The sequence below is a fragment of the Ranitomeya variabilis genome, chromosome 5, assembly GCF_051348905.1.
Source record: "Ranitomeya variabilis isolate aRanVar5 chromosome 5, aRanVar5.hap1, whole genome shotgun sequence".
Classification (NCBI taxonomy): Eukaryota; Metazoa; Chordata; class Amphibia; order Anura; family Dendrobatidae; genus Ranitomeya; species Ranitomeya variabilis.
Genome location: NC_135236.1, coordinates 86799157 through 86871245, shown reverse-complemented (window position 1 = coordinate 86871245; position 72089 = coordinate 86799157). Strand labels below are relative to the sequence as shown.

Here is a 72089-nt window from a genome sequence, read left to right as displayed (position 1 = left end):
CCTTCACCTGAGGGTGGTTGAAGGGGCCTTGAGAGAGAAGATCCTGATCCTCCGGAAGGATCCATGGGTCTGAGATTGACATGGCTCTCAGCCAGGAAAACCATGGCCTCTTGGGCCAAAATGGAGCTATTAAGATCACATGAGCTCTGTCTTCCCTTATCTTCCTGATTACCGTTGGAAGAAGTATTAGAGGGGGAAAGGCATATGCTTTCTGGAATGTCCATGGGACTTGCAGAGCATCGAAGATATCTGGATTGTCGGATCGGAACAATGAAGCGAACCTTTTGACTTGTCTGTTGCGTCTCGTCGCAAAAAGGTCTATCTCGGGAGTGCCCCATTTTTTGACTATCATTAAAAAGATACGTCGGCTGAGAACCCACTCTCCTTGGCGAAGAGTGTGGCGGCTGAGGAAATCCGCTCTTGGATTGTCGACTCCTCTTACGTGCAGTGCTGACAAGGATAGAAGGTGCTCCTCTGCTATGGATAGAATGTTGCCAGCTATAAACATGAGAGCTTCTGATCTCGTTCCCCCTTGGTGATTTAAGTATGCCACCGCTGTCATGTTGTCTGAAAGGATTCTTGTATGCTTTCCGTGTAGCTGTGGAAGAAATTTACATATGGCATAATAGATAGCCTTCAGTTCTTTTTTATTAGAAGAATCGTTCGATTCTTCAAGAGACCACAGACCTTGAGCTATTTGATCTCCTAAGTGTGCTCCCCAACCACTAGGACTGGCATCGGTAAAGATTGTTTTTGAAGGTTTAATCACCCAGGGAACCCCACTGGTAAAATGATTGTGATCTAACCACCAGGTAAGGGAATTTAACACGTCTGTTGGTAAAGATAATCTGCTATCTAATTGGCCTTGTAACCTCTCTTCTTGTTGCAGAATGTTGTACTGTAATTTTCTACTATGGTATTGAGCCCATGGGAGAGCTGGGATACACCCAGAAAGAAAGAACCCAGAAGGGACATCCCTTCTCTTAGGGAAATTAGGGGGTTATTAATCACCGATTGTACTTTGTTTATGATTGCTATTTGTTTAGAGTCAGGAAGAAAGCACCTCTGACTTGTAGAGTCTAGAATAAGGCCTAGGAATGTTCGTCGAGTTGTGGGGGATAATCTGGATTTTTCCCAGTTTACTAACCACCCTAATTCCTGCAGGGATGAAATTGTATCAAGTACTCGCTGATGGCATTGGGAAAAGGAGTTACCCACTATCAAAAGGTCATCTAAATATGGTATTACAAGTGTGTCTTTTAATCTCAAGTATGACATTACTTCCGACATTAATTTTGTGAAGACTCTCGGGGCTATCGACAGTCCAAAGGGCATTGCTGTATATTGATAATGCCTTACTTGACCTCCCATCATAACTGCCACCCGAAGATATTGCTGATGCTCAATGAAGATTGGTAGATGATAATACGCATCTTTAAGGTCAAGCACTGCCATAAAGCAATGGGGAAACAGAAGCTTAATAGTTGATCGTATAGATTCCATTTTAAAGGTTTGGTTCTCTAGAAAGACGTTTAGTCTTTTCAGGTTAATTATTGTTCTAAACGATCCGTCTGGTTTCGGAATCAAAAATAAAGGGGAATAAAAACCTCTTCCTCTTTGATGAAAAGGGACTTCCACTAGTACCCCTTTGGACAGGAGATTTATTATTTCTTGTTCCAAGGCCTCTTGTTGTGATTGAGACCTTAAGGAAGTCAATAGAAATGAGTCCGGAGGGACTCGGGCAAATTTTAATTTTAGACCCATAGATATGAGGCTAGTTGCCCACGGATTAGAAGTTATTGTCAGCCATTGTGACGAAAAGAAAGACAACCTACCACCAATGGGTAGATCTGTCCTAACGGGGTTTATCCTCAGGCTTAAATGGACGCTTTCCGAAGAACGCTCCTTTCTGTTTAAAGTCTTTATTAGCCCAGCGGTCTTGGTTTTTATAGTCCTTTTTCCTATTAAACATGGGCTTTCGGAACGCTCTCCTGTAGAATGGAAGATAAGTGTTATTGGGGAACCCCTTCTTCCTCTCACCTGCTTTAGTTAATATTTCGTCTAATTTAGTACCGAATAGGTACTCACCCTGGCAGGGAAGACCGCATAACTTAGACTTTGTTTGGGGATCTCCTTTCCACCCCTTTAGCCATAAGGCTCGACGAGCCGCGTTAGTCAGACCTGCCGATTTGGCCGCTAGCCGTATGGAATCAGCTGAGGAATCCGCTAAAAAGGCTGTAGCTCCTCTAATTAACGGCAAGGAAGAGATTAATCTATCTCGGGAAAGGCCGCTTTTTAATCCTTCTTCTAAATCGTTCAACCAGACCAACATGGACCTGGCAGTGCATGTGGCTGATATAGCCGGCCTGAAGGCTCCAGTACAGGATTCCCATGCCCTCTTTAGGAGGGCATCGGCCTTCCGGTCAAGCGGGTCTTGCAAGGAACCGGAATCTTCCACGGGTAATAAAGATTTTCTAGAAGTGGAGGCCACTGCTGCATCCACCTTCGGGGCTTTTAACCATATGGAGAAATCTTCATCGTTAAAGGGATAGCGTCTTTTTGATGAAGACGGTAATCCTCTTTGTCCCTGGCTTTCCCACTCCTTTTTAACTACATTCTTTATTGCTGGAATCACAGGAAAAGAAGGTTTTTTCTTCTCTGACAGGCCTGCAAACATCACGTCCTGTGGAGTTTTAGGGGTTTTTGTTTCCTCAATACCCATGGTGTTACAAACTGATCTTACTAAATTATCGATACTATCTGTGGGAAAGCATGTATCTCTCTCATCATCTGAGGAAATGATCTTTTGGGAACCATCCGAATCTTCAATATCAGAGGACTGTTCAGACCTAGGGGAATTATATTTTCTCCTACTCTCGGGAATTTTTTCCGAGCTTTGGAAGGCCCGCAATTCTTCTCTAATCATACTCCTAATATCTTCCGACCTTACTGAAGATTCCTCACGTAAGGTGGATTCGATGCAAGGTTGGCACAGTTTCTTTAAATAATTATCAGGGAGCGGCTGAGAGCATAACGCACATTGTATGTGTTTTGTTTTCCCCGTTCTTTTTGCCTAGGAAATATAGACAAAGAGGGGAAGTGTAATCAGCATAAAAGGGCACAGACACACACTCACCCAGTGAGGTTGTTTTTTTACAATACCGGCTGATGAGGAGGAGACGGAGGCACAGATGGAACTGACCGGCCCGACTTTTTTTCTCTGGCGCTTTTAGAAGAAGACCTGCGGCTGCTGCTTGTGCGGCTGACAGGTGTAATAGCGGTGACTTCGGATGAAGCCATCGCTGGGTCCTGTGGAGATGCCATGATGGACGCCGGAGGATCAGTGCCGGCGTCCTTTTCTAATGGGGGCCGCCATCTTGCTTCCTGCCGTACCCGGAAGTGACTGCTACATCCGGGTCGCGGCCATTCTGTATGCGCCTGCGCAGCCACCAGCATCAGCGCAGGCGCCGTCTCTCCTGAGTCACCCCGGAAGTTTGCGGTACTGCTTCCGGGGGATAATACATCGGACCCACGCTGCCTGCGCACCATCCGAGATGGCGCCGCAGGATCACCTTACCCCAGCGTTTCGGTCCCTGCAGGTCGGCTGGGTGAATTTTCGTGAGCCAGGCGACTCCCCGGACCTGGCCTCACGGTACCTGCCAGCAGAGGGAGGAAGCTACCATAGGACCCCCGACGCTGCTTCCAGCTTCTGGAGCCCTTGCCGTCCCATAAAGTTAAACTGCGCAAGCGGCATCCAGGCTGGGTATCCTCTTCTCTCCACGCGTCTCCCGTAGGAACAGGAAACCAACTGTGGGAGCGAGGGGGACCGCCCCTTTTATCTCTCCATAGGGTTTCCTGTTCCTAGGGGCGGATCCCCTCTCTCAAGTGGGTGCTGTCGTGGCGAAGAGAAAATTTTATTAGAAATACGTCACCACTTCTGTATTTTTCTTCCACTCATTGTTTTGGCTTATTAATACTGAGGTAAAATACTGACCAAATACTGAAAGTGTGAATGAGGCCTCCATCTGCAGCGCCTCACTCTTCTCTATACACAGCCTCCTACTGCAGCAGCACCTCACTTCTCTCATTTTCCCCCCTCACATCTCATTTTCACCTCACTCCACTACTTTCCCCTCACACGTACACAGCAACTTCCTGTTATGAGCACAGCGGTGTAATCCATGAGGCTCCTCCCTTTCCCTCGACGTCATGCCTCACAGGAGCAACTCCAATCTAGGCACGACGGAACTAGATGTGGCCCGTGCCTGCATCGCACTGATACTCCGTAGGCGGAGGCCCTGATTGTAGCTTGCAGCGGCTTGGATGTTGCAGCCGGTGAGTTTTGCAGGGTGGCTTTCCAGGTGAATGTGTCTCCGCCCGTGTGTGCTAACAACGTGGGCTATGTGGATGGGGCTTTGCGTGTGGACTGAGTGCAGATGAAGCCGATATTACTCTAATGTGTATGGGGGCTTAATCTTTTAGCCCTGTGGGTGCAGCCATTTTGAGTTTTTTTTTTTTATTCGTTTATTAAACATCAAAAAACAGAGAACAATAAGACATACATGTTGCTTGCAACCAAGCCAGTACAAATGTATAGCTCAAGTCATATCAGTACATATCTTCGTACATAGACATAGTCTCAAAAAACTTAAAGTAATACAGTATATCCAAAGGACCTATAATAAAACTGTAAAACTGTCTTGCTGTCAAAACCAATTCCATTTTGATTGTGTTTAACCCCTTTCTGCCATTGGACGTACTATTCCGTCCATGTGGGGTGGGCCCTAATTCCCAAGGATGGAATAGCACGTCCAGCGCGATCGGTGGCGTTCACGGGGGGAGCGCGGCCGATCGCGGCCGGGTGTCAGCTGCCTATCGCAGCTGACATCCGGCACTATGTGCCAGGAGTGGTCACGGACCGCCCCCGGCACATTAATCCCCGGCACACCGCGATCAAACATGATCGCGGTGTGTCGGAGGTACAGGGAAGCATCGCGCAGGGAGGGGGCTCCCTACGGGCTTCCCTGAGACCCCCGGAGCAACACGATGTGATCGCCTTGCTGCGAGGGTCTCTTACCTCCTCCTCGCTGCAGGTGCCTGGATCCAAGATGGCCGTGGCATCCGGGTCCTGCAGGGAGTGAGGTGGCTTACCGAGTGCCTGCTCAGTGCAGGCGCTGGTAAGCCTGCAGTGCTGTAAGTCAGATCGGTGATCTGACAGAGTGCTGTGCAAACTGTCAGATCAGCGATCTGTGATGTCCCCCCCGGGACAAAGTAAAAAAAAAAATTTCCACATGTGTAAAAAAAAAAATAAAAAAATTCCTAAATAAAGGAAAAAAAATATATATATATATTATTCCCATAAATACATTTCTTTATCTAAATTAAAAAAAATCAAACAATAAAAGTACACATATTTAGTATCGCCATGTCCGTAACGACCCCACCTATAAAACTATATCACTAGTTAATCCCTTTAGTGAACACCGTAAAAAAAAAAAAAACGAGGCAAAAAAACAACGCTTTATTCTCATACCGCCAAACAAAAAGTGGAATAACACGCGATCAAAAAGACGGATAAAAATAACCATGGTACCGCTGAAAACGTCATCTTGTCCCGCAAAAAACGAGCCACCATACAGCATCATCAGCGAAAAAATAAAAAAAGTTATAGTCCTCAGAATAAAGCGATGCAAAAATAATTATTTTTTCTATAAAATAGTTTTTATCGTATAAAAGCGCCAAAACATAAAAAAATTATATAAATGAGGTATCGCTGTAATCGTACTGACCCGAAGAATAAAACTGCTTTAGAAATTTTACCAAACGCGGAACGGTATAAACGCCTCCCCCAAAAGAAATTCGTGAATAGCTGGTTTTTGGTCATTCTGCCTCACAAAAATCGGAATAAAAAGCGATCAAAAAATCTCCCGTGCCCGAACATGTTACCAATAAAAACATCAACTCGTCCCGCAAAGACCTCACATGACTCTGTGGACTCAAACATGGAAAAATTATAGCTCTCAAAATGTGGTAACGCAAAAAATATTTTTTGCAATAAAAAGCGTCTTTCAGTGAGTGACGGCAGCCAATCATAAAAATCCGCTAAAAAACCCGCTATAAAAGTAAATCAAACCCCCCTTCATCACCCCCTTAGTTAGGGAAAAATTAAAAATTTTTAAAAAAATGTATTTCCATTTTCCCATTAGGGTTAGGGCTAGGGTTGGGGCTAGGGTTAGGGTTAGGGTTTGGATTACATTTACGGTTGGGAATAGGGTTGGGATTAGGGTTAGGGGTGTGTCAGGGTTAGGGGTGTGGTTAGGGTTACCGTTGGGATTAGGGTTAGGGGTGTGTTTGGATTAGGGTTTCAGTTACAATTGAGGGGTTTCCACTGTTTAGGCACATCAGGGGCTCTCCAAACGCGACATGGCGTCCGATCTCAATTCCAGCCAATTCTGCGTTGCAAAAGTAAAACAGTGCTCCTTCCCTTCCAAGCTCTCCTGTGCGCCCAAACAGGGGTTTACCCCAACATATGGGATATCAGCGTACTCAGGACACATTGGAGAACAACTTTTGGGGTCCAATTTCTCCTGTTACCCTTGGGAAAATACAAAACTGGGGGCTAAAAAATTTTTGGGGGAATTTTTTTTTTTTATTATTTTCACGGCTCTACGTTATAAACTGTAGTGAAACACTTGGGGGTTCAACGTTCTCACAACACAACTAGATAAGTTCCTTGGGGGGTCTAGTTTCCAATATTGGGTCACTTGTGGGGGGTTTCTACTGTTTGGGTACATCAGGGGCTCTGCAAACGCAATGTGACGCCTGCAGACCATTCCATCTAAGTCTGCATTCCAAATGGCGCTCCTTCCCTTCCGAGCAATGCCATGCGCTCAAACGGTGGTTCCCCCCCACATATCGGGTATCAGCGTACTCAGGACAAATTGGACAACAATATTTAGGGTCCAATTTCTCCTGTTACCCTTGGAAAAATACAAAACTGGGGGCTAAAAAATAATTTTTGTGGAAAAAAATATATTTTTTATTTTCACGGCTCTGCGTTATAAACTGTAGTGAAACACTTGGGGGTTCAAAGCTCTCACAACACATCTAGATGAGTTCCTTAGGGGGTCTACTTTCCAAAATGGTGTCACTTGTGGGGGGTTTCTACTGTTTGGGTACATCAGGGGCTCTGCAAACGCAATGTGACGCCTGCAGACCATTCCATCTAAGTCTGCATTCCAAATGGCGCTCCTTCCCTTCCGAGCAATGCCATGCGCTCAAACGGTGGTTCCCCCCCACATATCGGGTATCAGCGTACTCAGGACAAATTGGACAACAACTTTTGGGGTGCAATTTCTCCTGTTACCCTTGGGAAAATACAAAACTGGGGGCTAAAACATAATTTTTGTGGGAAAATACCGGATTACTCACCGGTAATGCTCTTTTATAGAGCCCACGACAGCACCCACTGAGAGAGGGGATCCGCCCCTAGGAACAGGAAACCTACAGAGAGATAAAAGGGGCGGCCCCCTCCTTGCTCCTCAGTTGTTTTACAGAGAAAAGGAGGAACCGCCGCCAGGTTTTTAGTTAACAGGTTCAGGCATATATACATATTTACAACCTCATATCATATTACCCTATTATTTACATCTCCCTACCAAGGCACCACGTGCAACTAAAGAAAAGAAAAGGTAGGGATGTGAATGGGTGCTGTCGTGGGCTCTATAAAAGAGCATTACCGGTGAGTAATCCGGTATTTTCTATTCGCCACGACAGCACCCACTGAGAGATTTTCAGAGATTATAGACTGGGTGGGTTAACTGAGTCAAGAACCGAAACCCCAAAGGTTAGATCAGAAGCAGCAGATAGGTCTAATCTATAGTGCCTATAGAAGGTATTTGGCGAAGACCAAGTTGCAGCCTTACATATGAGGTCTATTGGCACGTTCGCCCTTTCCGCCCAGGAGGTCGACACGGCTCTTGTGGAGTGTGCTCCCACATGCATTGGAGGATCTCTTCCTCCAGCTTTATACGCCAGGATTATGGCATCTCTGATCCAGCGTGATAGCGTGCTTTTTGTGACTCTGGAACCTTTGGTTTTCCCCTGAAAAGACACAAAGCGAGCCCTACTCTTCCTCCAGTCCCTAGTTCTTTCTAAATAGGCTAGAACAGTCCTTTTTACATCTAGGGTATGAAGTCTTACTTCTTCTGGAGTAGAGTGGTCTTTATAAAAGGTAGGTAATAAGATCTCCTGGGATCTATGAAAAGTAGTGGCTACTTTAGGGAGATAACAGGGGTCCGTTTTCAAAATTATTCTATCAGACGTGACAGATAGAAAGGGAGGATCAATTGATAAGGCATGTAGATTACTCACCCTTCTAGCGGATACTAACGCTACCAACAATATCGTTTTTAACGAGAGGTGTTTTAAAGAGGCTGCATGAAGAGGCTCAAACGGGCTCTGTGTCAAGGTATCTAGGACTAGAGTTAGATCCCACTGAGGCACCCGTGGTATATCTATTGGTTTTGACCGCTCACATGCCGATATAAAACGAGATATCCATCTATATCCTGCCACATCATAACTAAAGAGGGCTCCTAGAGCTGAAACCTGGACTCTCAGAGTATTTACAGAAAGCCCCAATTCAAGCCCTTTTTGCAAGAACTCCAATATTGAAAATATAGGCACCTCAGAAGAAAGTTGTGCTGTATGAAATTGAAGGAATTTCCTCCAGACCCTGACATAGATTTGGGTAGTAGAAGGCTCTCTACTCTTCATGAGGGTATCTATAAGCCCACTAGAAAAACCTCTTAGAGTTAGTAAGTGCCTCTCAAATTCCATACAGTCAGATTCATGCCTTTTACACGAGGATGGAAAAACGGTCCCTGAGACAACAGGTCTTTGGTCTGAGGCAGGACCCAAGGGTCTGTAGTTGACATCGCCCTGAGCCAGGAGAACCATGGTCTTTTGGGCCAAAATGGGGCTACCAGCAGAACTCTTGCCCCCTCCTCCCTTATTTTTCTTATTACTATAGGTAATAGATTCCATGGAGGGAATGCATAAGCCAGGTCGAATGTCCATGGCACCTGAAGGGCATCGAATATGTCCGGGTTGTCCAGTCTGCATAGGGAGGCAAATGTTTTGACCTGACGGTTGGACCTTGTTGCGAATAGGTCTATTTGAGGCATGCCCCATCGGTCTGTTATCAATCTGAAAATCCTTCTGTTGAGCATCCACTCCCCCTGATGAAGGGTATGACGGCTGAGAAAATCGACATGAACGTTGTCTATGCCCCTGATGTGCACCGCTGATAAGGACAACAGATGATTTTCGGCTAACATCATAATGTCTGATGTGACTTCCATAAGATTGTCCGACCGTGTACCTCCCTGATGATTCAGATAGGCCACCGCAGAGGTGTTGTCGGAGAGGACCCTTGTGTGAGAACCTCGTAGCTGGGGAAGAAAGTGGAGTAGGGAATAATATATAGCTTTTAATTCTTTAACATTAGAGGATTTAGCCGATTCTGATCTGGACCAAAGACCCTGAACCACCTGATCTTCAAAATGTGCCCCCCAGCCTTCCGGACTAGCATCCGTGGTTACTATAGTAGAAGGAGTGACGACCCATAGTACCCCTTCTGATAAATTTTCCCAATCTAACCACCATGTAAGGGAGTGTACGACCTCTGATGTTAGGACTACTGTCTGATCTAAATGCCCTCTACTTCTAATGTCCTCCTGTAATACAAATTTCTGGAGCTGCCTGGTATGGAATTGTGCCCATTTAACCGCAGGGATACATGATGACAGTGAACCTAGTAACGACATGGCATTTCTCAGTGGCATACTACGTTTTTTGATTGCTAAGCCCACTTTATCAATAATAGAAGACTTCTTTTCATCAGGCAACCGACATATTTGGTTCACTGAATCCAGAAGGAGTCCTAGGAACCTTTGACAAGTGACGGGTTGGAGTCTGGATTTTTCCCAGTTGACAATCCAGCCCAGCGTTTGTAAAGAAAACGCCACCTCTACCAACCTTTGCTCACACTGTAAGGAATTTTTTCCCACAATTAGTAGGTCATCAAGATATGGAATGACCAGTGTGTCCTTTAATCGTAGAAAGGACATTACCTCCAAAAGTAATTTAGTAAAGACCCTAGGAGCCATAGATAGGCCAAAGGGCATTGCCCTATATTGTAGATGGCGAACTTGCCCGTCTATAAAAACTGCTACTCGAAGAAACTGCTGGTGTGACTGGTGTATAGAGAGATGTGTCATGGTTCTCAATGGCAAGAGACCGTAGTAAAGCATACAAAAGGACTAGCTCTTGGAAGATGGGAACTCGAGCTGACTGTGAGCTAAACCTACCGCACAACTAACAGTGGCCGGGTAGCGTGCCTACGTTTTATCCCTAGACGCCCAGCGCCAGCCGGAGGACTGACTGACCCTAGCAGAGGAAAATACAGACCTGGCTTACCTCTAGAGAAATTTTCCCCAAAAGGCAGACAGTAGCCCCCACATATATTGTCGGTGATTTTAGAGGAAAATGACATACGAAGTATGAAGATAGGTTTAGCAAATTGAGGTCCGCTTACTAGATAGTAGGAAGACAGAAAAGGGAACTTCACAGTCAGCTGAAAACCCTTTCAAAACACCATCCAGAAATTACTTTAAGACTCTAATATCAACTCATGACACCAGAGTGGCAATTTCAGCTCACAAGAGCTTCCAGCCTCAGAAATATTCAAAAACAGAGAACTGGAACAAAAATGCAAAACAATCTTAGGACTACAAGTCCAACTTAGCTGATAGTAGTCTAGGAGCAGGAACATGCAACAGAAAGGCTTCTGGTAACATTGTTGGCCGGCATAGAAATGACTGAGGAGCAAGGCTAAATAGAAACTCCCACATCCTGATGGAAACAGGTGAACAGAGGAGATGAAGCACACAAGTTCAGTACCACCAGTAACCACCGGGGGAGCCCAGAAACCAAATTCACAACAGAGATGGTAATAAGCATCTTTAAGATCCAGTACTACCATGTAACAGTTAGGGAATAAATTTTTAATGGCTGATCGAATAGATTCCATTTTAAATGTTGTGGGTCTTATGAACATGTTCAGTCTTCTCAAATTAAATATAGTTCTAAAGGATCCGTCAGGTTTAGTAATCAGAAACAAGGGGGAGTAGAACCCCTTCCCTGTTTGAGATGACGGAACCTCTTTTAAGACCCGTTTGGCAAGAAGGGACTTAATTTCTACTTCCAGTGCTTCTTGCTGTAGTCTGGAATTTAGGGAGGTGAGCAGGAAGGAATCCGGAGGTTTTCGGATAAAGTCTAGGGCGAGGCCTGAGGATATTAATTTTAAGGCCCATGGATTAACAGTTATTTTCTTCCACTGATTAATAAATCCTAGAAGTCTACCGCCCACTGGTGGAATAGGGTTCCCGGAATTTTTCGGCTGGCCTGAAGGGACGTTTGTTGAACAAATTGCCCTTCTGCCTGAACTCTTTGTTCCTCCATTGGTCCTTAAAGCCTCCCTTTCTGCCAAATGTTGGCTTCCTGAATGCCCTTCTGTAAGAGGGAACAAAGGGGTTAGGGAAACCCTTCTTTCGCTCACCCGCCTTAGTGAGTATTTCATCCAAAACGGTTCCAAAGAGGTACTCACCCTGACAGGGTATGGCACACAATTTGGATCTGGACTGGGCATCCCCCTTCCAGTTTTTCAACCATAATGCTCGGCGGGCAGTATTGGAGAGGCTAGCTGTCCTGGCCGCCAGGCGCAGAGAATCTATGGAGGCATCGGATATAAAAGCCGCAGCACCCTTAATCAAGGGGATGGATGCACGTAATTTCTCTCTAGATACACCACTTTTGATATTTTGGTCCAGCTGGTCTAACCAAACCAGCATAGATCTACTGGTACATGTGGCTGAAATTGCCGGCCTGAATGCAGTGACACAGGCTTCCCACGACTTTTTCAAAAGTGCGTCCGATTTCCTATCCATGGGATTGGATAAGGAACCTGCATCCTCCACAGGTAAAGAAGAACGGCGAGACGTGGATGCGACAGCCGCATCAACTTTCGGTATCTTAGCCCAGGCATTCAAATCCTCGTCATCAAAGGGGTAACGTCTCTTACAGGATACTGGTATAAACCCCTTCTGCCCCTTACTCCATGCTTTCTTAATGAGGTCCTTTATAGCCTGGTTTACTGGGAATACGTCGCCCTTTCGCTGAGAGAGACCTGAGAACATAACTTCCTGGGCCGTTTGGGGTTCTTTTACCTCAGACACCCCCATCGTACTCCTTACTGATTTAACTAGATTATTCACGCCATCAGTTGGAAAACAGACATAGTCCTCTTCGTCTGATGAACCGGATAGATGAGAGACGTCTGAGTCAATCTCCCCACTTTCCGCTGATGTGTCAGCTTTTGGTGAGGATACTTTCCTACTCCTTTTTTCAAAACTGCCGGAGGGACCACCACTCAACGACTGGAGTTCCTCCCGAATCATTAGCCGTATTTCATTCATTTTAACGGACTCCTCCTGTCGCAGGGTGTTATCTATGCATGCCTGACACAACCTTTTAGAATAAGAGTCAGGCAGGGGCTCGATACATATAGCACATTGTTTGTGCTTGGTCTTCCCTGTCCTTTTTGCCTAAAGAGGGACACAAGCAGAGACCAATATAAGCTTCAGTGAAGCTGCATACCCACTCATCCTGAAGTATATTATATACCGGCTGTTGGGTTGATCGTCCGGCCTGGGGTGTGGAACGGGATGACTTCCTTCCCAATATGTCAGTGGAATCACTCTTTTTAGAGTGTCCATTACTCCTTTTTGCAGCATTACCTGTTATGATCCTAGTGGCAAGGTTCGCAGGTCGGACTAGCTAAGTAACTGAACAGACTGTTGTGGATTCTGTTGGTGGGCTCCCTCTGGTGGTTACTGCTGGTACTGGGTGACTTTGGTGGGTTGCGGCCTTTGGTTTCCACCTGTCCATCAGAGGCTGGGTGTTTCCTATTTTACCTGGCCTTTCTGTCATTTCCCTTGCCGGCTATCAATGTGTTCAGATGTGCTCTGTTTGGTTCCTGCCTACCTGCTCCCAGATCTTTCAGGATAAGCCAAGTGCTGATTTTCAGTTGTTTGGTTTTTGGTCCAGCTTGCTTAGAATGTCTCTATGCTAGCTGGTTGCTCTAGTGGACTGAGGTTCTCCCCATGTGCCATGAGTTGGCACATGGGTTCTTGTAATCTCAGGATGTTTTTTTTTTGATTAGGGTTTTTTGCTGACCGCTCAGTCCCCCTTTTGTATCATTCTGCTTTCTAGTTTTCAGCGGGCCTCTATTTGCTAAAGCTATATACATCATCTCTATGTGTGTGCCTTCCTCTCATTTCACCGTCAATACATGTGGGGGGCAACTATACCTTTGGGGTTAATTCCTCTGGAGGCAAGTGAGGTCTTGTTTTCTCTGCAGTACTAGTTAGCTCTTAGGCTGGTGCGTGGCGTCTAGAACCAACGTAGGCACGCTCCCTGGCTATCTCTAGTTGCGTTTGTCAGGCGTAGGGCAGCGGTCAGCCCAGGTTCCATCACCCTAGAGCTCGTCCGATATTTTGTTATACTTTGCTTGTCCTGTGCTATCCCTAGACATTGGGGATTCATGACAGTATAGCCGGCCCACAAAGTGTTAATTGTTTGGGCTGAAGCAGGAGGAAAAGAAGTGTTCAAGGAAATTTTATTTTTTTTTTTCCTTCACAGTTTTGCTGCCTAGCCCTTAATTGCTGTCTAGCTGCTTCTTACCTCCTCTTAACCCTTGAATGGCTCTGATCTTAGCTGTTTATCATGGATGTCCAGAGTTTGGCTTCCAGCCTGAGTAATCTCGCGGCAAAGGTTCAAAACATACAGGATTTTGTTGTTCACACTCCCATGTCTGAACCTAGAATTCCTATTCCAGAGTTTTTTTCTGGAGATAGATCTACCTTCCTGAATTTCAGGAACAATTGTAAATTGTTTCTCTCTTTGAAATCTCGCTCCACTGGAGACCCTGCTCAACAGGTCAAGATTGTTATATCGTTCCTACGGGGCGACCCTCAGAATTGGGCATTTGCATTGGCACCAGGGGATCCTGCATTGCTCAGTGTGGATGCGTTTTTTCTGGCATTGGGATTGCTCTATGAGGAACCTAACCTAGAGATTCAGGCTGAAAAGGCTTTATTAGCCCTCTCTCAGGGGCATGATGAAGCGGAAATATATTGTCAGAAATTTCGGAAATGGTCGGTGCTTACTCAGTGGAATGAGTGCGCCCTGGCTGCAAACTTCAGAAATGGTCTTTCTGAGGCCATTAAGGATATTATGGTGGGGTTCCCTGCGCCTACAGGTCTGAATGAGTCTATGGCTATGGCCATTCAGATTGATCGGCGTTTACGGGAGCGCAAACCCGTGCACCAGTTGGCGGTGTCTTCTGAACAGGCACCTGAGACTATGCAATGTGATAGAATTCAGTCCAGAAGTGAACGGCAAAATTATAGGCGGAAAAATGGTTTGTGTTTTTATTGTGGTGATTCAGCTCATGTTATATCAGCATGCTCTAAACGCACAAAAAGGGTTGATAAATCTTTTGCCATTGATACTCTGCAGTCTAAGTTCATTTTGTCTGTGACTCTGATTTTTTCACTGTCTTCCATTTCCGTCGATGCCTATGTGGATTCAGGCGCTGCCCTGAGTCTTATGGATTGGTCATTTGCTAAACGCTGCGGTTTTAGTCTAGAGCCTCTGGAAGTTCCTATTCCTCTGAAGGGAATTGATTCTACACCATTGGCTATGAATAAACCGCAGTATTGGACACAAGTGACCATGCGCATGACTCCCGTTCATCAGGAGGTGATTCGCTTCCTTGTACTGTATAATTTACATGATGTACTAGTGCTTGGTCTGCCATGGTTACAAACTCATAATCCTGTCCTGGACTGGAAAACAATGTCTGTGCTAAGCTGGGGATGTCAGGGGGTTCATGATGATGCACCTCCGATGTCAATCGCTTCATCGACTCCTTCGGAGATCCCTGCGTTTTTGTCAGATTATAAGGATGTTTTTGAGGAGCCTAAGCTCAATTCGCTCCCTCCTCATAGAGAGTGTGACTGTGCTATAGAATTGATTCCTGGCAGTAAGTTCCCTAAGGGTCGTTTATTTAATCTGTCACTGCCAGAGCATACTGCTATGCGGAATTATATTAAGGAGTCCTTGGAAAAGGGACATATTCGTCCATCTTCGTCCCCTCTGGGAGCAGGTTTTTTTTTTCGTGGCAAAAAAAGATGGTTCCCTGAGGCCTTGTATAGATTATCGCCTTCTGAATAAGATTACAGTCAAATACCAGTATCCATTGCCATTATTTACTGATTTGTTTGCTCGCATTAAGGGGGCTAGGTGGTTCACTAAAATAGATCTTCGTGGTGCGTATAATCTGGTGCGGATAAAACAGGGTGATGAGTGGAAAACCGCATTTAATACGCCTGAGGGCCATTTTGAGTATTTGGTAATGCCTTTTGGACTCTCCAATGCTCCGTCAGTCTTTCAGTCCTTTATGCACAATATTTTCCGTGAATATCTGGATAAGTTTATGATTGTGTATTTGGATGATATTTTGGTGTTTTCTGATGACTGGGAGTCTCATGTTCTACAGGTCAGGAAGGTGTTTCAGGTTTTGCGGGCCAATTCTCTGTTTGTGAAGGGCTCAAAGTGTCTCTTCGGAGTCCAGAAGATTTCTTTTTTGGGGTACATTTTTTCTCCTTCTACTATTGAGATGGATCCCGTTAAGGTTCAGGCTATTTGTGACTGGACACAACCTACATCTGTTAAGAGCCTTCAGAAGTTCTTGGGGTTTGCTAATTTTTATCGTTGGTTCATTGCTAATTTTTCCAGTATTGTTAAACCTTTGACTGATTTGACTAAAAAGGGTGCTGATGTTGCTGATTGGTCTCCTGCGGCCGTGGAGGCCTTTCGGGAACTTAAGCGCCGGTTTTCTTCTGCTCCTGTGTTGTGTCAACCAGATGTGTCACTTCCTTTTCAGGTGGAGGTTGATGCTTCCGAGATTGGAGCGGGGGCGGTTTTGTCACAGAGAAGTTCTAATGGCTCGGTGACGAAGCCATGTGCTTTCTTCTCTAGAAAATTCTCGCCCGCCGAGCGCAATTATGATGTGGGTAATCGGGAGCTTTTGGCCATGAAGTGGGCATTTGAGGAGTGGCGTCATTGGCTTGAGGGTGCTAAACATCGTGTGGTGGTCTTGACTGATCACAAGAATCTCATTTACCTTGAGTCTGCCAGGCGTTTGAATCCTAGACAGGCTCGTTGGTCATTATTTTTTTCTCGTTTCAATTTCGTGGTTTCATACCTGCCAGGTTCAAAGAATGTGAAGGCAGATGCTCTTTCCAGGAGTTTTGTGCCTGATTCTCCTGGAGACACTGGGCCTGCTGGTATCCTTAGGGATGGGGTAATATTGTCCGCCGTATCCCCAGACTTGCGACGCGCATTGCAGGAGTTTCAGGTGGATAAACCGGATCGATGTCCACCAGAAAGACTGTTTGTTCCGGATGATTGGACCAGTAGAGTCATCTCCGAGGTCCATTCTTCTGTGTTGGCTGGTCATCCTGGAATATTTGGTACAAGAGATTTGGTGGCCAGGTCTTTTTGGTGGCCTTCCTTGTCTAGGGATGTGCGTACCTTTGTGCAGTCTTGTGAAGTGTGTGCTCGAGCTAAGCCTTGCTGTTCACGGGCTAGTGGGTTGTTGTTATCTTTGCCCATCCCGAAGAGGCCTTGGACGCACATTTCCATGGATTTTATTTCTGATCTCCCGGTTTCACAGAAAATGTCCGTTATCTGGGTTGTGTGTGACCGCTTTTCTAAGATGGTTCATTTGGTGCCCTTGCCTAAGTTACCCTCCTCCTCTGAGTTGGTTCCTTTGTTTTTTCAGAACGTGGTTCGTTTGCATGGGATTCCGGAGAATATCGTTTCTGACAGGGGATCCCAGTTTGTGTCTAGATTTTGGCGGACGTTTTGTGCCAAGATGGGCATTGATTTGTCTTTCTCGTCTGCATTCCATCCTCAGACGAATGGCCAGACGGAGCGAACTAATCAGACCTTGGAAACTTATTTGAGGTGTTTTGTTTCTGCTGATCAGGATGACTGGGTTGCTTTTTTGCCACTGGCCGAATTTGCTCTTAATAATCGGGCTAGTTCTGCCACGTTGGTCTCTCCTTTTTTTTGTAATTCGGGGTTTCATCCTCGTTTTTCCTCTGGTCAGGGGGAATCTTCGGATTGTCCTGGAGTAGACGTGGTGGTGGACAGGCTACATCAGATTTGGAATCAGGTGGTGGACAATTTGAAGTTCTCTCAGGAGAAGACTCAGCAGTTTGCTAATCGCCGTCGCCGCGTGGGTCCCCGACTTTTTGTTGGGGACTTGGTGTGGTTGTCTTCTCGTTTTGTCCCTATGAAGGTCTCTTCTCCTAAGTTCAAGCCTCGGTTCATCGGTCCTTATAGGATCTCGGAGATTCTTAACCCTGTATCTTTTCGTTTGGATCTCCCAGCATCGTTTGCTATTCATAATGTGTTCCATCGGTCGTTGTTGCGGAGGTATGAGGTGCCCGTTGTTCCTTCGGTCGAGCCTCCTGCTCCGGTGCTGGTGGAGGGAGAATTGGAGTATGTTGTTGAAAAGATCTTGGATTCTCGTGTTTCCAGACGCAAACTCCAGTATTTGGTTAAGTGGAAGGGTTATGGTCAGGAGGATAATTCCTGGGTGGTCGCCTCCGATGTTCACGCGACTGATTTGGTCCGCACCTTCCATAGAGCTCACCCTGATCGCCCTGGGGGTTCTCGTGAGGGTTCGGTGACCCCTCCTCAAGGGGGGGGTACTGTTGTGGATTCTGTTGGTGGGCTCCCTCTGGTGGTTACTGCTGGTACTGGGTGACTTTGGTGGGTTGCGGCCTTTGGTTTCCACCTGTCCATCAGAGGCTGGGTGTTTCCTATTTTACCTGGCCTTTCTGTCATTTCCCTTGCCGGCTATCAATGTGTTCAGATGTGCTCTGTTTGGTTCCTGCCTACCTGCTCCCAGATCTTTCAGGATAAGCTAAGTGCTGATTTTCAGTTGTTTGGTTTTTGGTCCAGCTTGCTTAGAATGTCTCTATGCTAGCTGGTTGCTCTAGTGGACTGAGGTTCTCCCCATGTGCCATGAGTTGGCACATGGGTTCTTGTAATCTCAGGATGGTTTTTTTGATTAGGGTTTTTTGCTGACCGCTCAGTCCCCCTTTTGTATCATTCTGCTTTCTAGTTTTCAGCGGGCCTCTATTTGCTAAAGCTATATACATCATCTCTATGTGTGTGCCTTCCTCTCATTTCACCGTCAATACATGTGGGGGGCAACTATACCTTTGGGGTTAATTCCTCTGGAGGCAAGTGAGGTCTTGTTTTCTCTGCAGTACTAGTTAGCTCTTAGGCTGGTGCGTGGCGTCTAGAACCAACGTAGGCACGCTCCCTGGCTATCTCTAGTTGCGTTTGTCAGGCGTAGGGCAGCGGTCAGCCCAGGTTCCATCACCCTAGAGCTCGTCCAATATTTTGTTATACTTTGCTTGTCCTGTGCTATCCCTAGCCATTGGGGATTCATGACAACAGACTACTAGCTCTGGGGAAGTGGTAACTAGATTGACTGCAACCTGATCCTATCCGCAAACAACTATAGGCAGCCGTGGAACGTTACCTAAAAAATCCTAGACGTCTCGTCACGGCCTGAGAAACTGACTATTTCTGAAGGGAAAGTAAGTCCTCACTTGCCTCAGTGGAAGACCCCAAAGATATAGAATAGCCCCCCACAAATATTAACGGTGAGTTAAGGGGAAAGCACAAACGCAGAGATGAAATCAGATTTAGCAAATGAGGCCCGCTAATACTAGATAGCAGAAAATAGGAAGGAAACTGTGCGGTCAATAAAAAACCCTATTCAAAATATCCACGCAGAGATTGCTCGAGCCCCCGCACCAACTAACGGTGCGGGGGAAGCAACTCCGTACCCCAGAGCTTACCAGCAAAAAGAAATCACATGTTAGCAAGCTGGACTAGACTCATCATACACAGAAATCATATTGCAGGCAGATGAGCAAAAAATATTCAAACAGAACTTAGCTTATCCTGAAGAGGCAGAAAACGAGATAATCAGGAGTAATCAGAATAGCACTGAATACATTGACAGCCGGCAACAAGTGGGAGTGAAGCAGAGCTAAATAGGAGCCTCCCTGGTGAATAACGAGGCAGCTGATCCAGCAGACCCGCAGGATAATAAACCAAACCACCAGGGGGAGCCAAAAAACCAAAGTCACACAATACCATCTGTGACCACAAGAGGGAGCCTGAAAACGGAGTTCACAACAATTACCACTGGGTACTAGTGGCTCTCCTACAGGGTGCTCACAGACTTCCTCTTGGGACGACATAATGCACGCTGTCTGCACTCCATAAACGTATTTTATAGTGCAGGATGTTAATTACACAGCCCCTGCAGCTGTACCCTTTTTTCTTTTTTTTTACCTGCTGTCGCCTCCAGGGAGCAAGTGGGAACCGCCAGGAGGAATCCAATATGGCGGTTCACCCGGAAATACAATGCCGACCTCAGGGGTTCGGCCATACTACATCCGGGATCCCGGTCGCACTGCGCATGCGCCGGCGTCTGCCGCAGATTCCCGGCTCTGCAACCCCGCACCATCATACCTGAGGGACCGGGGGGAACCACCGCTGTCCAGCGCCACACCTCTCCAGACCGGGACCGACCAGGTACATCACCGTACTCTCTCGGTCGTCCCTAACAACGATGTCCCAGCAGGGAGACTGTTGATATCTTCAGGCCCCACAATTTGGCCACCGCAGACGAGGAGGGAGCCATCAGGAACCCCCGACTCTGCTTTTACTCGCTCTGGAGCCCCTGCCGCTCAGCAGAGACGCACAGGCGGCATCCAGGCGAGTTTTTCCTCTTCTTAGAAAACTACAGAGATCTTCTCTGTGGGTTCCCTTCTAGGAACAGGAAACCAACTGAGGAGCGAGGGGGGGCCGCCCCTTTTATCTCTCTGTAGGTTTCCTGTTCCTAGGGGCGGATCCCCTCTCTCAGTGGGTGCTGTCGTGGCGAATAGAAAAAATTGTTTTATTTTTACGGCTCTGCATTATAAACTTCTGTGAAGCACTTGGTGGGTCAAAGTGCTCACCACGCCTCTAGATAAGTTCCTTAGGGGGTCTACTTTCCAAAATGGTGTCACTTGTGGGGGGTTTCAATGTTTAGGCACATCAGTGGCTCTCCAAACGCAACATGGCGTCCCATCTCAATTCCTGTCAATTTTGCATTGAAAAGTCAAACGGCGCTCCTTCCCTTCCGAGCTCTCCCATGCGCCCAAACAGTTGTTTACCCCCACATATGGGGTATCAGCGTACTCAGGACAAATTGTACAACAACTTTTGGGGTCCAATTTCTTCTCTTACCCTTGGGAAAATAAAAAATTGGGGGCGAAAATATATTTTTTCACAAAAATTATGATTTTTTATTTTTACGGTTCTGCATTATAAACTTAGGTGAAGAACTTGGTGGGTCAAAGTGCTCACCACACCTCTAGATAAGTTCCTTAGGGGGTCTACTGTCCAAGATGGTGTCACTTGTGGGGGTTTCAATGTTTAGGCACATCAGTGGCTCTCCAAACGCAACATGGCGTCCCATCTCAATTCCTGTCAATTTTGCATTGAAAAGTCAAACGGCGCTCCTTCGCTTCCGAGCTCTGTCATGTGCCCAAACAGTGGTTTACCCCCACATATGGGGTATCGGCGTACTCAGGACAAATTGTACAACATCTTTTGCGGTCCATTTTCTCCTGTTACCCTTGGTAAAATAAAACAAATTGGGGCTGAAGTAAATTTTTTGTGAAAAAAAGTTAAAATGTTCATTTTTATTTAAACATTCCAAAAATTCCTGTGAAGCACCAGAAGGGTTAATAAACTTCTTGAATGTGGTTTTGAGCACCTTGAGGGGTGCAGTTTTTATAATGGTGTCACACTTGGGTATTTTCTATCATATAGACCCCTCAAAATGACTTCAAATGAGATGTGGTCCCTAAAAAAAAATGGTGTTGTAAAAATGAGAAATTGCTGGTCAACTTTTAACCCTTATAACTCCCTAACAAAAAAAATTTTGGTTCCAAAATGGTGCTGATGTAAAGTAGACATGTGGGAAATGTTACCTATTAAGTATTTTGTGTGACATATCTCTGTGATTTAAGGGCATAAAAATTCAAAGTTGGAAAATTGCAAAATTTTAAAAAATTTTCGCCAATTTTCCATTTTTTTCACAAATAAACGCAGGTAATATCAAAGAAATTTTACCACTATCATGAAGTACAATATGTCACGAGAAAACAATGTCAGAATCACCAGGATCCGTTGAAGCGTTCCAGAGTTATAACCTCATAAAAGGGACAGTGGTCAGAATTGTAAAAATTGGCCTGGTCATTAACGTGCAAACCACCCTTGGGAGTGAAGGGGTTAAATGTTAAAATGAGGCGCGAACAAATGTAGAATTCTACCATTTATTGTAATGAGGCTAGGCTATCTGTCACATTATGACATGGTGAGGTATGATGAGTTCCATATATCCCAGATCTTATCAAATTTTCCCATACAGCCCCTATTCTGGTATAATGTACGTTCATAAGTTACAACTGAATTCACCAGATCAATCCAGGCCCTAAGGGATGGATGATTGTTTCCCATCCAGCGCAAAGCTATTATTTTCCTTGGCAGAAAAAGCATTTCTCTCAAAAAAATTTGAACATGGTGCCCCCAAGTCTCTTCTTCCAGTACCCCGAATAAACATATTAATGGGTTCAAAGGAACGGAGATATGTACAAGGGAGGTTAGTAACGATGTCACCTTGCTCCAAAAGGATTGAATAACTGGACATCCCAAGACCACATGTAAAAAATCTGCTTCCCCTGTATGGCATCTCAGACATTCTGAAGAGTTAAGGTACCTTCACACGAAGCGACGCTGCAGCGATAGCGACAACGATGCCGATCGCTGCAGCGTCGCTGTTTGGTCGCTGGAGAGCTGTCACACAGACCGCTCTCCAGCGACCAACGATGCCGAGGTCCCCGGGTAACCAGGGTAAACATCGGGTTGCTAAGCGCAGGGCCGCGCTTAGTAACCCGATGTTTACCCTGGTTACCAGCGTAAAAGTAAAAATAACAAACAGTACATGCTCACCTGGGCGTCCCCCGGCGTCCGCTTCCTGTACTGTGTGAGCGCCGGCCCTAACAGCAGAGCGGTGACGTCACCGCTGTGCTTTTACTTTCACTTTAGGGCCGGCGCTCAGTCAGAGCAGGAAGCGGACGGCAGGGGACGCGCAGGTGAGTATGTAGTGTTTGTTTTTTTTACTTTTACGCTGGTAACCAGGGTAAACATCGGGTTACTAAGCGCGGCCCTGCGCTTAGTAACCCGATATTTACCCTGGTTACCAGCGTAAAACATCGCTGGTATCGTTGCTTTTGGTGTCAAACCTGACAATACACGCCGGTCTGACGACCAAATAAAGTTCTGAACTTTATTCAACGACCAGCGATATCACAGCAGGATCCAGATCGCTGCTGCGTGTCAAACACAACGATATCGCTAGCCAGGACGCTGCAACGTCACGGATCGTTGTCGTTCTCGTTGTAAAGTCGTTTCGTGTGAAGGTACCTTTAGTCCTACAAAATTTTAAATAGTCGTGACGGGGTTAAATATGATTGATGTATTATATATAGTTGGATCATTTTATTGTTGGCCGAAGGGGAGACCCTAGATGGGGATTCAAGAATTGTCTCCCAGTCCTCATCTTGAAGATCAGGAAATAGGAGTTTCCATTTTTCCTTAACCGGCAATGCCGCCGAATCCGCACTCACGGACAGCATATGAGTGTACAATGTGGATATAAGACCCCGGGGGCCCCTGTGATTTAAGGATCCCTATTAATGGGAAGGATGATATTGTTAGCATGGTATTTACTCTGCGCATGTACGATTTGTTATCTGCAGCTCAGATCAGCAATACAAAGTATTGGGGCCTCGGGATATCATACTTAGTCTGTAACTGTTCGAAAGACATTAACCCCTTCGCGACATGCGCCGTACTAGTACTGCGCTGCCGGCACTGCATTAGTGCCAGCCGCATTACTAGTACGGCGCCCCGATCACCGCGGTCACGCGCTGAGCGCCGCGGTGATCGGATGCGGGTGTCAGCTGTAACCCCTCTGATGCCGCTGTCAATAGTGACAGCGGCATAGAGGGGGATCGCGCAGGGACGGGGGCTCCCTGCGCTCTCCCACCGGAGCAACGCGATGAGATCGCACTGCTCCGGTGACCTGGAAGGAGTCCCCGGATCCAAGATGGCCGCGGGACTCCTTCCGGGTCATGAGATGACCCTGCTTGCCGGCGTCTGCTGAGAATCCTCATAGCAGGCGCCGGCAAGCCTGTGGAACGTGCCTGTCACATCGGTGATCAGACAGAGTGCTGTGCACACTGTCTGATCACCGATCTGTGATGTCCCCTCCTGGGACAAAGTAAAAAAGTAAAAAAAAAAATTTTCCACATGTGTAAAAAAATAAATAAAAAAAAATTCCTAAATAAAGAAAAAAAAAAAAAAATTCCCATAAATACATTTCTTTATCTAAATAAAAAAAAAAAAAATCACACAATAAAAGTACACATATTTGGTATCGCCGCGTCCGTAACGACCCCACCTATAAAACTATATCACTAGTTAACCCCTTCAGTGAACACCGTAAAAAAAAAAAAAAAAAAAAAGAGGCAAAAAACAACGCTTTATTCTCATACCGCCAAACAAAAAGTGGAATAACACGCGATCAAAAAGACGGATATAAATAAGCATGGTACCGCTGAAAACGTCATCTTGTCCCGCAAAAAAAAAGCCGCCATACAGCATCATCAGCAGAAAAATATAAAAGTTATAGCTCTCAGAATAAAGCGATGCAAAAACAATTATTTTTTTATATAAAATAGTTTTTATTGTGTAAAAGCGCCAAAACATAAAAAAATTACATAAATGAGGTATCGCTGTAATCGTACTGACCCGAAGAATAAAACTGCTTTATCCTTTTTACCAAACGCGGAACGGTATAAATGCCCCCCCCCCTAAAAGAATTTCAGGAATTGCTGATTTTTGTTCATTCCGCCTCCCAAAAATCAGAATAAAAAGCGATCAAAAAATGTCATGTACCCGAAAATGGTACCAATAAAAACGTCAACTCGTCCCGCAAAAAGCAAGATCTCACATGACTCTGTGGACCAAAATCTGGAAAAATTATAGCTCTCAAAATGTGGTGATGCAAAAACTATTTTTTGCAATAAAAAGCGTCTTTTAGTGTGTGACGGCTGTCAATCATAAAAATCCGCTAATAAACCCGCTATAAAAGTAAATCAAATCCCCCTTCATCACCCCCTTAGTTAGGGCAAAATAATACAATTTAAAAAAATATATTTATTTCCATTTTCCCGTTAGGCTACTTTCACACTAGCGTCAGTACGGGGCCGTCGCGCTGCGTCGGCCCGACATACCGACGTATACTGTGCAAGCGCCGCACAACGGGGGCATCGGATGCTGTTTTTCCACGCATCCGCTGCCCCATTGTGAGGTGCGGGGAGATGGGGGCGGAGTTCCAGCCGCGCATGCGCGGTCGGAAATGGTGGACCGTCGGCACAAAAAAAGTTACATGTAACGTTTGTTGCTGCCGGCGGTCCGCCACAACACGACGCAACCGTCGCACGACGCTTGCGACGTGTGTCAATATGTCGCTAATGTTAGTCTATGGGGAAAAAACGCACCCTGCAGATGACTTTGCAGGATGCGTTTTTTCGCCAAAACGACGCATTGCGACGTATGCAAAAAAACGCTAGTGTGAAAGTAGCGCTAGGGTTAGGACTAGGGTTAGGGTTGGGGTTAGGGCTGGGGTTAGGGTTGGGGTTTCAGTTAGAATTGGGGAGTTTTCACTGTTTAGGCACATCAGGGGCTCTCCAAACGCGACATGGCGTCCGATCTCAACGCGTTTGTTTGCGTTAAAAACGCATGCGTTTTTATAGAAAAAAACCAGAACACACACTGAAAAGTCACCCACCACCATCAAGGTGATAAAGGGATCCAAACCCTAACCCTAACCCTACCCCTAAACTCACCCCTAACCGTTTAATGAACATTTTCTGACAGTCATAGTGCCACGTATTTCAGTGCCACGTATTTCAGTGCCACGTCTTTCAGTGCCACGTCTTTCAGTGCCACGTCTTTCAGTGCCACGATATTTCAGTGCCACGTATTTCAGTGCCACGATATTTCAGTGCCACGATATTTCAGTGCCACGATATTTCAGTGCCACGTCTTTCAGTGCCACGATATTTCAGTGCCACGATATTTCAGTGAAATACGTGGCACTGAAATATCGTGGCATTTACGTGAAATACGTGGCACTTATATGCGTGGCACTTATATGCGTGGCACTTATATGCGTGGCACTTATATGCGTGGCCACTGAAATATCGTGGCACTTATATACGTATATACGTATATAAACGTATTTCAGTGCCACATATTTCAGTGCCACGTATTTCAGGTTAGGGTTAGGGGTAGGGTTTTTTGGTTTTTTCTCGTTTTCTTGTGTTTTTCTATAAAAACGCATGCGTCTAAAAAACGCATGCGTTTTACCGCGTTTACATGCGTTTTTTCACACATGCGTTTTTAAAAAAAACACATTTAGATAAAAACGCAAGTGTGAAACCAGCCTTACCCTTGGGAAAATAAAAACGTGGGGGCTAAAATATAATTTTCGTGGAAAAAAATATTTTTTATTTTCGCGGCTTTGCATTATAAACTGTAGTGAAACACTTGGGGGTTCAAAGTTCTCACAACACATCTAGATAAGTTCCGTGGGGGGTCTAGTTTCCAATATGGGGTCACTTGTGGGGGGTTTCTACTGTTTAGGTACATCACGGGCTCTGCAAATGCAACAAGACACCTGCAGACCAATCCATCTAAGTCTGCATTTCAAACGGCGCTCCTTCCCTTCCGAGCTCTGCCGTGCGCCCAAACAGTGGTTCCCCCCAATGTATGGGTTATCAGCGTACTCAGGACAAATTGGACAATAACTTTTGTGGTCCAATTTCTCCTGTTACCCTTGGGGAAAAAAAATTGCGGGCTAAAACATCATTTAGTGGAAAGAAAAAATGATTTTTTAATTTTCATAGCGCTACATTCTAAACTTTAGTGAAACAATTGGGGGTTAAAAGTGCTCACCACACATCTAGATAAGTTCCTTAGGGGGTCTTCTTTCCAAAATGGTGTCACTTGTGGGGGTTTCCACTGTTTAGGCACGTCAGGGGCTCTCCAAACACGACATGGGTTCCGATCTCAATTCCAGCCAATTTTGCATTGAAAAGTCAAATGGCGCTCCTTCCCTTCCGAGCTCTGCCATGCGCCCAAACAGTGGTTTATCCCCATATATGAAGTATCAGCATACTCAGGACAAATTGCACAACAACTTTTGGGGTCCAATTTATCCTGCTACCCTTGGGAAAATAAAAAAATTTGGGGCAAAAAGATCATTTTTGTGAAAATTAATATTAATTTTTTTTTACGGCTCTACATTATAAACTTCTGTGAAGCACTTGGAGGTTCAAAGTGCTCACCACACATCTAGATTAGTTCCTTAGAGGGTCTACTTTCCAAAATTGTGTCACTTGTGGGGGTTTCCACTGTTTAGGCACGTCAGGGGCTCTCCAAACACGACATGGGTTCCGATCTCAATTCCAGACAATTTTGCATTGAAAAGTCAAATGGCGCTCCTTCCCTTCCGAGCTCTGCCATGTGCCCAATCAATGGTTTACCCCAACATGTGGGGTATCGGCGTACTCAGGACAAATTGTACAACGACTTTTTTGGTCCAATTTCTCCTGTTACTCTTGGTAAAATAAAACAAATTGGATCTGAAGTAAAAATTTTGTGAAAAAAAAGTTAAATGTTCAATTTTTTTTAAACATTCCAAAAATTCCTGTGAAGCACCTGAAGGGTTAATAAACTTTTTTAATGTGGTTTTGAGTACCTTGAGGGGTGCAGTTTTTAGAATGGTGTCACTTTTGGGCATTTTCTGTCATATAGACCCCTCAAAGTCACTTCAAGTGTGAGGTGGTCCGTAAAAAAAAATGGTTTTGCAAATTTTGTTGCAAAAATGAGAAATTGCTTTTCAACTTTTAACCCTTATAACTCCCTAACAAAAAAAAATTATGTTTCCAAAATTGTGCTGATGTAAAGCAGACATGTGGGAAATGTTGTTTATTAACTATATTATGTGATATAACTCTCTAATTTAAGGGCATAAAAACGAAAAATTTGAAAATTGCGAAATTTTCATAATTTTCGACAAATTTCTGTTTTTTTTCACAAATAAATGCAAGTCATATCGAAGAAGTTTTACCACTATCATAAAGTACAATATGTCACGAGAAAACAGTCTCAGAATCACCAAGATCCGTTGAAGCGTTTCAGAGTTATGACCTCATAAAGTGATAGTGGTCAGAATTGTAAAAATTGGCCGTGTCAGTTAGGTGAAAACAGGCTTCGGGGTGAAGGGGTTAAGACGCCCTGCTCATATAAATTATTAATGGAAACAACACCGCATGAGGTCCAGAATTGAGTAGATGGGTGGTTCAGTAGCTCCGGGAAGTACATATTATTCCCAAACATTTTAATGTTTCCATTGACGTAGCCATATGAGTGCTTATTTTATTGAGAGAGGAGTTATAGTTTTTAATTAGTTTTTAATGGCGTAATTTTTGGGTACAAAATGTGTTGTAAACTTATTTATTTTTGCAGGAAATAAAAAAAAACAAAAAAAAAAAAAACACAGCCATTCCACAATGTTTTTGGTTTTATTTCTTGGGATTTATTTTTAGTGGCATTCACCATGCAATGTAAGTGATTAATTGGCTCGAGGAGCCCATTTCCATTGTCTAAGAACTTAGATGCATCAAGTGTTTCGGACTCCAGTCTGTTTACCTGCCCGTCGAGCGGTCATCACGTGAGCACTTGTACGCGATTTGCATACTTGCGGTAATGTGCCACAAATCTCCTCCTGGATCTCTCCATCACCCCAAAAACCCTTTAACCCAGAGGTATCAAACGCTGCCGGGTAAATGGGCAGCACATGAAAATAAAAATGTGAAAATGATGGGCTGTATTCTTTGCGGGACAAGATGATGCTTTCAGTGAAACCATTTTTTTAATATGACTTTTCATCCTTTAACATTTTGGGCTTTTTTTAAATTATTTTAATGGTATTTATCATAAGGGTTATGGTACAGGTTTTGGTTTGCATATAAAATAGTTAGTATCAAGATATTTTTGGTATTTTTTCATTACTTTAAAAATTAAAAAATAGATTCTAAATACCGCAACTTTTTTCCCCCTCTTTTTTCCCCTCACCCAGTAATATTGTTTCACAATTAGCCCCATATAATAATTCTGCTCCTTATCCTTTAATGTCCCCCATCCTGGTCCACCCTCCTGTAATAATATCCCTTGTCCTGGTCGTAACCTTGTAATAATATAGTACATGTACTTCTTGTAATAATCCCCATTCTGACATTCTTCACATACAAAAAAAGAAAAAAAATTCTTCTCACCTGCCCTCGTACTCTCCGCGAACAGAGTCATTTTCCTCTTCCACAGCCAGAATGGCGCCTGACGTCAACTACCAGTCTCTGATTGGCTAGAGGCCGGTATAGGTATTGCAGTGCACATTAGGCTGAAAAAATCAAGCGCTGGTATCTGTGACCCCTCGACACAATCATCTCAGAATTTAGGGGCCCTTGGGCTCCAAAGTGTAGAGTGTTTGAGACTTCTGCATGAATTAGTAAGAGTCCTGGACAACCATAGAAATATATATATATAAAAAAATATAATAGTTTAGCATGTTACTCAGCACCCATTGGGGCCCCAAAAATGTCTAGTGATTTGTGCAAATAATATAATAAATAAAGAAGTAGATATTGTAAAAGAGACCCAGTAGGCAATCAGACACCAAAACATGAGGGATTTACTGCTAATATGTTTATAAAAAGTTCCAGATAACGTCTATAAATATAATTAATCATAGAATAAAATCACAATTTCCTAATTGGCACTAACAGTCCTCTCCTTTCTCTTTAGAGGTAAGAACATCCAGGTCCTCTTTCTCTTCATAGTATTCTGTTGCATTAACATGGACTAAGACTGGACGAGACAGAATCTTTAGCGCTTCGAGGTAGCTTGGTGGCGGAGTCCGTGTGTTCTCCAGAGGTCTGGACAAAACACGCAGCGCGTGCATGTAGCTGGGCGGAGGGGTGATGGTGTGATTCAACTGGAAACCATGAGGCGCCAGCAAAGCGTTCACTTCTATTGCCAAAAACAAAAAAAAGGGAAAACAAAACTTGAGGAGAATGCAAGAGTATCTGTTGAAAGAACAATACTTTACGGTTTGTCTGGACCTTTGGAACAGGTATATCTAATCCAAGCAAAAACAAATTTTACTTTTTAAGAAATTCAGCAAAGCAAAAAAAGGCCATTCAATCATTGTGAGACTGACAGTGAGCTAATGAAAGACGTTCAGGTTTCTTTCCAGGAGAATAATAATAATAATAATAATAATAATTTTATTTATATAGCGCCAACATATTCCGCAGCGCTTTACAACTTATAGAGGAGACTTGTACAGACAATAGACATTACAGCATAACAGAAATCACAATTCAAAACAGATACCAGGAGGAATGAGGGCCCTGCTCGCAAGCTTACAAACTATGAGGAAAAGGGGAGACACGAGAGGTGGATGGTAACAATTGCTTTAGTTAGTTGGACCAGCCATAGTGTAAGGCTCGGGTGTTCATGTAAAGCTGCATGAACCAGATAACAGCCTAAGTATGTAGCAGTACAGACACAGAGGCTATTACTGCATAAAGTGTATGAGAACACGATGCAAGGAACCTGATTATGTTTGTTTTTTGTTTTTGTTTTTTTTATTAGGCCACACAGGGATAGTTAGGTTAATGCGTTGAGGCGGTAGGCCAGTCTGAACAAATGCGTTTTTAGGGCGCGCTTAAAACTATGGGGATTGGGGATTAATCGTATTAACCTAGGTAGAGAATCCCCTAATGCCACCAAGAAGGCCGTAAACAAAGCATCTGCATTCAGTCTCCATATCACCATCACTAAACAAGATTCAAGAAGTAGAGAGAGAAACTTGCCCCGACCTCAAGAGATCAACTCCGGTCTCAGGTCTACACAACTCCTATTCAAACTTGTACTCATCACAGAACAGAGTTTCCTGTGTTGGCACCTCATCAGTGCTGTGAGTGAAGGGGGCTGATTGACAAGCTCTACTCAAAAACCAAGTTGGCCCTCTTCTCTGTCTGATAGAAAAAAGGCCTGGCTTAGCTACTGAAATGAGCTTGTCAGCCAGCCCCCTTTACTCACAGCCCTCATGAGGTGCCCATGCCTACACTCACAGCCCTGATGAGGCACCGATACCTTCACTTACAGCCCTGATGAGGTGCCAATGCCTTCACTCACAGCCCTGATGAGGCGCCGATACCTTCACTCACAGCCCTCATGAGGTGCCAATGCCTTCACTCACAGCCCTCATGAGGTGCCCATGCCTTCACTCACCGCCCTCATGAGGTGCCCATGCCTACACTCACAGCCCTGATGAGGCACCGATACCTTCACTCACAGCCCTGATGAGGTGCCAATGCCTTCACTCACAGCCCTGATGAGGCGCCGATACCTTCACTCACAGCCCTCATGAGGTGCCAATGCCTTCACTCACAGCCCTCATGAGGTGCCCATGCCTTCACTCACAGCCCTCATGAGGTGCCCATGCCTTCACTCACAGCCCTCACGAGGTGCCGATACCTTCACTCACAGCCCTGATGAGGTGCCAATGCCTTCACTCACAGCCCTGAGGAGGTGCCAATGCCTTCACTCACAGCCCTGAGGAGGTGCCCATGCCTTCACTCACAGCCCTGATGAGGTGCTGATACAGGAAACTTTTTTCCTGAACTGAGCACAAATTAGAATGGGAGTTGCCTGGATCCAGTACCGATCGCTTCAGATGTGGCCACCATTCTTAATACAAGTATATTAGAAAGTTGTACATTTTTATATATAAAGAAAGAGATAATGTTATTGCAACATGGGATCAGGTGCACAAATCAGTCTCACGGGTTTCATCAATACTAGCACAGAAACCCCTCCCTGATGTGAACGGAGACTTGTCTGCTTCACAAATGCCTCTGTACAGGGGGAAAGTACAGTCTATATTTCACAAGTAAAACTTACCGCTCGGATCCTGCACAACTCCCGGAGAAGATGGAGGACTATTGGTTTCCTGGACTTGGACATTTGGGGGTTCCCGGTGGTAAATGCTCCTCCGTGCATGAATTTCATGATGGGGGTTGGATCTTTTACGGAAAATATAAAGCACGTTCTTGTGCAGACATTGATTACAACATTTCCAAGACTTGACCACTCGAAACCAGCAAAAAATCAGGATCATTATAGCAGCAAAACATATGGTGAGCCAGACGAGCCACGACTCCTCCATTCTGGGGGCACACAGACAGCAGGGTAAGACGGCACATCCACAAGTTACACTCCCTGACGAGCATGGTAGTAGCAATTACATTTTACCCCTTTATTCACACTAGTGGAAACTTATTGTTCTGTCAAATACAATGGAGAAAATGGGGACATAACTTTTAAATAGATGAATAATATGTTATTCATTATCAATTATTTTTTGGCTAATGTTCATATATACTTAAGAAAACCTCTTTACTCCTTTAACGACCTACTGTATACATTTCCATCACAGGTGACTGCGGGTTGTACAGAACGTGCCCAGGAGTTGAGCCCGCTTCTATACAGGTTCTCAAATCTGAGAAAGGCAGTAGATACAGTCAGCCTGTGATATATGTGGCCTCTCTATACTCCACACAACGCTGAAATGCCTTACATATGACCTAGTCAGGTTCTCAGAGTTATATAAAAATGTAATGTTACATAGTAGTAGCAGCTAACCTCTATACATAATATATTTTGTCCTATGAAAATTATTAAACCCAAGAAATATCTAAATTAACATTCAGGTCCACTGCTACCTAATTCAACAACTACCTACATCTCGGCACCGAGTTCTCAATCTGCGCATGTGCCACCTATGGCAGCCATTTTCCAGGACGCCATCACATTGAAAAGCATGGAAAGCATGGGGCTTCGGGGCTTTTGCAAAAAGTCGATAGAGCCACCGCACACTCCCTCCTACCAGCCTGGGGCCCGTAGCTTCACCCCACTACTACCACCGCCGAACACCACTTCATACCAGCCTGGGGCCCGTACCGTCACCCCACTACTACCACCGCCGAACACCACTTCATACCAGCCTGGGGCCCGTACCGTCACCCCACTACTACCACCGCCGAACACCACTTCATACCAGCCTGGGGCCCGTAGCATCACCCCACTACTACTTTGAGATCTTTTGGTTTCAGTCCGACTTTTATTTCATGGGTGAGGTTATTGTATTCTTCTCCAACTGCTAGGGTGAGAGTTAATGGAGAGTTGTCTGGAAGTTTTGGTTTATATAGGGGGACTAGGCAGGGGTGTCTGCTGTCTCCGCTGCTATTTGCGCTGGCAGTGGAACCCCTAGCACAGACAATTAGGAGTTCGGCTTCGGTTAGGGGGTTCCGGTATGGCATGATAGAGGAGAAAATAGCCCTATATGCAGATGACATGTTACTCTTTTTAGAAAATTCTGGAGAGGCCCTGGACGGTGCGATGAATATTCTCAGGACATTTGGTGATATATCAGGTCTTGAAATCAATTGGGCAAAATCAAATATCTTGTTAGTGGATAAAGGGGGTGATGACATCCTGATATCAGGGGAAGGTAGCAAGCTGTCAGTGGTTCAACATTTCAAATATTTGGGTGTTCAAGTGTCTATTCATCTTTGGGGCTACGTTGATTTAAATTTGTCCCCATTGTTGGACAGATTTAGGAAGAAAGTAGGGGCGTGGTGCAAATTATACCTCTCTGTGGTGGGAAGGATAAATTTAATTAAAATGATTATTATGCCCCAATTATTATATATATTGCTTAACTTCCCCATTTGGTTGCCTCAAAAGTGGTTTCATACCATTAACTCTATATTTTGAGACCTCGTTTGGGGAAAGAGACAGCCAAGAATTAGGCTAGAATTGCTTCAGAGGCCTAAAGATGGGGGGGACTAGCTCTTCCGAATCCCTGGATCTACTTTTTAGCAATGCAGGGTCAGCAGAGGAGAGGTTGGAGTGAGGAGAATGGATTGGGCTCGGTCCAGTGGATTTTGGTTTGGTTGGTGGGCAGGGACCCATTGGTTCAGGGCTTGGAGGCAGGGGGATTTGGGAAGTTTAGAACGGCCTATCCTACTTTGACACTGGTTCAAAACGTATGGGAGGCAATTAAAAAGACAAGAGAAGTGCGACTTTTAACAAATCTCTCCCAAATATGGCATAATGAAATACTACCTGAATTTATTAAAATGGGGAAATTCACAAATTGGAAAGCATTGGGTATTCAATATGTGGCTCAGATTCAGGACGCACAAGGATTGTTATCCTTTGAGGCATTGCAGGAGAGTTATGGGTTGCAGGAGACCTGTAGGTTTCAATATGGACAGCTGAGACATGCCTATCTTGCGCAGAGCAAAACGGTTGATATGGGAATTTATAGAGATATTCTGGTAGACTATGTATGTGCGCCGGGAGGAGCGAAATTGGTAGTCTCGGATATTTATAGGGATTTGTTATATACCTTTCTTAATAGATTCCCTATTAAGGCAAAAGAGAAATGGGAGGAAGAGCTGGGAAGGATAGAGGAGGATAAATGGGAGGATATCATGGAGTATATTCCCCAATTATCATTAAGTGAGCCGGGTAGACTCTCGCAGATATACGTGCTCCATAGAGTATATAGAACTCCAGATAGACTTCCGAGTGTCCTAAGTGCCAGTCCGAGGGGGCAGGGATTCTACACATGTCATGGCAATGTACGAGATTGAATTCATACTGTTTGGAAGTGGGAGAAGCAATTGGCTGTACAATCGCAAGCGATCCTGTGATATTTAATTTGGGATACGTGGAAGAGATCCGAGTTCCAAATCATCATAAAGTGGCCATAGCTAGATTATTGTATGTTGCGCGTAAGTTAATTGCCAGGCACTGGTTGAGTGAGGTACCGCCGACTCTGCAGGAATTTTATAGACAGTCTGATATGGTTATTAATTTGGAAAAGGGTATTTATGAGAAAAGGAAAAGTGTGAAAACCTTTGAAACACTTTGGAAACCATGGATGGAGAGGAACTGATTCCAGTGGGATGTTGTTTTATTATGTAAGCAATGTATGCTATTGTCCTATTGTTGTTTATAAAGGCTTTAAGGGAGGGAGGGGGAGGGGGGGGAATTGGGGGTTTGTTTCAAAATGTTTGTAAACATGTCTATTCTCCTTTTTTGACACAATTGTGTGTGGTTGTCAATTTGAATACTGTCAATAAAAATTATCTGATTTAAAGAAAAAACCAAACAAACAAAAACCACCACTTCATACCAGCCTGGGACCCGTAGCATCACCCCACTACTACCACCGCCGAACACCACTCCATACCAGCCTGGGGCTTGCAGCGTCTCCTGCCTCCACCAGCTTCCTGCAGCAGTGACCCTGTCATCTGGGACCTCGCTCCCCCGCCAGCTCCCCACAGTTAGGCCACGTTCACACTTTGCGGCCTCCCTCTGTGGGTTCTCCCGCAGCGGAATTGATAAATCTGCAGGGCAAAACCGCTGCGGTTATCCCTGCAGATTTATCGCGGTTTGTTCCGCGGTTTCCGCTGCGGGATTACTCCTATACTATTGATGCTGCATATGCAGCAATATGCAGCATCAATAGTAATGGTAAAAATAATAAAAATTGGTTATACTCACCCTCTGACGTCCGGATCTCCTCGGCGCTGCACCCGGCGCTCCGGTTCCTTCGTGACGTCACGGTCATGTGACCGCGACGTCACCACAGGTCCTGTTCGGCACAGCAACTGAGACCGGACAGCCGCGTGCAGCGCTGAGAGGTGAGTATATCATCATTTTTTATTTTTATTCTTTTTTTTTTTACACTATTTATGCTTCCCAGGGCCTGGAGGAGAGTCTCCTCTCCTCCACCCCGGGTACCACCCGCACATTAGCCGCTTACTTCCCGCAACGTGGGCACAGCCCCATGCGGGAAGTAAGCGGTTCAATGCTTTCCTATGGGTGCAGAATCGCAGCGATTCTGCACAAAGAAGTGACATGCTGCGGGTTTTAAACCGCTGCGTTTCTGCGCGGTTTTTCCCGCAGCATGTGCACTGCGGTTTGCGGTTTCCATAGGGTTTACATGTTAATGTAAACGCTATGGAAACTGCTGCAGACCCGCAGCATCAAAATCGCCGCGGATCCGCGGGAAAAACCGCAAAGTGTGAACGTGGCCTTAAGCTACTGTTAGGCCACGTTCACACTTTGCGGTTTTTCCCGCGGATCCGCGGCGATTTTGATGCTGCGGGTCCGCAGCAGTTTCCATAGCGTTTACATTAACATGTAAACCCTATGGAAACCGCAGTGCACATGCTGCGGGAAAAAACGCGCAGAAATGCAGCGGTTTAAAACCCGCAGCATGTCACTTCTTTGTGCAGAATCGCTGCGATTCTGCACCCATAGGAAAGCACTTAACCGCTTACTTCCCGCATGGGGCTGTGCCCACGTTGCGGGAAGTAAGCGGCTAATGTGCGGGTGGTACCCGGGGTGGAGGAGAGGAGACTCTCCTCCAGGCCCTGGGAAGCATAAATAGTGTAAAAAAAAAAAAGAATAAAAATAAAAAATGATGTTATACTCACCTCTCAGCGCTGCACGCGGCCGCCCGGTCTCAGTTGCTGTGCGAGCAGGACCTGTGATGACGCCGCAGTCACATGACCGTGACGTCACGAAGGTCCTTCTCGGCACAGCATCTTTGGAACCGGAGCGGCGCGTGCAGCGCCGAGGAGATCCGGACATCAGAGGGTGAGTATAACCTTGTTTTATTATTTTTACCATTACTATTGATGCTGCATATTGCTGCATATGCAGCATCAATAGTATAGGAGTAATCCCGCAGCGGAAACCGCGGAACAAACCGCGATAAATCTGCAGGGATAACCGCAGCGGTTTTGCCCTGCAGATTTATCAATTCCGCTGCGGGAGAACCCACAGAGGGAGTCCGCAAAGTGTGAACGTGGCCTAAAAGTGGATTATAAGACGCACCACCATTTTTTTTTTCTTATTTTCCTCCCCAAATCTCTGAGTCCTTGAAGGATTAATCGAACATTTTGAAAGGAGTTAATTAAAATTATGGACGGTTGTCAGAGGGTCCTGCAGACAGGATGACCACAGCTTCCACGAACCTATCTCACGGGCCCAGATGTCCAGAGCAGACAAGCCCTGAAAAAGAGGACCACCTATTTTTGGCGCTTATATTACAATGAAGTAAGATAATTCATGACGGAAGGTCTCCGTTACATATTCCCCTTTTAGAATACCGTAGCTTATCAGGTTTGGCAAATAGTAGTCCCCATAGAATAACAATTCTGCAGCATCTTGTCCTTAAACTATGCACTGTGCGTTACCTTTGTAATTCCCGTCACTAGAAGTTACTGTTCCTCGTCAGTAGGATGTGTCCCTGCACTATCTGACATGGGGAAACTTCCACTTTATCAATGTATTCCTACATTTCCAGGAGGAATAACAGAGGAATAGCACAACACAGAGTTCTAACAAAAGATGCTCCAATACGATTATCACGATTAATACGAGGTTCTTTGCAAACTTACATTTGTTCTTTTGCTTAATTATCGCCCTACATTTCATGGCTGCAAACTATTCATTTCTGCAGAGTCTCTACCCTTCATCACACATTTATACTCCTCATATATGGAATAAAGGCCTCACCGAGCGCGGTTACACTGCAGATACGTGGTCAGGCCGGATGTACAAGTCTGAACGGCGTAGTTGTCACACTCCCACAGAGCGCTCCCATTCTCCAGACACTGTAAAGTCACCGGCTCCAGAGACGACTTGACCTTGTTAAGTGGTGAGAATATAGGCGACTGTGGTGTACAGCCCATCTGGTACGCAGAAGAGACCAAAGGGAGAGACGAGGGAATTAAATCATATATTGTCTTCCTTATATGACCTTCTCGATTATATTCCTACATGGACTGTATCCCTGCAGCTGGGGAGCGTCAGATTAGAAGGCATTTCCACCCTATGATTACGTTCACACTTAGCTGCTTTGTTGCAGCAAATCTCAACAGCAATTCAGCAAGAATCCACAGCAAATTTTGCAGTTTTTTTCCTGCTGATTACTCGTGGAAAACAGAGGTGCTTGTAAAATAACCACCACATTACCCTACTCGGACTTTTATACTGACTATCTTTAGGATAGGTCACCAATACCTGATTGGTGGGGGTGCAACATCTGGTACCCTCAGGTGTTTCCGGTACGGCGGGAGGATGTGCTCAGTTGCGGAGCTGCACAGCAAAGCTCTGTCAACTGTATGGTGGTCGTGTACTGAAGAGCAGCCCCCTACTCAAATCAATAGGGGTGGATGTGTAGTACCCGGCTGCAGCCACTATGCTGTGCACTTCCACATCCGGCTGCACTGACAGGAGCTAATCGGCAGCGGTGGCTGCAGCTCATTATGGCTCACAAGTGGTCACCCCCACCGTGTGCCTCTGAGAATATTAACTGGGGGGGGGGTACAATAGTTGGACTATTTTAAAGGTGCTCCGAATTCCTGTTTGAAAACCAATCAAGCAAAGGCACCGGCAAAGCATGACCATTTTATAGATGCTCTTTACATTTGGGTAACAGAATCCAGTTAATTACTGCAGACAGACATTTTGGTTTCTGACCATTAGAGAACGGGAACTAAAGGCTACTGATAGGAGATGCTTCTTTTACCTAATATTTGGAAAATTGTTACATATTTATATGCATTATTTATGCCCCCACCCCAAATGTCAAGTTGTTAAAAGTGCCACGGCCACCAGTGCAGAGCCAGACTCCAGAATGACAGATGAACCTAGTCACGGAGCGATACATCTGCGTTATATCACGGCTTAACGAGAAGGTTTAAAGGGAATTTAAAATTAAACTAACCAGGACTATTCCCATTTTAAGCTTGTGCCTTACCCAGCTCGCGGGCTTACCTGCTGACAGAGCAGAGGAGCATCGCTTTTCTTGATGCTGTTGAAACACAGAGGACTCCATGTGTCAGCCGTAAACACCTCTACGTGCCCATCACAAGACCTGCGGCCCCTGGAGAGTCTCCATGAGCTCACATCTGCGGAGCAGAAACATAAGAACGTTAGTCACCCAATCTGGTGGCTTATTATACAGTATAAGCCCCCCTATATACTGTATCTATAGGTTTGTCACAGGAATCTGTTAAATAGCTCGTTTATCTCTTTATAGGGTTAGTCACAAAAATGAATAAATAAATAAAGTTATCCCCTATTCTATATAACTTGCCAATCGCTAGGAAGTCAGTGATCCCAAGATTGGGGCTATGCACAATAATCCCGAGCCCTGTGCTGAATGGAGTGGAGGTGTGCATGCTCGGCCTCTGCTCCATTCATTGTCTATAGGACTGCGGAGTAAAGCTATTTCCAGTAGTGTCCTAGACAATGAATGGAGAGGAGGCTGCACATTCCCACGTCCGTTCTGTCCCCATTCTCATGGTTCCAGAGCTGCTCTTTCAGCACTACTGGGGTCCCAGGTGTCAATCCCCCCAGCGATAAGCAAGTATCCAACTGATCAGCATCCAATGTCTGATAATCCTGATGCAAGTGGGCGACTTTTCAGGCTGCAGGATCACTGGATATTCCCAGTACAACACAAGGTAAATCTGTCATAAGAGAAGACACATAATGACGCCATGTGTGTCCTCACTGTACAATGTTGTCATGTAGCCAACGATTCCCTGTCTAATATTTACATCAGCCTGAACCAGGCGACCCAGAAAAGGCGACCCATTTTCATACCATACATAATTGTTTCTAGGAAATGAAAAAGCCATGTTGTTATAAGTGGCTTTTGACCACAAAAGGACGATTCACATCCCCCCCGATGCTGGGATGACGCTAGATATGATTCACATTCCTGTAAGGGGGCAGATGATGGCCATTATTGTGTGTCAGGAAGGCTGAGGACCTCCATGCACTGCACATGTATCGCTGTCCATAGCAGGTCAGCTTTTTACACTAATGCAAAAATACGTACTGAAGAAGAACCCATGGGGAAAATAAAAAAGTATCTTCTCTCAGAAGAAAATTGCGTACAATAAGTGTATTACAAAAATATTGGGTGCAAAGCCTTCTCCATAAAGGACTTTTCTATCATGGCGTGTATGAAGTAGGGGTATTATGTGACTGCAGACTTGTGAATCCTCACATCGCGCACACTACGGGCTGTGAGCCTTCTCTGGTGCCAGCACCAGGAGCATGAAAACAAGTGTGCGATCACATGCCATCTAGACATTCATGACCTCGCTCAATGTAAGCGCACTGAGGCCGAACATGTCTAGTTGGAATGTGGCCAGAAGTCTGCAAATCGCACACGTACAGTATCACGACCGCCATGGGGGAATCCTCGCATTGCGCACTGTACGAGCTGTGAGGATTCTGAAATCCGCAATCACACAGACTAACTGCAAACTTGCAGGCTAAGGCCGGACAACGCCATTAACATGACATTTCTATGAATACTGGAAGAATTGGTTTCTATTTAATACCCTGCAATTCCTTACTGGAAGGAACAGGTCTTTATAGCGCACGTTAGGTTTAAGCAGTTTTTTTTCTAATTCCTTATTGGCAGGTGTCAGTTCCATTAATATCCCTAAGGGCAGGTGCAGACAACAGTTTTCTCTCCATCTGAGAAAATCGGTCACATTATGCTAATCAGAGTGTGATCAAATTTTCTAAGAGATGGAAAAAAAATACATTTTCTCCACTTTCTGTTGTTGGTTCACGAAAATCAGACCGCACTCAGATGTCATCCGAATGCAGTCTGATTTTTATCACGAACCCATAGACATAAATAGGTGAGGGCCATCTGATTCTTAGAGGCAAACTGTGCATGCCGTGATTTTTTCCTCGGACCAAAAAAGATGAGAGTTAAAACTCTTTGCAGTTTGTCAATAGTTTTTTTTTCCAGAATTCCTTCTTGACATCATCCTTACAATATACTGGGAAAAGTCTGCAGCAATATTCATTGTAAAGCCTGCATGTAAGACAAACATTCTGCAGAAAACTCATTTGGAGGATGTCCTGTACATACGGTTTATTGATGCTCTTCTTAAGGTTTGCCACAAATAATACAGTCACAGAGTGATGTACACAAACATACCATGAAGAGCTCAATTATCACCACTATATACTACTCAGATAGTTACCCAACAGCACTCAATCAATAAGTCCGGGCACCTATTATTGGATGAGTGATGAAGACGTTGGGTGCCAAAGACATCAATGCCTGCTGGCACCACCCAAGGACGGCCCTAAGCGGGCCCATATTCTCAATTTGTATGGATAAGGTTGTAAATCCTACATAAGAACGCCTATGGTTACCTGTATGGTTGCTGAAGTTCTGGTTACAGGAGACGGCTGCAATACTCTGGGGACCACAATCCTGCCCGGCCTCTCCTTCCTTCTCACACTCATTCACACTGGACTCGTTTCCTGTGTTCATAGAAAAATACAGCCAACCATAAAAAGGATTAAAAAAAGTTACAGCCTTGATTGAATTATGACTAGCTCTGCCACTGTAAGAAAACAAAACAAAGCCATTACCCCCTGGAGCTGACAACTGGGTCTTACATTTTTCAGGTTTTATATTAAAGAAATGAAAGATAAGCGTTCCATGTGCAGGGCCGCTACTAGGGTCATATTAAAGAGAATATGTTACAAGCTTTTTGCCACCTTGCTGAGATCAGCATAATGTAGAGATAGAGACCCCGCATCCGTCCGCAGCAGTTTTCCATGCATTGTACAGCACCATGTAAACCTATGGAAAACCAAATCCGCAGTGCACATGCTGCGGAAAGTTCCGCGCAGAAATGCAGCGGTTTATTTTTCGCAGCATGTCAATTTTTTGTGCGGATTCCGCGTTTTACACCTATTCCTTTATAGGAATCCGCAGGTGGAAAAAACGCAGGAGAATTCCACACAAAATCTGCACAAAATCCGCAGATAAAGCGCAGAAAAATCCGCAATGGAATCCGCAACGTGTGCACATACCCTTAGTGTTCTGCAGTCTGGTGCTATTAAAGAGAACCCGTCATGAAGATTTCACGACAAACTAATACAGACTAAATCCATACCCAATTTGTAGAAATCTATTCTGCAGTTTATGAGAAATTCAGCATTGAAATCCTATGCAAATGAGACCATAGTGCTTTGGGTTGGGACATTGTACTTGCAGCTCTCCTGCCTTCCCTTCTTATTTAACCCCTTCCCGACCCATGACGCCACGTAGGCGTCATGAAAACCCGTGCCAATCCGACCCATGACGCCTATGTGGCGTCATGGAATGATCGCGTCCCTGCAGATCGGGTGAAAGGGTTAACTCCAATTTCACCCGATCTGCAGGGACAGGGGGAGTGGTACTTCAGCCCAGGGGGGGTGGCTTCACCTCCCCGTGGCTACGATCGCTCTGATTTGTAATATTTCACCTAAAAAAACTGGTGAAATATTACAATCCAGCCATGGCCGATGCTGCAATATCATCGGCCATGGCTGGAAACCCTAATGTGAGCCCCCCCACCCCACCGATCGCCCCCCCAAGCCACCGATCTGTCCCGTAGTCCCCTCCGTCCTGTGCTCCGCTCCCCCGTTCTCCTGTCCGCTCCCCCCGTGCACCTATGCCACCCCCCCGTGCTCCGACGCCCCCCCCCCCCCCCGTGCCCCGATCTCCCCCCCCCTTATACTTACCGAGGCTCCCGATGCCCATCCGTCTTCTCCATGGGCGCCGCCATCTTCCAAAATGGCGGGCGCATGCGCAATGCGCCCGCCGAATCTGCCGGCCGGCAGATTCATTACAAGTACATTTTGATCGCTGTGATAGAACCTATCACAGCGATCAAAATAAAAAAATAATAAATAATCCCCCCCTTTATCACCCCCATAGGCAGGGACAATAATAAAAAAAAGAAAATATATTTTTTTCTTTTTCCACTAGGGTTAGAACTAGGGTTAGGGTTAGGGTTAAGGGTAGGGTTAGGGGTAGGGTTAGAGTATGTGCACACAGTGCGGATTTGGCTGCGGATCCGCAGCGGATTGGCCGCGGATGCGCAGCGGATTGGCCGCGGATGCGCAGCGGATTGGCCGCTGCGAATTCGTAGCAGTTTTCCATGAGGTTTACAGTACCATGTAAACCTATGGAAAACCAAATCCGCTGTGCCCATGGTGCGGAAAATTCAGTGCGGAAACGCTGCGTTGTATTTTCCGCAGCATGTCAATTCTTTGTGCGAATTCCGCAGCGTTTTACACCTGTTCCTCAATAGGAATCCGCAGGTGAAATCCGCACAAAAAAAACACTGGAAATCCGCTGTAAATCCGCAGGTAAAACGCAGCGCAGTGCCTTTTACCTGCAGATTTTTCAAAAATCGTGCGGAAAAATCTCACACGGATCCGCAACCTTAGGGTTAGGGTTGGAATTAGAGTTAGGGTTGGAATTAGGGCTAGGGTTGGAATTAGGGTTAAGATTAGGCTTGTGGTTAGGGTTACGGATAGGGTTAGGGGTGTGTTGGGGTTACAGTTGTGGTTAGGGTTGGGATTAGGGTTACGGCTGTGTTGGGGTTAGGGTTGTGGTTAGGGGTGTGTTGGGGTTAGGGTTATGGCTACAGTTGGGATTAGGGTTAGGGGTGTGTTGGGGTTAGCGTTGAAGTTAGAATTGAGGGGTTTCCACTGTTTAGGCACATCAGGGGTCTACAAACGTAACATGGCGCCACCATTGATTCCAGCCAATCTTGCGTTCAAAAAGTCAAATGGTGCTCCCTCCCTTCCAAGCCCCGACGTGCGCCCAAACAGTGGTTTACCCCCACATATGGGGTACCAGTGTACTCAGGACAAACTGGGCAACAACTATTGGGGACCAATTTCTCCTGTTACCCTTGCAAAAATAAAAAAATACTTGCTAAAACATAATTTCTGAGGAAAGAATTATTTTTTATTTTCACGGCTCTGCGTTATAAACTTCTGTGAAACACTTGGGGGTTGAAAGTGCTCACCACACATCTAGATAAGTTCCTTGGGGGCTCTAGTTTCCAAAATGGGGTCACTTGTGGGGTGTTTCTACTGTTTAGGCACATCAGGGGCTCTGCAAATGCAACATGACGCCCGCAGACCATTCCATCAAAGTCTGCATTTCAAATGTCACTACTTCCCTTCCGAGCCCTGACGTGCACCCAAACAGTGGTTTACCCCCACATATGAGGTACCAGCGTACTCAGGACAAACTGGGCAACAACTATTGGGGTCCAATTTCTCCTGTTACCCTTGCAAAAATAAAAAATTCTGGGCTAAAAAAATATTTTTGAGGAAAGGAAACATTTATTATTTTCACGGCTCTGCGTTATAAACTTCTGTGAAGCACTTGGGGGTTCAAAGTGCTCACCACACATCTAGATAAGTTTCCTTCGGGGTCTAGTTTCCAAAATGGAGTCACTTGTGGGGAGTTCCTACTGTTTAGGCACATCAGGGGCTCTGCAAACGCAACCTGACGCCCGCAGAGCATTCCATCAAAGTCTGCATTTCAAAACGTCACTACTTCCCTTCCGAACCCCGGCATGTGCCCAAACAGTGGTTTACCCCCACATATGGGGTATCAACGTACTCAGGAGAAACTGGACAACAACTTTTGGGGTCCAATTTCTCCTGTTACCCTTGGGAAAATAAAAAATTGTGGGCTAAAAAATCATTTTTGAGAAAAGAAAAATTATTTTTTATTTTCATGGCTCTGCGTTATAAACTTCTGTGAAGCACTTGGGGGTTCAAAGTGCTCACCACACATCTAGATTAGTTCCTTGGGAAGTCTAGTTTCCAAAATGGGGTCATATGTGTGGGAGCTCCAATGTTTAGGCACACAGGGGCTCTTCAAACGCGACATGGTGTCCGCTAACGATTGGAGCTAATTTTCCATTCAAAAAGCCAAATGGCATGCCTTCCCTTCCGAGCCCTGCCGTGCGCCCAAACAGTGGTTTACCCCCACATATGGGGTATCATCGTACTCAGGACAAACTGGACAACAACATTTGCGGTACAATTTCTCCTATTACCCTTGGGAAAATAAAAAATTCTGGGCTAAAAATCATTTTTGAAGAAAGAAAAATAATTTTTTATTTTCACGGCTCTGCATTATAAACTTCTGTGAAGCACCTGGGGGTTATAAGTGCTCACTATGCATCTAGATAAGTTTCTTGGGGGGTCTAGTTTCCAAAATGGGGTCACTTGTAGGGGAGCTCCAATGTTTAGGCACACAGGGGCTCTCCAAACGCGACATTGTGTCCGCTAACGATTGGAGCTAATTTTCCATTCAAAAAGTCAAATGGCACGCCTCCCCTTCCGAGCCTTGCCGTGCACCCAAACAGTGGTTTACCCCCACATATGAGGTATCAGCTTACTCAGGACAAATTGGACAACAACGTTCGTGGTCCAGTTTCTCTTTTTACCCTTGGGAAAATAAAAAAATTGTTGCTAAAAGATCATTTTTGTGACTAAAAAGTTAAATGTTCATTTTTTACTTCCATGTTGCTTCTGCTGCTGTGAAACACCTGAAGGGTTAATAAACTTCTTGAATGTGGTTTTGAGCACCTTGAGGGGTGCAGTTTCTTGAATGGTGTCACTTTTGGGTATTTTCAGCCATATAGAACCCTCAAACTGACTTCAAATGTGAGGTGGTCCCTAAAAAAATGGTTTTGTAAACTTTGTTGTAAAAATGAGAAATCACTGGTCAAATTTTAACATTTATAACTTCCTAGCAAAAAAAAAATTTGTTTCCAAAATTGTGCTGATGTAAAGTAGACATGTGGTAAATGTTATTTATTAACTATTTTGTGTCACATAACTCTCTGGTTTAACAGAATAAAAATTCAAAATGTGAAAATTGCGAAATTTTCTAAATTTTCGCCAAATTTCCGTTTTTTCACAAATAAACTCAGAAATTATCGACCTGAATTTACCACTAACATGAAGCCCAATATGTCACGAAAAAACAACCTCAGAATCGCTAGGATCCGTTGAAGCGTTCCTGAGTTATTACCTCATAAAGGGACACTGGTCAGAATTGCAAAAAACGGCCAGGTCATTAAGACCAAAATAGGCTGGGTCATGAAGGGGTTAATGCTGGGTTTTCCAGAAAATACAAAACCCATCTCTACAATCAAAATATGAATCTAATTATTCGGAAAGCACCAGTATTTATTTTGTGAGGTGTAAAATCCTCATGATACGTTCTCTTTAAGAAAATATTGTCCAGCAGTGGACAATCCCTTTAATGCATTGTGTAGTGTTGATGTAATGTGCGCCACCTAGTGGTTGTATAGATGTACTTTTTTCCTGATCCAGAGAAACGCTGGATGGAAGAGAAGTTTATGGGCACTGCTAGGGCTACTGATTAATAGTACTAACGACTCCTCATCCTCAATTTCCCTGACTCCGACTCCACAGCCCTGAGTGTAAAAGAACCTTCATGATTCAAAAAATGCATTATTTTACAACACAAAATAAGACTTCAAGTACCACAAGTATCAGACCTGCTAACTGATAGCACCAGCAGTGCCCACAATCTTCCCCTGACCCAGCGTTACTCTAAATATATGTTTAGGAGTGCGGGTATAAAATAAGAACCTAAAGATTAGGCCATGGTGTACCACAGACCTTTACACTGGAAGCCTTGGACGGCGCCATATGAGTCCTTTGGAGGAGACTTCAAGGTCCATGTAGAATTTGGAGCTCCACATCCCGATTCCTTGCACACAACTTGTGCGAGAGGAGACTGCAGGCTCCACAGACTGTCACACACCTGCACACAAACACAGAATCATAGTAATTTTATCTACGCACCCCTTGAGAAAGCAACATGCGAAACAAGGATCAGGGCTTTTGCAGTAGTCACATTATGGGTAAGCATTGCACTTTATTTCAATATTATTGATGCTTGAAATTCCATTGGGAATTATTACTACTTTATGTTGTGATCCTGAATGACTAATATATTATAACAGTATATGTATAAACCATATTGTCCACCTCTACTTCATCCTACTTGAATCTCTCTTGAAAGTGAATTATTATATGTTTTAATAGATACTGATCAATGTATATATATATTTTTCAGAACTTATGGGTGGTTCACGGCTACTCTTTGGTAATCGTTTATAGGCAATATAATTATAATCATTATTCATCAGAAATTGCAGAGTAACGCATGATTCCATAACACAAACAAGAGAAATGAGGGACCGGCTCACAAAAGATTACAATTTACAGAGAATCAGGTGACACAAGAGGTAAAAAAAAAACAAGATCAGCTCATAGACATAGGTAGGAAAACTGGACTTTTCTGTAATTCAGGGGTAGCACATAACAGATCATAGAGAAATCAATACCAGCGTATGCACAATGTTGGCTAATGCGGACACCCTGCTGTAGTCACAGTGTCGCCCATTAGTCTCCGGAGATGTGCTCCTCAGTGGCCGATCAATGCTTTACTATTTCTGGAAAGCACAATTACCCAGTGTGTGCCGGGGCGACGCCGCGCTCAGTCGTCAGCACAGGTGCCAGCTCACACACACGCCATGTTGATGTCACCTACATGCCATCTGCTTCTCCTGATTACAACACTTCACTTTAATTCACTTTCCACAACTTGTGCTCAGACCACAATGATCTAATGGTAATGCCAAGATAAGAAACCTCTGTATTCATTGCTGCAAGGGAAAAAAAAAACAACACCTATAATGCAAATTAAAAATCCATGGGATGTGTGTGTGAAGCATGGATGTGTAAATGGAGGCGTCCATCATGTAGAACAAATTGTCCAAGAGATCATCCATATCTGATGAAAGGGAGAGCAAAAAGCCCATTAAGAATGAATCCTAGAAGACCACACATATGTCCGACATAAAATTACTATAAGCCTAGCTGCAGATCGCAATCCAACCCAACCGTTAGCGTAACTACTGGGGGGGGCAGAGGATGCGGTCGCCCCGGGCCCCTGCTCTGAGGGGCCCACCCTGCACCTGTGGTCAGCAGAACAGCAGGTGAAGTTAGGACAGGAAGCCAGAGAAACTCAGCGTGGTGACATCATCGTGCCGCGTCGGGACTCTGATATTCAGTATGTGCGCCGGCGCTTTCCAGGAGGATTCATCAGGATCCTGGAATAGGCAAGTATATGAGGTTTTTAATTCTCATTGAAACATATAGTGTGACTCTGGGGACATTATAAAGTATGGGGGCTCCTCATCCAGTGTGAAGGGCCCCTCATACATTGTAGGGACTACTGTGGAGGGCCCTCATACAGTGTGGGACCTCAAAGTGTGGAGGCAACTTTACTATATGGAGGACTATGGGGAGTGCATTATACTGTATGAAGGATTATGGGGAGTGCTATATACTATATGTAGTATGGGAGATGCGTTATATGTACGTACTATGGGGAGTGCACTATACTATATAGAGGACTATGGGGAGTGCAGTATACTGTATCAAGGACTTTTTTTTATTATTCTGTCTCTCACAGTTGAAGTGTACCTACGATAAAAATTACAGACCTCTCTATTCTTTGTAGGTGGGAAAACTTGCAAAAATCAGCAGTGTATCAAATACTTCAAATACTTATTTTCCTCACTGTATATGGAGGACTATGAGGAGTGCATTATACTGTATGGAGGACTATGATATGTGCAGTATACTGTATGAAGGACTATGGTGAAATCGTTATACTGTATAGAGGAGTATGAGGAGAGCATTACACTGTATGGTGGACTATGAGGAATGCAGTATACTGTATGGAGAACTATGGGGAGTGCAGTATAATGGATTACCGGTTAGGGACCCACTCAGATATTTCACCCCACCCCCTGAGCTGAACCCCTAGCTACACCTCTGAACCTGACAGATCAGTCTGTTGTCAGCCATTGCAAAGGAATGTTCATGTAATAATGATAGTCGGATGAAATGGATAAAATCTTCCATTTCGTGTTACTTTAACGTTATGTGTATTCTAAGCTGATCCCAAAACAGCTGCCAATTTCTTAGTGAAATGCCTTGCACACACTCAAGGTACCTAGTGCCAGAGACACCAAAACAATCCCAAAACTTTGAACTTCCACCATATTTGACTGTAGGTACTGTGTTCTTTTCTTTGTCGGCCTCATTCTGTTTTCGGTAAACAGTACAATGATGTCCTTTACCAAAAAGCTCCATCTTGCTCTTATCTGTCCACAAGACTATTTCCCAGAAGGATTTTGGCTTACATACAAACATTTTGGCAAATTGCAGTATCTTTCTTATATCTCTTTGTCAGTAGTGGGGTCCTTCTGGGTCTCCTGCCACAGAGCTTCATTTTATTTAAATGACAGGGTGCATCAGTGTCAGCGCAAAGTGAGCCTGCACGACAGCTTCAATTTCTTTGGAACTTAAATGGGGATGCTTATCCAACATCCTGACAATCCTGCGTTGGAATCTTTTATCAATTTTTCTCTGATGTCCACGTCCAGGGAGATTAGCTACAGTGCCATGGATTGTAAACTTCTTGAGTATGTTGAGCACCATGGACAAAAGATCTCTGGAGATGGACTTGTAACCTTGACAGTGTTGATATTACTCAACAATTTTGGTTCTCAAGTCCTCAGACAGTTCTCTTCTCTTTCTGTTATTCATGCTTAATGTGGCACACACAGGCACACAATGCAAAGATTGACTCAATTTATCCCTTTTTAATCTGATTTCAGTGTGATTTTCATATTACCCACACCAGAAAAAGACGAAAAAAAAAACCAAACATGAACGTTGAAAACAAATGAACGCTCAACCGAGTTGCGCGTTCCTGTGTACAAGGGAAATTTTTGTGATTATTTATCATGGACCAACGGACAACTAAATATAGCAAATGTAGATCCCAAAATAGCAGCTCATTTAGTGTCAGTAATCTGTTAACATCTACAGGAAATGGTGAATGAGGAAACTATCAAACGTGAGAAACAGGATGGAAAAAGAAGCTTATTTACATGTAAACGAGTATATGTGTGTGCACACACGTCTAAGTAGTCAGTAATAACATCCACACGAGAAATGAGGTTAATATCCCAATTATAGAAGGTGATGTTAGCGCTAGCTCTCACATGTAATGGGCACAAAAGTAAACACCACTTCATGGATTTGGGAAAGTCACGGGCGTACAGATGTAGAATAATGTATTTAGACTGAGAAAACACAGCGAGGAGATATGCAGATTTACGGGCAAAATGTGAAGCTGCCCATAGACATAACATAGATACCACCATTACCTAGCGGTCAGGTCTATATACTGGGTATATACAATGATTGCCGCTGGTCATCTTTCTGATAGCATCCAGAAAGTACGTAGAGGTAAGAAAGATTCATCAAGCAATTTTGCCAGATGAATCAAGCCTTTTGTTTCTAAACCATGACCATTCATCGTAGTCAGACGGCCATAAAAATTGGACCTTAATGCTCGGACTAGCCGCGACTCTCCGTCCCCAAGCATGACAGCTTCATATATTTCTATGCAGCTACACAAAAAAAAAAAATGGACCTGCACACCTTTAGTATTAAATTTATGCATAGGTGGACAAATACACACTGTGGCCAATATACTACCATACATATGCGCAATGCCAAAACAGCCTCATGTGAATGAGGAGTGAAAAGCTCTTTCCCCCCCCATAAGGAGTTAAGACATTTAGTGTTTAGGGACTATCCACACTAAAAGGTCACCATGACGTGGTTGGATGGCTTTTGCGCTCTTTGATCAAGAAACGCTTACTAAGTACATTTTATGGTTTTAACGTTTGCAGCAATATTGGAGTTCATGCATTCATTAGTTGCTGACACATAGTGCACACTGTGCTCGAAATTATTATGCAAATTGGATTTAAGTGTCTTAAAGATTTAATTGTTTTGTTTTTCAAATAAACTTGTGAATGGTATTGTGTCTCAGGGCTCAATGGTTCACTGAAATCAATCTTAAACACGTGAGAATTAGTTTTCCAGGTGATTCGAATTAAAGGAAACTTAAAATCATTAAAAATGATGATGTTCCACATTATTAAGCAGGCCACAGGTCTCAAGCAATATGGGAAATAAAAAGGATCTCTCTGCTGCTGAAAAGCGTTAAATAAAGCAAAGGTATAAAAACCATTAGATATTTCACAAAAACTTAAGAGTGATCATCATACTGTAAAGAGATTTGTGACTGAAACAGAGGACAGACAGAGTGCATGCAGATAAAGGCATAATGAGGAAGGTTTCTGCTAGACAAATTCATTGGATTAAGAGAGCAGCTGCCAAAATACCATTACAAAGGAACAAACAGTTATTTGAAGCTACTGGTGCCTCTGGAGTCCCTCGAACCTCAAGGTGTAGGATCCTTCAAAGGCTTGCTGTGGTGCATTGCATAAACCTACTATTCGGCCACCCCTAAACAGTGTTCACAAACAGAAACGGTTGCAGTGGGCCCAGACATACATGAAGACTAATTTTCAAACAGGCTTGTTTGATGAGTGTCGAGCAACCCTGGATGGTCCAGATGGATGGAGTAGTGGATGGTTGGTGGATGGCCACCATGACCCAACAAGGCTGCGACGTCAGCAAGCAGGTGGAGGAGTCATGTTTTTGGCCGGAATCATGGAGAAACAGCTGGTAAGGCCCTTTAAGGTTCCTGAAGGTGTGAAAATGGCCTCTGCAAAGTATATAGAGTTTCTGACTGACAACTTTCTTCCATGGTCTAAAAAGCAGAAACGTGCCTTCAGGAGCAAAATAATCTTCATGCATCACAATGCACCATCTCATGCTGCAAAGAATACCTCTGAGTCATTGGCTGCTATGGGCATAAAAGGAGATAAACTCATGGTGTGGCCACCATCTTCCCCTGACCTCAACCCTATAGAGAACCTTTGGAGTATCATCAAGCAAAAGATCTATGAGGGTGGGAGGCAGTTCACATCAAAACAGCAGCTCTGGGAGGCTATTCTGACTTCATGCAAAAAAATACAAGCAGAAATTCTCCAAAAACTCACAAGTTCAATGGATGCAAGAATTGTGAAGGTGATAGCAAAGAAGGGTTCTATGTTAACATGTAACTTGGCCTGTTAGGATGTTTTGGAGTTAAATAGCTTTTTTGTTCAGTGAATGTGACCTCCTAATGCTGCAAATTCCACAAATGAGCATTTTCAGTTCTTTAAAACATATCAAATGTTTAGAAATTCTACTGTGCCTAATAATTTGGAACAGTGCATTTTGAGGTTTTATTCATTTTGGAGATTCTACTGTTATCATTGGGAGGTTTCTTCAATAAAATTCAATGTATAATCTAACGGGAGATGACTTTTATTAGACTGACAGTAATTTGCACCGACCATTTAGGAAAATCCGAGAAAAATATAATTTGCATAATAATTTGGAACATGGTGTATGTATATATTTCTAGGCAGGTGTCACGCTGAGGTCGGAGTAGCTGCCGTCCAGTCCAATTTATATGGCCGTCTGACTAGGCCGTTAGATAGCCATCAGCTAAGAATCAAAGTTTTGTCAAAGCCAAATACCAGGAAGTATCAAAAACAAAGCAGCTTCATTTAAGACATTGCATCTCAAAAAAGAGGAGTCGGAAGAGAGACTCCAGCTCTCCGTTAATAATTCCTGTGCTGTCTGGAGCACGGATGTCGGCTCTGCCATGGCACAGTGATGTCAGCAAGGAAGGATAAGTATTCCAGTTAGAAGGACAAACAATCTTCAGGTGAAAACGCATGTAAAAAACACGAGTAATCTATATTTACCTGCGGCAAGGTTCCCATGATGAGCTTTTCATGTTGCAGATTTTCGGCTCCTATAAACTAAATTACGTAGGTATGTGGCGAGTTGTTTTTTTTGTTTGTTTGTTTTTGTTTTGTTTTTTTACACATCGTTTTTTGTCTCTTGTTGGTGATGCCATATTTTAAATAAAGCAGCTTTATTTTTGATACATCCTGGTATTTGGCTTTGACAAAACTTTATTGATACAGTCATGTGCGTATTACAAGCTTTTTTTTTTACCTCTGGATTTTTCACATCTATGCAAATCTATGGGAAAAAATCTGCACATAAAACTTAGCAAACCCGCAAGAGAAATTGACATGTTGCGGATTTCAAGCACACACTGCAGGTCACTTTACACTGCCTAAAATAAAATGCACAGTGGACAGCAGATTTCTATAAATCCCATCCACTTTGCTGGAACTGCAAGACACTGCGTTTTTGACAGTGTTAAAAACTGATGGTGGTCACAAGTGACTTAAAGGGAACCTGTCACCACGTTTTTGGAAGATGGGATAAAAATAGCGTTAAATAGGGGCAGAGGTGGGCATTACATTAGTGTGTTTGTTATGCGTTTATTACCCACCTAAGTTGCCGAAATACCTTTGCAAAGTCTCCGTTTTCGCCTGTCAATCAGGCTGGTCTGGTCAAAAGGGCGTGTTGTCTTCCCCCAGATTTTGCGTAGTTTTCCGTTGGTGGCGTAGTGGTGTGCGCATGCCCAAAGTCCTGAATCCCCTGCCAGGGGATTTAAAAGAGCGCGCTGTTCGTTTTCATTGGTGATCGGTGGGCGCGGCCATCTTCCTTTGGCCGCGCGTGCGCAGAAGCGGCGCTCTGCTGGCCGCGGCTTCAGGAAAATGGCCGCGGGATGCCGCGCGTGCGCAGATGGATATCGCGGCGGCCATTTTCCTGAAGCCGCGGCCAGCAGAGCGCCGCTTCTGCGCACGCGCGGCCAAAGGAAGATGGCCGCGCCCACCGATCACCAATGAAAACGAACAGCGCGCTCTTTTAAATCCCCTGGCAGAGGATTCGGGACCTTGGGCATGCGCACACCACTACGCCACCAACGGAAAACTACGCAAAATCTGGGGGAAGACAACACGCCCTTTTGACCAGACCAGCCTGATTGACAGGCGAAAACAGAGACTTTGCAAAGGTATTTCGGCAACTTAGGTGGGTAATAAACGCATAACAAACACACTAATGTAATGCCCACCTCTGCCCCTATTTAACGCTATTTTTATCCCATCTTCCAAAAACGTGGTGACAGGTTCCCTTTAAGCACCCGATCTCTGTGCTGAGCACAATTCAACACAGTGAGCTCATATAATGTAGTGCTGTCCATTCTTCATCATGTCCATGCTGATATCGAGCAGGCTGTCCATCACTCGCTCTAGAGGTCTCTTCATAGGTCATGAACGTACAGTCACGTGACTTCCTTGTACACATTGTGAAATCAGTGGCTTTTCATGACATTATTGCCAGATCTTACACACTTTGCAAATCCAATAAACTATCAATGCAAACCAAAACAGGACATGAAGTAATAGCAATGGGAACATTACCAGGTTGCCGGTGTCATTGATGAAGATCAGGACGATTCCTTGACACGTTTCTACGTTCTCCACCAATGATTCATTCTGCAGAGCCGCTAACGAGCTGCGAAGTCCAGAGGATCCACTCAGTGCTGAAAGACAGTCAATGATATGTAGTGAATGCTAAAATGAATACTAAAGCATTTCTAAACTATGCCATTAATGTAATATTGCACCAACACATAAGAAAAAACATCTTTGCAACCAGCTTTGTGCGTCTACAGGTACTATGCAAACCTTTATGTCTGCATAAATAGACAACAACAAAGAGTTTGTAATCCAAGGATCTGTGCTCACTTCTTGATAAAGAAGTGTCTAGCACTTTTAAACTGATGGCCTGGCCTTGGGATAGGTCATCAAAATCAGATGGGTGGAGATCCGGACACCTGTTACCCCCCACTCAATGGTGGACATATCATTGGTGCAATCTGTACAGTCGCACAGGGGCCCAATATGTAAGGGGGCCCGACTTCCACCTTTGAGGTGGCAAGCATCTTTTGTCATAGACAGAACCATTGGACTGGAAAGGGCCCATATGCTGTTCTTTCACAGCGGCCCTTTTTGGTCTAGGTCTGCCATGACCACCACCAATCAGCTGTTATCGTGGCCATATCTACACAATGTACAAAAGCTCCTATTGAGGTGAATGGGAACTGAGCTGCCAGGTTGGAATGTCAAACCCCCCCACTGATCTAATATTGAAGGATACATCATCTAATTTTTGCCGCCCAAACCACCAGCATTCATGAAACAAGGTCTGAAGGCATGATTCAGCATGAGCTTTCTCTGAAATGCTCTGGCGTTTCAGAGAAAATAGAGTAGGAAGACCATAGCCAGAAATGAGACAAGTCCTGCGCCGTCCCTTCCCAGTGCTCCCAGAGGTGATTGACAGCTGCTTCCCTCATTTGAACATAGGGAGGGATCTGTCAATCACCTCTAGCAGCCCCTGGAAGAGACGGTCAGGGGACAGACCATGGTCCCCGGCAGGACCTTCTAACTATACCTACTCTGGAAGGCTCCAGCGTTTTCAAGAAAAATATACAGGGGGTGAAATAAGTATTCAGCCAGCTGATATTTTTCACTAACTGGCAGGATTGCTTTCTAAATTACTGATAGATTTCAGCTGATGTCATGACTTTCCAATGCTTTTTGCACCGATCCTTCTTCATGTGTTCAATACTTTTTTTCGCTGTGCCATCTCTCATTATTACATAACTTAATTTACAGATATCTATGGTTTGATTTCTTTGCCTGTGTGGATCGGATGGGTAGTCACCAACATCTGGTGAGAATTTCATGTTAATAGCACCTTTAGAAATAGATTTAGTTATAAAATTGGTGCAGTGTTCGATTCTTATTTCACTCACTGTAGATGGCTGAATTGTGAAGCTGGACTCTAATTTATGCTGTTCATGGTTTGAGTGCCATAAATCAGATGACAGGTACCCTTTAGGGTATGTGCACACGTAGAATGGTCCACTTCAGATTTTTCCGCAGCGGATTTTATAAATGCGCAGGGCAAAAGCACTGCCTTTTCCTGCGGATTTACCGTGGTTTTTGTGCGGATTCCACCTGCGTTTTTCTATTATGGAGCAGGTGTAAAACCGCTGCGGATTCCGCACAAAGAATTGACATGCTGCGGAATATAAACCGCTGCGTTTCCGTGCGTTTTTTTCCGCAGCATGTGCACTGCGGATTGCAAACTGGAAAAATAAATATTATGTTTTGTATTAATAATTCATTATATTAACAATGACATTCAGGGCTACGACACATAATAATGGAATTGAGACCCATAAGGACTTCCAAACGATGCCATGCAATGACCGAGATGGAAAGCATACACATTTTTGATTTGGAAACTTCCCACATCCACGCTGCTGAGTTCATCTCGGGTCAGACCGGGAGGCTGCGCTGACATCACGGATGCTGACGCCGGCAGCTTCTCGGTCATTCCCCAGTAGTTTACAGCCGGGCCGGTCGCATTAGCAACCGTTCCCGGTTGTAAACTATATATTCCCCAGATATGGATTACGCCATGGGACTGACTGTATGCCAAACAGGTATGGGTATATTGTTAGTTTTTTATTTATTACAGGAGATCGAGGGCATCGTTTGGATTGGAAGAAGAATAAAGATGGCAAAACTGTGTGTTCTTTCAATTTCATTAAAATACTTTATTTTGCATGTGTGTTTATTTAACCCCTTACAAACTATAGGATTATTAATGGATAGGTGTCTTAATGACTCCTCTCCATTACTAAGCCAGGCTTAATGTCCCCTTACAATATAAAGGTGACATTAAACCCTAAGGCCGGTGTCACACTAGCGAGTTTTACAGACGTATGAGCGCAGAAAATACGTCCAGAAAATACGCATTGCACACGGCCCAATGATTCTCTATGGGGCAGCTCCTATCTGCCGTATATTACGCATCCGTAATATACGGTATGTTACGGGCGTAGATCGCAGCATGCTGCGTTTGTCAGCATATTGCGCAAAAAAATACGCCATTGAAAGTCTATGGGGGCGAGAGAATTACGGATTACACACGGATCAGGCGTGTGACTTGCGAGAAATACGCACCGGTGTTCTACAGAAAAGCCGGCAATTCAGTGCGGTGTACAGTAAAATCACACTGACAGAATAGGTAGAATAAATGTGTACACATATATATTTTATATATATATTTAATTCAGCGCTAGATAGCAGAAAAGCCGGTAATTCAATTGCCGGCTTTTGCTCTCTCCTTCACAAACCCGACAGGATGTGAGACATGGTTTACATACAATAAACCATCTCATATCCCTTCTTTTATTACATATTTCTCTTTACTAATTTAACAAGTGTCTCTGTGTAAAATTTGGGGTCTCTAGCTATTAAATTAAAGGGTTAAATCCCGGAAAAAATTGGCGTGGGCTCCCGCGCAATTTTCTCCGCCAGAGTGGGAAAGCCAGTGACTGAGGGCAGATATTAATAGCCTAGAGAGGGACCATGGTTATTGCCCCCCCCCGGCTAAAAACATCTGCCCCCAGCCACCCCAGAAAAGGCACACTTTTAGGGCTCACTCACACTGCCATATATTCTCTCAATGCGAAACAATTGGACTGATTATACTAATGTCACGTGGATAAAACTCTGTCAGTCTGACCTGAGTGTCACTTTAGTGTGATCCGACTCTCTTGCATGAGAAAATTGCAGCAGAGGTGAGGAGAGGACGGAGAACTTAATTTCTCCATTCTCTGTGTCTGTGGAGGTAGAACTGCACTCAGAAGACATCTGAATGCAGTCCGGTGTCCGATTATGGGAACCACTCGCAGCATGCTGATTGTTTCTTCATGCCTCATTGTATAATATTGGGCCGAGTGCCTTCCAATAAAACACCGGCTAGCACTCAGCTGTGTTATAAGCTAGTGTGAGAGTACCCTTAATCTGTATACATATAACTCAAATCCCTGTATCATGCGAGTGCACACTGACACTGGAGGAGCCCAGCGGCACGCTCACAGTGTCAGTGTGATAACGCTCTGATCCCTGACTCCTAACAGTCTATGGACGCCACTCACTACACCCGGAAATGTAGTGAGAGGCCTCAGAGAGCAGCCAGAGATCAGAGCGCTGTCACACCGACACCGTGACCCTGCCATTAGGCTCCTGCAGTGTTAGTGCACACTAGCAGGAATAGGGATTGGAGTTAAACAGGGGAAGATGTCAATCAATCAAACTTAGGGACAATAATATGCAAATCAGGGCATAATGGTGCACAGATACATTAGCCACACCAAGGGTACACTGAAGCACCCTCATTTGCATATATATTAAAAGTAACTTTTTTGCAACTACACAACTAATAAATGTATATCATTGGAACGATTTTCATAGGGCTCGAGTTCCCTATATAAACATTCAACTAGTTATATTTGCATTTTGGAGGGTGACAGTCGCCCTTTAAGGCTGTGGCGACACAGGGACACGTGATAGAAATTCACAAATAATATGCGCAACCAAAACCATTTCAGCAGCTTGCACCCCTGTGGATATTTTAGAGCTGAAAGTTTGTTGTAAAAATAAAACGCCAAATTGCCCACAAGTTCTCGCCAGTCACAGTCACATGCAGGTTCGGACCGGCCCTCGGGGGAACAGGGGAATCCTCCGGTAGGCCCCTCTGAAGGACCGCTAGCCTCGGCCAACACAGTCCAACGCCGGTCCACATATGTCTGATTTTCTGTTACATTTGGAAACATTTGTGGCTCAGGAGGTCACAATGAGGCACCATAGGAAATCATTAGATCCCATAATGTGACACCACGGTCTCGGTGTCGCAGAAGGATCTTCCTCACACTGGAGACCTGGGGTCGCCCCTTCCTCAGCTGCAGCCATGTTTTCAGTAACTATTGCACTAGTTTCTTTCTCTGCAGGCCAGGAAGTGACAGCAGGAGCTGCTGTTCCCAAGAGCTTACACTCTGAGGAGGAGGAGGAGGAAGAGCTCACACTCTGAGGAGGAGGAGGCTATGGACGCTGCCTAGGAAGGAGAGGAGCAGAGACTGGGGCAGAAAACTAGGGAGAGGACGGAGTCACACACAGCAACACAAACAACTCACCCAAACTGGAGACCCACAGGCACAGAGACCAGGAAAGGGGCAGTGCCAGCTCCATGCCCAGGGAGAGGACAGAGCTGGGGAGGAGGAGGAGGGCAGGACTGCCGGCAGCCGAGGGAGGGGAGGACAGACGCTGGAGAGGAGGGGCCCAGGAATGCAGGAGTGTCTGCTCCTACCTGTCCGTGCAGTGAAGTCAGCTACTGCTGCTTGTATTCCTACAGTCCAGTCCAGTCATGTGACTTCTGGAACTTGTAGTTCTACTGCACCTGGCAGCTCAATAGACTTCCACACTGTAGCCAATCAGATATCAGCTCTTATTCCCCAAGTGCAGCTTTATAATTGAAAGACGTTTTCTGATTGGCTGCTTTGAGCAACCTCTGTGCTTAGCTGTTTTGCACTAATCTCAGAATATCGAAATCAGCCTTATCAGATTAACTGCAACCAATCAGAGCTTAGCTTGCATTTGTTTAACTGCTCTGGAGTGATGGAAGCGGAACTGTGATTGGTTGCTATGTGCAACAAGGCTAGTTTCGCTTGTGGACAAATTTAATACGGCCTAGTATTGTATTTGCAACCTTCTGTTTTTGTGACATTGTATAGGGAGGTGGTAACAGCTGTAGGCTAGAAGGGACCAAAATAAATGCGCACAAAGTGGGAAAATAATAAACCAGAAGTTTTTTTCCACATAGACCTTCAGTTTGGGTGGTAAAAATGCTCGTGCGCCTGCAGGTTAATATTGGTCGGTGTACTGTCTGCTCCAGTAAAAAAAACATGTCCAAGTATTCCTCAGGGTATGAGCACACATTGCGGATTTGACTGCGGATCTGGAGCAGTTTTCCATGAGTTTACAGTACCATGTAAACCTATGGAAAACAAAATCTGCAGTGCACATGCTGCAGAAAAAACCGCGCGGAAACGCTTTGTTGCTTATTCCGCAGCATGTCAATTCTTTGTGCGGATTCCACCTGCTCCTCTATAGGAATCTGCAGGTGTAAAACCGAAGGTGGAATCTGCACAAAAACCGCAGGAAATCCACTGTAAATCCGCAGGTAAAACACAGTGCATTTTACCTGCGGATTTTTCAAAAACGATGCGGAAAAATCCACACACGAATCCGCAACGTGTGCACATGGCCTCAGTGTTAGGTTTTATTCACACTTCTGATTTTCTTACAGGAAAAAAGGACGATTATTGTGATCTGAGTTTGGTCCGAGTGTCATCCGTTTTTCACATATTTGGAGGGAAAAATAAAAGTTTCTTTCCTTTTTGTCAGTCTGTGAAAACTCGGACGGCACCCGGATGCTTTTGCACGGAACCATAGACTTTCATTGTTAATTTTGTTCCATCCCTCGAAAATCAGACATGTGAATGGCTCCACAGACTATCACAGGTACGAGCGATATCCGCGAAAACACATATAGCGCTCATAGCGAAAAACGGACGTCTGAATGGGGGCAAAGTCTACATTTCCCTGGTGCCCCATTACAACTCTGCTCATACACCAGAACCCTAGAGCTGACATTTCATGCAATACGGCCATTTATTCATGGGAAATTTTTTTTAAATATGCATTTTTTGGAGGCACAATGAAAGCCGCACGTCTGTGGTTACATTACATCAAGGCGTCTGTTTTTCACATACTTGTTTTATTTGTGTTCTCAACAGATAGAACACAGACGCAGTATACTCTATGGGGTTGTTCACATGTCCGCCTACGTTACATTTTTTACCTGCCTGATTTTCCGCATCTACTGCAATTCTGTGAGAAAAATCTGTACGTAAAACTCAGCGCAGTTGCAAGAGAAGTTGAAATGTTACGTATTTCAAAAACGCACCGCAGGTCAGTTTACAAAGTGTGAAAAAAAAGCACAGTGGGCAGATTTCCATAAATCCCATCCACTTTGCTGGAACTGTAAGGTGCACAGCAAAAACACGCAGAGTTAAAAAGTCTCCAAAAACCCATTATGGGGATTTAAAGGGAACCTGTCACCTGAATTTGGCGGGACAGGTTTGCGGTCATATGGGCGGGGTTTTCGGGTGTTTGATTCACCCTTTACTTACCTGCTGGCTGCATGTTGGCCGCAAGATTGCCTTGCGCTGGCGTGTACTCCGGAGGACACAGCATGAACTTCAATCCAATATTGCGGCCAGCATGCAGCCAGCAGGTAAGGAAAGGGTGAATCAAACACCCGAAAACCCCGCCCATATGACCGCAAACCTGTCCCGCCAAATTCAGGTGACAGGTTTCCTTTAAAGAGAACTTGTTACGTCAAAAAATGCTGTTAGCCTGTACATATGGGGTTAACCTGCAGGTTAATAGTGTTAGGCCGGAGACACACTGCTGCGAGATACGGCCGAGTCTCGCTGGTTAAAAGCAAGCTGTGGCACCGTCACTCCGGAGCGGAGCGTGCAGCTCCATGTATTGCTATGCAGCTGCACGCTCCGCTCCGGAATGCAGGTGCCACAGCTTGCTTTTAACCAGCGAGACTCGGCCGTATCTCGCACCAGTGTGTCTCCGGCCTTATAAAGCCAAGCGGCAGGGGCACTGGAAGCCCGGGTGCTGGGAGGAAAAGAGCTTTATTCGTCCCAGCAGCCTCAGTCATAGAGGGTCAGCCGCTACACCGCACGTCTGGCACTGACTGACAGCCGGCTGACAGTCAGTGCCAGGACCTGATTCCAGACACTATGTACTGAGCGATGGCTACAGCCGCATTGGCTGCGCCTCTATGACTAAAAGAGTTAAAAAAGAGAAAATAAGGTAACATACAAATATTCAAAAAGTTATAAAATAAAAAGGAAAAATAACAGAAAACACCTAAAGGTTTTGATCTACAGATGTTATTCTGTTCCTTGAAGGTTGGAGAACGATGGTCCGTTGTACAAAGTTATCCATGTGGATATCAGACTTAGGCCTCATTTACACGTCCAATTTTACCATGTACGAGAAAAAAGGACCAACTATTTTGATCAGCCTTAGATCCGAGTGTAGTCCAAATGTCAACCAATTTTCTCGTAAGTGGAGAAATTACAAAAAAAATCTCCACCTTCTCCATTATGACATTCTGTGAAAATTGAGTTCGGTCCAATTTTTTCACAGACCCATTGCCTTGCATTGCTAATTTTGATTCGAACCTCAAATCAAAAGCGGACAAGTCTCTTGGATTTTCCACGGACCTCTCGGTTCATGAAAAAGTCCCGAGTGCTATCTGTGAAAATAATTTGTATGCGAAAATCGGATGTGTGAATGAGCCCTTACACCCTAATATTACATTTTCTCCTAAGAGTTTAGTAATGTGAGAGAAACATTCGCAATCCACATGATACCTTGCGATGCGAATACTAGTGGACTCAAAAAAATATAGCAAAAGAACCTGTGAAACAATATCCCTCCCCTGCCAGTGTGAATTTCTCAGGTTATAGTAACTGCACGTCACTGCAGAGTTGGTGATGTGCGTTCACTCTCTAATATTAAGAATCTATGGGAGGAACTTCTTAGAAACTCACTCAACAGGTTCTATTTTTACAGGTCAGTCTCCCTGTATGGTGAGTCATGGACCTGGTCATACTGCATCACATGGACCTGCATATAATTACAGATCAATACTTACCTAATGCATAGAGTTTATTTATCCCTCATCGCTGTAGACAATTTTCATTTCTCTGTGTACGTTTTTAAATTTGTGATCACTCTTCTTCAAGATTGCCGTGTTTTGTGATCACCTGTCTAACCCCTTCAGCATGTACTATTGTGTGTCAACTTTGGGATGTTCACATTGTGTCTTCTTTTCCAGAGGTCAAAAACAATGGTTTTAAAAGAAGAAGCGTTTAGAAACTCTCCTTTTCTCTCAAGTTTTGTAATCCTGAAAATCTTTTGGTCGTTTCTTGAGCAATTTTTCTGCCACCCTATTTTTTTAGAATTTTATTCCAATGTCTTTTTATTACTATTTTCCTTAAATTTTTTTGAAATGCGTAAAACCAAAAGATCAGTTATTTTAGCTTTCCCATTGACCTGTAATGTAAAATACTGTCTGCTTTAGCAAGGCTGGTTGTCAAACATGGGGGGACCCCACGCCATTTTTTAAAATTATTTATTTTATTATTCTTGATAACAAGCCTTGCCAAAGCTGACAGCTGAGGGTTGCAGTCCCCAGCTATGAGTTTTGCCTGGCTGGTTATCAAAAATACAGGGGAACCTACGCCGGGTTTTTTTTTTAATTATTTATTTATAGCACAGGTGCCGAATAGGAGCAGTAGTCCCTTCAGCTGACACCAGTGACTGGAAGTAAACTTTATACCTCCGATCACAGCTGCGGGCTCACGCTGTCATTTAACAGCATGGGAACTGCGGCTTTCTGACTGGCAGTGATGATTTTATGACCGATCAGAAGCTGTGTTTGCACATGACAGCGTGACAAACATCCAGTGTTCGGGCAGCCGAACCCAAACAGTAAAATGGACTTCCTGGTGAAGTCCGTGTTCGGTGTCCGTGTCCAAACAGTAGGTGTTCGGTACGGACACCCAACTTTATTGTTCAGGTTCGCCCATCTCTACTGCCTAGCCTTTGCTGGTTATTAATTTTTGGTGGGACCCTACATAATTTTTTTTAGTTGGTTCCCCATTTTATTAACCAGTAAAGGCTAAGTAGACAGCTGTGAGTGGATATTAATAGGCTGGGAAGCTCCATGTTTATTATCCCCTTCCCAGGCTATAAACATCAGCCCCCAGCTGTCTGCTTTCCCTCTGATGGTTAACAAAATATCAGGGGATCCCATGCCATTTTTTTCTGTAATCTATTGATTTATTAATTAAATACATGTACAGCAAGCTAGACACGCACTGTACTCATTATATATGTCACTCACATATTTCTATCTATCTATCTATCTATCTATCTATCTATCTATAAATCTTTCTATTATCTATCATCTATCTATTATCTATCTATCTGGAAGAATATTTACTTTGAAAACTATGTTTAAATGACATAGAGAATTCCTCAATGTAAAAGCTTATGTTTACCTCGCATTGCATAGTGATCGCATACACGTCAGGCGGATGCTAGGCGAGTAAAATAGCTTTGTACCTGCATGACACTCATCTGACTTTTCATGAAAACATCAGACCGATTTTATTCACGCTGATGGGTATGAGCCCTTAAAGGGAACCTTGTCAGGTCGGAAAATACTATTAACCTGCGGATATAGGATTAATCTACAAGTTATGTGTTGTCAAGGTGCTTGGCCGCTGAACTGAAAGTGTGGCACCCGGGAGAAATTTAGGCGTGCTGGCAATCCATATTCACAGCACTGAGTGTAGCTGCTGTGAAGCACACCCTGTTACTTTCACTGACAGTCGGCCCTGCAGTCCATCAGTGCAGAGCTGTCAGTCAACGGCTCTCAGAAGAAATAAAGTACATTTTCTCCTGGGTGCCACACTTCCAACAAAGCTGCCGGGCACCTTTCTAATGCTAATAGCCTGCAGATTATCCCTATATCTGCAGGTTAACCCCTTTCTGACATATGACGTACTATCCCGTCGAGGTAGTATGGGTCCGTATGACCACCGACGGGATAGTACGTCATCACCGATCAGCCGCGCTCACGGAGGGAGCACGGCCGATTGGGGCCGGGTGTCAGCTGACATCTGGCACATTTACCCCCGGCACACTGCGATCAAAGATGATGGCAGCGTTCCGGCGGCACAGGGAAGCATCGCGCAGGGAGGGGGCTCCCTGCGTGCTTCCATGAGACCCTCGGAGCAACGTGATGTGATCGCGTTGCTCCAAGGGTCTCCTACCTCCTCCTCCCAGCAGGCCCGGATCCAAAATGGCGCCGGGGGGGTCTTCCGAGTTCTGCAGGGAGGTGGCTTGCAAGCGCCTGCTCTGAGCAGGAAGCCTCCCTGCAGTGCCTGTGTGATCGCTGATCTGACACAGTGCACTACAAAGTGTCAGATCAGCGATCTGACACTATAGCATAATGTTCCCCCCGGGGCAATGTAAAAAAGTTAAAAAAATATATATTTACATGTGTGGAAAAAAAAAAAAAATTTCCTAAATAAAGAAAAAAAAATATTTATTGTTCCAATAAATATTATTATTATTATTATTATTATTTATTGTTATAGCGCCATTTATTCCATGGCGCTTTACAAGTGAGGAGGGGTATACATAATAAAAACAAGTACAATAATCTTGAACAATACAAGTCATAACTGGTACAGGAGGAGTGAGGACCCTGCCCGCGAGGGCTCACAATCTACAAGGGATGGGTGAGAATACAGTAGGTGAGGATAGAGCTGATCGTGCAGCGGTTGGTTGATCGGTGGTTACTGCAGGTTGTAGGCTTGTCGGAAGAGGTGGGTCTTCAGATTCTTTTTGAAGGTTTCGATGGTGGGCGAGAGTCTGATGTGTTGTGGTAGAGGGTTCCAGAGTAGGGGTGATACGCGAGAGAAATCTTGTATACGATTGTGGGAAGAGGAGATAAGAGGGGAGTAGAGAAGGAGATCTTGTGAGGATCGGAGGTTGCGTGTAGGAAAGTACCGGGAGATGAGGTCACAGATGTAAGGAGGAGACAGGTTGTGGATGGCTTTGTACGTCATGGTTAGGGTTTTGTACTGGAGTCTCTGGGCAATGGGGAGCCAGTGAAGGGATTGACAGAGGGGAGAGGCCGGAGAATAGCGGGGGGACAGGTGGATTAGTCGGGCAGCAGAGTTTAGAATAGATTGGAGGGGTGCGAGAGTGTTTGAGGGGAGGCCACAGAGCAGGAGGTTGCAGTAGTCAAGACGAGAGATGATGAGGGCATGGACTAGGGTTTTTGCAGATTCTTGGTTGAGGAATGAACGGATTCGTGCAATATTTTTGAGTTGAAGTCGGCAGGAAGTGGAAAGGGCTTGGATATGTGGTTTGAAGGAGAGATCAGCGTCAAGGATAACCCCGAGGCAGCGAGCTTGTGGGACTGGGGAGAGTGGGCAGCCATTTACTGTAATGGATAGGTTCGTTGGGGGGGTCACGTGAGATGGGGGAAAGATGATGAATTCTGTTTTGTCCATGTTAAGTTTCATAAATACATTTCTTTATCTAAATAAAAAAACAAACAATAAAAGTACACATATTTAGTATCGCTGCGTCCGTAATGACCTGACCTTTAAAACTGTCCCACTGGTTAACCCCTTCAGTGAACACCGTAAAAAAAAAAAAAGAAAAAAAGAGGCAAAAAACAACACTTTATTATCATACCGCCAAACAAAAAGTGGAATAACACGCGATCAAAAAGATGGATATAAATAACCATGGTACCGCTGAAAACGTCATCTTGTCCCGCAAAAAACGAGCTACCATACAGCATCATCAGCGAAAAAATAAAAAAGTTATAGTCATCAGAATAAAGCGATGCAAAAATAATTATTTTTTATATAAAATAGTTTTTATCGTATAAAAGCGCCAAAACATAAAAAAAATATAACTGAGGTATCGCTGTAATCGTTCTGAACCGAAGAATAAAACTGCTTTATCAATTTTACCAAACGTGGAACGTTATAAGCACCCCCCCAAAAGAAATTCATGAATAGTTGGTTTTTGTTCATTCTACTTCACAAAATCTGATTAAAAAGCGATCAAAAAATGTCACGTGCCCGAAAATGTTACCAATAAAAACGTCAACTCGTCCCGCAAAAAACAAGATCTCACATGACTCTGTGGACCAAAATATGGAAAAATTATAGCTCTCAAAATGTGGAGACGCAAAAACTATTTTTTGCAATAAGAAGTGTCTTTTAGTGTGTGACGGCTGCCAATCATAAAAATCCACTAAAAAAACCGCTATAAAAGTAAATCAAACCCCCCTTCATCGCCCTCTTAGGTAGGGAAACATAATAAAATTTTAAAAAATGTATTTATTTCCATTTTCCCATTAGTTAGGGTTAGGGTTGGGGCTAAAGTTAGGTTTAGGGTTGGGGCTAAAGTTAGAGTTAGGGTTGGGGCTAAACTTAGGGTTGGGGCTAAAGTTAGGGTTGGGGCTAAAGTTAGGGTTAGTGCGGCGCCCCCACTGCCGCAGGGCCGAGGGGTACCCGGTACCGGGCCTCTGAGTCTCTGCTCTGGGGTTGTCACGGTGGCTAGGCCCGGTCCGTGACCCTGCCGAGGGGCGTACAATGAATAATAGATATGGATGGTGGTAGTGGTGGTGGTGGTGCGGTGCAGTAAATAACGAGGACACCAGGTTGCAGTCTCTTTACCTCTTTACTGAAGATCTCTGGGTCCTCAGTCCGGAATCCAGATAACCAGGCTGCGCAAGTCCGGCCGGTCCAATGGCACCTCCAGAGTTCTCTTAACAGGTGGAAATCTGTGCCTTCCTTCTAGCGCTAGGTGTTGCAGTCCTTCCCTGCTGTGCTTACGGAAAGTCCCCACAACTGTTGTGTCCGTTTCTTAAGTTCCCTCACAACTCGATTAGATGATGTTCTGCTAATCCTCCGTCCCTCCCTGATGTTACGGTTAGGACGGCACCCGTATGACGGGTAGGCTCGGAGCTCTTCCGGGACCCTAGAGTCGCCCCTCTCCACAAGTTGCCCCCCAAGACTGCATAGGTGATTTGGGTGAGACAGCCCGCCTTAGACTGACTGTCCTGCCGTTGGTTTAGAGTATTGCCTGAAGCTGAATGTTGTAATACTCCCTCGGCATTCCGGCCGCCGGTTGTGCGCCTCAGTAGGATGTTGCCTCGGTCTCACAGCACGACTCCTACTGGTATTCTCCTTCTTGCTTTGATCTCGTTTCTCACTCAGCACAATCTATCTCGCTTCTAATCCTTCCTTGGGCACCGCCGCTATGCTGAGCAGGCACGGTCCCGTTACATTCCTTCTTGTAGCCAGGCCTCTGTCAGGATCCCACCCCTGACAGGGACCCTACCGAATCTTCTCCCACAACACCCTCTGCCACAAGGTGTTGCCTGGTTCCAACCCAGTCAGCTTTCTGCCTAACTTCCTGCCTGACCCCCAGTTTACCCACAATGGTGGGGAGTGGCTTAATGAATAGAACCCTTAGCTCCCCCTGGAGGCCCGGCTGTGAAATGTATTGGTGTCTGTGATACCTGGTCAGATGAACTCCTTCAGTGCCATCAGACGTACCATAGCTCCCCTTAGTGGCGGAGCCACAGTACTGCAACGACCAGGACTCTGGGGCGCTGCATTAGCGTTGGGGCTAAAGTCAGGGTTGGGGCTAAAGTTAGGGTTAGGGTTGGGGCTAAAGTTAGGGTTTGAATTACATTTACGGTTGGGATTAGAGTTGGGATTAAGGTTAGGAGTGTGGTTAGGGTTATGGTTGGGATTAGGGTTAGGGGTGTGTTTGGGTTAGGGTTTCAGTTAGAATTGGGGGGTTTCCACTGTTTAGGCACATCAGGGGCTCTCCAAACGCGACATGGCGTCCGATCTCAATTCCAGCCAATTCTGCGTTGAAAAAATAAAAAAGTGCTCCTTCCCTTTCGAGCTCTCCCGAGCGCCCAAACAGTGGTTTAATCCAACATATGGGGTATCAGTGTACTCAGGACAAATTGGACAACAACTTTTGGGGTCCAATCTCTCCTGTTACCCTTGGGAAAATGCAAAACCGGGGCTAAAAAATAATTTTTGTGGAAAAAAAAAGATTTTTATTTTCACGGCACTGCGTTAGAAACTGTAGTGAAACACTTGGGGGGTTCAAAGTTCTCACAACACATCTGGATAAGTTCCTTGGGGGGTCTAGTTTCTAATATGGGGTCACTTGTGGGGGGTTTCTACTGTTTAGGTACATCAGGGGCTCTGCAAATGCAACGTGACGCCTGCAGACCAATCCATCTAAGTCTGCATTCCAAACCGCGCACCTTGCCTTCCAAGCTCTGCCATGCGCCAAAACGGTGGTCCCCTCCACATATGGGGTATCAGCGTACTCAGGACAAATTGGACAACAACTGTTGGGGTCCAATTTCTCCTGTCACTCTTGGGAAAATACAAAACTGGGGGCTAAAAAATAATTTTTGTGGAAATAAAAAAAGTTTTTATTTTCACGGCTCTGCGTTATAAACTATAGTGATACACTTGGAGGTTCAAAGTTTTCACAACACATCTAGATAAGTTCCTTAGGGGGTATTCTTTCCAAAATGGTGTCACTTGTGGGGTTTTTCAATGTTTAGGCACATCAGGGGCTCTCCAAACGCGACATGGTGTCCTATCTCAATTCCAGTCAATTTTGCATTGAAAAGTCAAACGGCGCTCCTTCCCTTCCGAGCTCTGCCATGCGCCCAAACAGTGGTTTACCCTCACATATGGGGTATCAGCTTACTCAGGACAAATTGCACAACAACTTTTGCAGTCCAGTTTCTTCTGTTACCCTTGGGAAAATAAAAAATTGGGGGCGAAAAGATCATTTTTGTGAAAAAATATGATTTTTTATTTTTACTGCTCTACATTATAAACTTCTATGAAGCACTTGGTGGGTCAAAGTGATCACCACACATCTAGATAAGTTCCTTAGGGGGTCTACTTTCCAAAATGGTGTCACTTGTGGGGAGTTTCAATGTTTAGGCACATCAGGGGCTCTCCAAACGCAACATGGCGTCCCATCTCAATTCCAGTCAATTTTGCATTGAAAAGTCAAATGGCGCTCCTTCCCTTCCAAGCTCTGCCATGCGACCAAACAGTGGTTTACCCCCACATATGGGGTATCAGCGTACTCAGGACAAATTGTACAACAACTTTTGAGGTCCAATTTCTCCTGTTACCCTTGGTAACATAAAACAAATTGGAGCTGAATTAAATTTTTTGTGGAAAAAAAAGTTAAATGTTCATTTTTTTTTTAAACATTCCAAAAATTCCTGTGAAACACCTGAAGAGATAATAAACTTCTTGAATGTGGTTTTGAGCACCTTGAGGGGTGCAGTTTTTAGAATGGTGTCACACTTGGGTATTTTCTATCATATAGACCCCTCAAAGTGACTTCAAATGTGATGTGTTTCCTAAAAAAAAATGGTGTTGTAAAAATGAGAAATTGCTGGTCAACTTTTAACCCTTATAACTCCCTAACAAAAAAAAATTTGGTTCCAAAATTATGCTGATGTAAAGTAGACATGTGGGAAATGTTACTTATTAAGTAGAAGAAGAATAAAATCCTAACGTTGCAGGTTTTGCTGCTCAACAATTAGTCTCGGTATTTAAGACTAAAATATAATATAATCTGCATTTATCTTCTCCACATGTCCATGGAATACGTAAAAGGTCAGGCAACAAATTTATGGGATTTGTCCAAAAAAAAACGATACAATGAATGAGGGTACACACCTAGGAAGAATAACTACAAAGTACTGCACCCCCGCATAATTAGCGGTTCATAACTGACCTTTATTGTAATTAATTTCATCTGGAGATGCACAAAGGAGTGGAGCGCTGTAATGCGCCAGTCATACTGTCCCAAATCCACAATCTTTCGTTACATTCACCTAATATTAGAATCTAAAGCCAGAACATGTTCAGAATGGATAAAATTCTGTCTTACTGGTATTTATTTTGCTTTGACATTTTCTGTAAATTCTAACCATAAGGACATCTTATTATAAACACATGGTGCTTCACAATTCCTCCCCAGTAACCCTTTTCTTACATATGGGCCATGCACAATAGCCTAACATTGTATTTTTACTAGAAGGCTCCAAGGGGTTAAAAACTGGTAAGAGATTTGTCGCATTTTTGTTGCCTGTGCCATTGAATTTATCATCCATGTAGCCTTTACCGTGTAACAAATTTCTGTAATGTAACTCCACATCAATGAAAGTAAAAAATGGAACTTGTGGAAATACTGTTGGGCTGGATTCACACACATAGGGTCCAATTCATCATTACTTTGCACCATTTTCCTAGATTGGAAACGACTCTAGGGATTTTTTTTTTATTTGTGACTTATTCATTATTTAATTTGCACCTTCTCTGGGATAACTTTACTTCATTTCAGCAGTTATTTTTTTTTCTGCGTTATGACTTTTGGATATCCAGATGTTTTACCCTAATTCATCACTTGCAAATTGTCAAAATTAGGGATGAGTGGGCAGGTGGAAGTCCGGGTTCTGGTACCCAACCCAAACGTTAGTCCAAAATTCGGTTTGGGTACCAGAACTGTACCCAAACTTGAACCAGAACATGAACCCCATTTAAAACAATGAGGAATCGAACTTTGGAGCCAGAATAATATCTCTTTTTCTCTCTCTTCCTTCCATATTCTTGCTTTCTCTCCTTTCTTCTCTCTTCCCCCCAAACTCCGAACATTAAAATGGACTTTTCCATGAGAAATCCGTGTTCGTCGTGTCTCATTGGATTTATGTATATAAACCCTTGTACAGATGAAATCCTCACATTTTGCTCCTGAATCCTGCATCAACATGGATCTTAGCATGGAGAGTTTCTATCAGAATCTGGATTTGGATGTCAACTTGTTTCTTTCCTTTGCATTTGCTTGTGAGGAAGAACAGAGAAGACGGCGTCGGTGCTTTTGGCAGCACCCGATTGTTGAACTCTGACAGCGCTTTGGAGCCTACCACTCCTTATTCAGTGAGCTCCGTGAAAACCCGGAAAAATATTTTCAGTACACGAGGATGTCTCAAGACAGCTTTATTGAATTGCTGGATCGTGTACAAGGAGCCATCAGCAGGCAGGACACCCAGCTCCGTAGAGTGATTCCTGCTGAGGAATGTTTGCTGGTGACACTAAGGTACATAATATTTAGACATTAACGCCTGTCATAATTATTATTGTTCTGCAATGTACTTAATATTTTTCTCTTTTTTTGTTTTGCAAAAAAAACCTGTCCTAAATATTATTGTTGTAAAAGCCATGTCCTTTTCATTTGTTTTTTCTTTCTCTGTTTTGCAAAACCCATGTCATAAATATTATTGTTCTGAATTTCTTTTTTCTTTCTCTGGCTACCGGAGAGAGCCTATCATTGCTCCATTTCCAGTTCCGGATAGGAATTTCCACACTATCTGGGATTATCTCAGATACAGTACCTGCTGGGCTTTGTGGGATGTTCTCTGTGAGGAATTAATCTCCCTACCCACCACGGAAATCTGGCGGGAAAATGCCGATAAATACTGGCAAATTTGTAATTTCCCCAACTGTTTGGGAGCAGTGGATGGAAAGCATATTAGAATAACCAAACCGGCTGGAACTGGATCCGAATACTTTAATTATAAAAATATTTTTCCATAGTGCTCATGGCAATTACAGCTGCGAACTGTAGGTTTATCGCCGTGGACATGGGATCTATTGGCCGTGGTAATGACTCCCAGACATTTAAAAACTCAGACATGGGCCAAAGGTTGTACGACAATCATTTAAATTTCCCCCTGCCACAACCCCTTCTCAACACTCAAGGCCCTCAATGCCATTTGTTGTGGTTGGGGATGAGGCATTTCAGATGTGTGGAAACCTCCTTAAACCATACTCCAGTCGGGACTTGACACACACAAAAAGGATTTTTAATTACCGACTGACTAGGGCACGAAGAACAGTTGAGTGTGCCTTTGGTATGCTTGTCTCGAAATGGCGCATTTTAGGGACAGCCATTAATCTCAAAATTGAGACAGTCGATGAGGTTGTCAAGGCGTGTATGGTT

General features: G+C 44.4%; 1 protein-coding gene across 1 annotated transcript; it reads right to left on the bottom strand.

The window, feature by feature from the left end:
* Positions 1–29154: 29154 nt before the first annotated feature.
* LOC143775025 (CD5 antigen-like) lies at positions 29155–58692 on the bottom strand. Its single transcript, XM_077262840.1, has 8 exons — positions 58472–58692; positions 53841–53962; positions 46123–46267; positions 40816–40926; positions 38398–38531; positions 37135–37310; positions 31435–31700; positions 29155–29493 (listed from the first exon to the last, which is right to left on the bottom strand). Exons 1-8 carry the CDS (start codon positions 58524–58526, stop codon positions 29243–29245), a joined length of 1260 nt encoding a protein of 419 aa, XP_077118955.1. The 5' UTR covers positions 58527–58692; the 3' UTR covers positions 29155–29242.
* Between the last annotated feature and the right edge of the window lie 13397 nt (positions 58693–72089).

Excerpts from the sequence above, each read along its gene's own strand:
- LOC143775025 (XM_077262840.1), bottom strand. The coding sequence starts at position 58,526 with ATGGAGCTGGCACTGCCCCTTTCCTGGTCTCTGTGCCTGTGGGTCTCC. Across the intron at positions 53,963-58,471 it reads CCTGTGGGTCTCCAGTTTGG|CACTGAGTGGATCCTCTGGA; the intron begins GTGAGTTGTTTG and ends ACTGTCTTTCAG. Across the intron at positions 37,311-38,397 it reads CTCCTCTGCTCTGTCAGCAG|ATGGGCTGTACACCACAGTC; the intron begins GTAAGCCCGCGA and ends TCTGCGTACCAG.